General features: G+C 36.5%; 4 protein-coding genes across 6 annotated transcripts; 1 reads left to right on the top strand and 3 right to left on the bottom strand.

The window, feature by feature from the left end:
- Window positions 1–9971: 9971 nt before the first annotated feature.
- LOC104220289 (uncharacterized) lies at window positions 9972–13393 on the bottom strand. Of its 2 annotated transcripts, none has more exons than XM_009771128.2 (2): window positions 12258–13393; window positions 9972–10424 (listed from the first exon to the last, which is right to left on the bottom strand). In XM_009771128.2, the coding sequence occupies exons 1-2, from the start codon at window positions 13072–13074 to the stop codon at window positions 10132–10134; spliced, it is 1110 nt and encodes a 369-aa protein (XP_009769430.1). In that variant the 5' UTR covers window positions 13075–13393; the 3' UTR covers window positions 9972–10131. The 2 variants fall into 2 exon arrangements, with proteins under 2 accessions (XP_009769430.1, XP_009769434.1); XM_009771132.2 differs by having other exon boundaries at window positions 9972–10421.
- Window positions 13394–38660: 25267 nt separating this feature from the next.
- LOC104220298 (selT-like protein) lies at window positions 38661–42758 on the top strand. Its single transcript, XM_009771140.2, has 4 exons — window positions 38661–38902; window positions 39002–39075; window positions 40338–40656; window positions 42322–42758. The coding sequence occupies exons 1-4, from the start codon at window positions 38732–38734 to the stop codon at window positions 42439–42441; spliced, it is 684 nt and encodes a 227-aa protein (XP_009769442.1). The 5' UTR covers window positions 38661–38731; the 3' UTR covers window positions 42442–42758.
- Window positions 42759–43299: 541 nt separating this feature from the next.
- LOC104220306 (uncharacterized) lies at window positions 43300–59084 on the bottom strand. 2 transcript variants are annotated; one of them, XM_009771149.2, is made up of 24 exons: window positions 58889–59084; window positions 56976–57100; window positions 55437–55521; window positions 54657–54710; window positions 52770–52861; window positions 52575–52678; window positions 51587–51662; window positions 50329–50785; window positions 49133–49471; window positions 48830–49033; window positions 48631–48729; window positions 48480–48549; window positions 47130–47257; window positions 46739–47027; window positions 46436–46656; window positions 46225–46349; window positions 45469–45586; window positions 45296–45351; window positions 45107–45197; window positions 44839–45034; window positions 44647–44718; window positions 44477–44574; window positions 44325–44387; window positions 43300–43818 (listed from the first exon to the last, which is right to left on the bottom strand). In XM_009771149.2, the coding sequence occupies exons 1-24, from the start codon at window positions 58946–58948 to the stop codon at window positions 43705–43707; spliced, it is 3336 nt and encodes a 1111-aa protein (XP_009769451.1). In that variant the 5' UTR covers window positions 58949–59084; the 3' UTR covers window positions 43300–43704. The 2 variants fall into 2 exon arrangements, with proteins under 2 accessions (XP_009769451.1, XP_009769458.1); XM_009771156.2 differs by lacking the exons at window positions 56976–57100; window positions 58889–59084 and adding an exon at window positions 54971–55033.
- A 3419-nt stretch (window positions 59085–62503) lies between these two features.
- On the bottom strand, window positions 62504–65352 carry LOC104220319 (protein ZW2-like). Its single transcript, XM_009771166.2, has 3 exons — window positions 64791–65352; window positions 63489–63725; window positions 62504–62589 (listed from the first exon to the last, which is right to left on the bottom strand). Exons 1-3 carry the CDS (start codon window positions 65281–65283, stop codon window positions 62531–62533), a joined length of 789 nt encoding a protein of 262 aa, XP_009769468.1. The 5' UTR covers window positions 65284–65352; the 3' UTR covers window positions 62504–62530.
- Between the last annotated feature and the right edge of the window lie 6737 nt (window positions 65353–72089).

Raw genomic sequence — 72089 nt, 5'->3', positions numbered from 1 at the left:
AGTGTCACAATAGATCACATAACCATCGGTCCCTACTAGAAGCATTAGAACTAGTGCTGACGCTAATCTGTCCTTTAATGCCTAGAAACTCCGTTCATAAGCATCAGTCCATTGAAACTTTGCTCATTTCTGAGTCAACTTGTCAAAGGTGCTGAAAGGGAAGAAAATCCCTCTACAAATCTCCTGTAATAACCTACCAAACCAAGAAAGCTACGAACCTCCATTGATGTTGTGGGTCTAGGACAAGTCTTTACTGCCTCAATCTTTTGTGTATCCACCCGGATGCCTTCACCCGAAATAACATTCCCAAGGAAAGCTACAGAGTTTAACCAGAATTCACATTTAGAAAATTTTGCATACAGTTTCCCTTCTTGTAGAACTCTGAGCACAGTATGCAGATGATCTGCATGCTCATCCACTGAATGAGAATACACCAATATATTGTCAATAAATACAATTATAAACAGATCTAAAAAAGGCCTGAACACACGGTTCATCAAATCCATGAATACTACTGGGGCATTAGTCAGATCGAATGACATAACCCGAAACTCAAAGTGCCCATATCTAGTCCTGAATGTTATCTTCGGAATATCTTCATCCTTAACCCTTACCTGATGGTACTGAGACCTCAAGTCTATCTTTGAAAAACACTTGGCACCTTGCAACTTATCAAATAAATCATCAATTCTTGGGAGCGGGTACTTATTCTTGATCTTCAACTTATTCAGCGGCCTATAATCAATAACATTCGTAAGGAACCATCTTTATTTCTCACAAACAAAACAGGTGCTCCCCACGGTGATGTACTAGGTTTGATAAAACCTTTTTCAATCAAGTCCCTTAGTTGTTCCTTTAATTCTTACAGCCTTTCAGGGGCCATTCTATAGGGGGAATATATATATTGGATAAGTATCTGGTAGTAGGCCAATGAAAAACTCAATTTCTCGCTCTGGCAGAAGACCTGCAAGCTCATCGGGAAACTCATTATCTACAGGAAAGGACTGAATGGTTGGTAATTCTAATTCCACATCCCAACCCCGAACTAAGTAATAAATATAGTCCTTTATGATCATGTTCCTTGCCTTGAGATAGGAGATAAATTTACCTATTGGCGATGCAGTATTACCTTTCCATTAAAACAGGCTCTCTTGGAAGCTGAAACAAACCATCTTTGATCTACACTTGATGTTAACATAACAAAAGGCCAATCAATCCACACCTATTATAATATCAAGTCCTTCCCAACCGAACACCACGTATCTTATCCTTGTTCATTATCAAATCTATCACGGGCCATTTTGGGTCACATCCCTATATATAAGTAACAATATTAAAACATAACTTGCACAACTAATTTTACAAAAAGGTTTATATACATAAGGGTCGACTAGGCCGTAGACATGTCATACCCAAAACTATATATAGGATAATGTTTGTAAAACCTCTAAGTAGGCATAACTATAATATATACAAGTCAGGACGGGGATCCCTACATCCTCATAAAACAACCTAACATATTTAGAATCCTGACTTGGTAATATTCCGATAAGAGGTAGAACTCATCAACCAAAAACTGACATTTGGAGGAAGTCTATAGTAGAGGGGTCCTTGCCTCATCTTATATAAGAACCTCGATCGGACACACTTCGAAGCAGAATCTTCGTGTCCTTATCAGCTACCTTCCTCCTCTTGGCTCGACTACTATCTTCTTCCTCTGTGTATCCCATAACATACACTGACAAACCTTGATTGACAGACTCCCAAGACTGTGGACTATCCGGAACCTCAGAAGAGTTGGTGTCCTCAAATACCTTGACATAGTTTTGAGCCTGAGGGAATCCCGGTTATGCCAATCCATTCACTACTCCCCTCATATCCTGATCAACGGGCTATGAAACTAAGGGTCTTGGTAAGGTCGGAACTCCTCTCACCCTATCTACTACCGGAGTGGTCAAAACAGCTCGAACGTATGACTCATATGGATCCGTTGATGGATCCTTCTCAATAGAACCCATGATCTTTGATGGGTCTGAATCCATAGTATAACTTATCTCTCTTTCTAACACCTTCGTAGCCTTCTGACTCATGCTAGCAGTTGTAGTCTTCGGAGGAATCGCTAAAAACGTAATACATCATTAGGAACATTAATGCTTATATCGGACGATCTAAGATAAGAAGAGGATAACATCCTATATGTCATGTAGCCTCATGCCTATAAGTGTGGTGTACAATACACCCATAAACAAGACTCTACTAGACACGGTCTGTAGACAACCCTAGGACAGAACTGCTCTGATACCACTTTTGTCACGACCCAAATCGATGGGCCGCAACGGGTGCCTGAGTCCTACCTGTTAAACACCCCTAAGCATGCGTCTAGGATATGAACCTGTATAACATCTGTTGAATTACGAAGATAACATACATGAAGAAAACCTGCCAACAAGGCATATGTACGTATATATGCAGAATACAGTGGGCGAGCCAGTAAGGCTGCTACAGCCAACTACACATCCAATAACTGAAAGCCGACAAGGCCACATACAACCCAACTAGACATACTGTCTACGAACCTTTAATAGAAATATAACTGTACAAAGACGGGACTAAGCCACGTCATACCCATTTTTTGTACTGACGCCCTATTTCACGGGGCCTGCGTTCCATGCCCGCAGATGCAGATGCAGGTACGAAAAATGTACGAGAAATAGGCATGAAAATTAGTACGTAAAAGACATAGATGAAACATGGAATACATAAATACCTTTAAATCTGAATAACTTTGTAAATTCTGAAACATTTATAATGTCATGTACGTGCATATAAATGTCGTGTCATGCATAGGTATGGTTGTAAATAATATCATCAAGCCACTGAGGGCATCTCATCATATCGTCTCGGCCACTGGGTGCACATCATCAACATATACCAGCTGATCAGATGGTGGTGCGTATATAATGTCGTAACCTTTTCCCATATCTCATACACATATATTTACATATATGCGCGTATATAACGCCATCTGGTCATGGGTCAATGCACATGAGTGAAATGCATGAAAAATACGTAATAATCTCAATATTCCTTCCGGATAAATTAAACCTTTCTAACTGCGTATCATTTTGAGACCCATGAATAGAAAATAATAATAATTTTCATGGGGAATCAAGAATATAGACACCCCTAATAATTCTATGAATAGAGTAATTTATGGAAACTGTGTATTTGCTCGTTTCTTCAATATAATTTGGACCATGTCAAAAGAAAGAAGGGAGAGCCTTAACATACCTGGAGTAGGAACAACTCCGTATAATTATCCCATTGGAAACCTTCGTGGATTGAACTTAGAACCCAAAATCGGATTTAAGCTGTGAACTTGAGGAACCAAATTGGCTTGGATTTTGGACGAATGGATTCTGCTTCAATAGTTCTTGGTTTCAATGCCAAAGTAACGAAATGAAGCCAAAGGTTTGGAATGAGGCTGAAGGCATTAAATGGAGCTAAAGACAAATTTGGATAAGATTTTATAAGTCTTTCTAAGACTTAGTCTTTAAGTCATTATCAAGTTAGTCCTAGGTAGCCACCTAGATTTATGACTACTTAGTCATTTCTAAGCTTTGTGGCTTCTTGCCACGTTTGGGGGGGTAGTTTATTAATTTTTTATCCACTTATTAGTTAACTGAGTAATGTCCTGTTACTCGATAATTAATCAATTACCCGCATAATTTAAAAATTATCACAAATTACTTAAAGTTCTATTTATTTTTAAAATACTTCATATATACTTTATATATTATACTATTGTGGTCATATGGTACTAGTTCATAATTATCGGGTATTATCGCTCGACTCATATTTTATTCCAAATTTGTCACTTTCAACGAAACTCATTTTCTTTAATCCACGTACCTCTTTATCCTTCATAACACTTATTTATTGCTTTTTATAAATAGCGTAAGTACGTTAACGTCAAGATGATCTCATCCCCGAGTCTACGTCGGTTAACTGAAAACGAAATTTTATGTACGAAAACGCGAGATGTAACAAAACGGCTGGTGCTATATGAAGTATGTCGGCCTGAGTAACACTCTCCATAAGGCCCACCAGACGGACCAAAGTGTCCTGAAGTACCGGAGTAGCGATGAACCCCTCCGGAGCCTGAGCTGGCTCTGCTGGAACGGTCTGGGCCGGAACCTCATCATCAAACTCTACCTGAGGCTCCGCCGTTGGTACTGCTTCTCTGGGCTGAGCCTTACCCCTGCCTTGGCCTCTAGCACGCCTTTGGCCTCGTCCTATGCCCCTCGTAGGAGCAGCCGCTGGGGGCTCGGGCTGCTGATCAACTAATGAAGTGATATGTGTTCTCGCCATCTGCGAAAGAACAGAGTAGGAGTTCAATTAGCATTGAGAAATCAAATCGCACGACAGATAAGAATAGATGTGAAGTTATTCCTAAACTCTGTAGCCTCTAGGGGATAAGAACAGATGTCTCCATACCGATCTCTCATACTCTACCTAGCTTGTTCGTGAATTGTGAGACCTAGACAACCTAGTGCTCTGATACCAACTTGTCACGACCCGAATTTCACACCGTCAGGATCGTGATGGCGCCTACTCTTAAAAGCTAGGTAAACCAACAGATACATTTCTAACACATTAATTATTAACCCAAACAGTAATAAATAATAGTTAAAGCTAAACAGATATAAAGTACGGAAGTTTTATAATAATTCAACACTCTAAAACAAGGCTACCCCAATGATCTGGTGTCACAATTCACAAATGTCTAAGAATTTATACAAATACTGGTTTAAAGGAAAAATACATTTGTTTCTTGGAATAAAAGGAAACAGGAACTAAGATAGAGGGAAGGGGACTCTAGGGTTTGCGAACGCCGACAGATCTACCTTAGGTCTCCTGTGGACTGAAGGTAGCAACCTCGAACTCTTATAGTATGGTCCAGTACCGGGATCTGCACAGAAAGTGCAGAGTGTAGTATCAGTACAATTGACCACATGTACTGGTAAGTGCCGAGCCTAACCTCGGCAAAGTAGTGACAAGACTAGAACACGACAAATAACATAAACCTGTGCAGTTAATCAATATACTAACAGGATAACAAGTAATAAAAAACCAAGCAGAAATGAACGGGAAGGGGCAACTTGCTATGGGAGTTCTAACATCAAGAATCAAAGCAGTAAAAGAATTTAAACAACTAAAGCACTTTGATCTGATAATAACAATAAGCACAGCAACTAGAAAATGCACGGCATCACCCTTCGTGCTTTTACTCTCAATCCTCACTATGCAAACATAAAAAAAATGTGCACGGCATCACCCTTCTTGCTTTATCGCTCTTCCTCACCATATGAATAATATAAATGTGCACGGCATCACTCTTCGTGATTTATCACTCTTCCTAACCATATGAATAATATAAATGTGTACGGCATCACCCTTCGTGCTTTATCACTCTTCCTCACCATATGAACAATATAAATATGCACGGCATTACCCTTCGTGCTTTATCACTCTTCATCACCATAACAAATAACAGAAACAATAACAACCCAGCAAAGGCATCACAATCAAACAACTTCACTTCATCATTTAATTCCATAATAGAAATCTCAACTTGAACCAATACTCAACCAATATCCAAAACCAGAAAAAATATAATAAGACTTGATAACATGAGCAATGACTGGTTTAAGTAAGAATAATACGTATAAGGAACACAACGGTCACAAGTATAGGACTCACTCGCATATTATGACCCGACAACAATATATAGATACTCGTCACCACACTTATACATCGTACTCAACAGCTAACAAGTAGCAAATATGGCAAACAATACCTAATCCCTCAAGCTAAGGTTATCCACAACACTTACCTCGATTCCACGGCTACAATCAAACCTTAATTACCGCTTTACCTCTCGATTCCACCTCCAATCCGCTTGTATCTAGTCATAATTAACTTAATAACATCAATAAATGCTAGAGAAATCAATTCCAATGCTTAATTATAGGTTTCTCAATATTTTTTCCAAAAAGTCAAAAACCAACCCCAAGCCCGCTTGATCAAAATTCAAAGTTTGTACCAAAACCCGATTACCCACTCACCCCCGAGCCCGAATATGCAATTGGTGTTGGAATCCGACCTCAATTTGAGGTCTAAATCCCCATATTTTGAAATTCTTAAATTCTACCATAAACACTCAATTTCCCATGAAAATCCCTAGATTTTGTGATAAAATCTTGTAAAAGATGAAATAGATTGAAGGAATTGAGTTAAGAATCATTTACCTATGATTTGGGGAAGAACTTGCTCTAGGAAAATCGCCTTTTGGAGTTTAGGTTTTGAAAATTTGAAGAATGAATGAAATATCCCGTCCAAGGCCCTTTTACTCAGCTGCAGATGTCGCATTTGCGACCTGAGTTTCGCATTTGCGAAGCTCGCAAATGCGAGGAAAGTATCGCAAATGCGAACCCCCTCACATATCTGTTGTCATCGCAAATGCGAAGGAAAGTTTGCAATTGAGAACATCATCCTCCGCAAATGCAACTATATGATCGCATTTGCGACCAATACCCCTCCCAGCTTTACTTTGCAAATGCGAAGAGTTCTTCGCAATTGCGAAGGCTGTTGTCCCAGCTACTCTTCGCATTTACGATGAGTGGCTCGCAATTGCAACATTGTCAGGCTTCCCAATTGCGAACTCTGGTCTCGCAATTGCGATATCAGAAGCCAACACCACGACTGAACCTGCAACATTTTTTTTCCTAAGTCCAAAATACTCCGAAGCTTATCCAAAACTCACCCGATCCCTCGGGGCTCCAAACCAAACATACACACAAGCCTAAAAACATCATACAGACTTGTTCGTGCGATCAAATCGACAAAATAACATTTTAAACAACGAAATTAATAACAAAACTCATGAAATTTTCAAGATAGTTTCAAACTTCTTATTTTCTTGACCAAAAGTCTGATTCACGTCAAATCACTTCCGTTTCTCACCAAATTTTACAGACACGACTTAAATACTATATCAAACTTGTACCAGGATCCGGAATCAAAATACGTGCCCGATACCAACGAGATCACACACTATTCCATTTCTAAAATTTCTTATATTTTCCAGCAAATAATTTTCTTCAAAAATTCATTTCTCGGGCTAGGGACCTCGGAATTCGATTCCAGGCATACGCCCAAGTCCCATACTTTACTACGGACCCTAAGGGACCGTTAAATCATGGGTCCGGGTCCATTTGCCAAAAATATTGACCGAAGTCAACTTTAATCAATTTTAAAGGCAAAATTCAATATTTTTCTTAAATTTCACATAAAGGCTTTTCGGAAATGCGCCCGGATTGTGCACGCAAATTAAGGAGAATGAAAGTGAGGTTTTTAAGGCCTCGGAGTACGAAATCGGATTCTAAAACGAAAGATTATCCTTTGGGTCATCACATAAACGTTAGTCTCTGTGATTAGATTTGGTCTATGGTGATTTTTTCTCATCATTTGTGAAGATGAAACTGGTCTTTTTTTTATTAGAGTTGAGCATTACATCTGAATTTCTTAGAAAGATATTTTCTTTTATATCCTTGGTGATTGAATTTTGATCTGATTACTTGTTCGTTATTTCAATTTGTTCTGTAGGCATTGTATTAAAGTGGCGCCTCATTAGCGTTGATTTTACTTATTAGAAATTAGATATATCAGCCCAGCCGCTTTAAGAATTGTCAAATTTCAAATGGGGGTCTAAAAGGATAGGCTTATTCAGTATGTTTCTTAGATCTATATATGCATTTTATCACTGGATATGTTTTATGGAAATTCTCTCTCAATTCCCCAACTAATTTTATAGGATCAGTTTTTATTCTAGTTTTGTTACTATTGCTAGCTTGCAAAATTGTTTCAGTTATATATGTCTGCTTTGGAAAATATATAAACATGTTATGGGTTGTTGGTGTGATAATAGATGAAATAGAGTTGACTAAATTTAAGACCAAAAGTGTAATTTGCTTTATTTATATGGATGACTCATAAACTTGTCAAAGAAAAGAGCTCCTTTTTTATTTATTTATTTATTAACATTAACTAATTTTTATGCTTCATTTAGGGATTTTATGGTCCGTCTGACCTATTGAACGCATAATTAAGTTAAAATAGCACGGACTAGTCAGTTTTCGGACCGCACATTCAAAAATAGCCAGCGTTTGTAAAGTCATTGAAAAATAGCCACTATTTTGCTGTAATAGGGACCGGTCCAGCATAATATACTGGAGATCGGTGCACTTGTGTATGAACTTCCAGCATATTATGCTGGAACTCCAACACGCGAAAAGTTCCAGCATAATATACTGAAGATTGGAGCACCTGTGTATGAACTTCCAGCATTCATATTATGCTAGAGTTCCAGTATACTTATGCTGGAATTTCATTATAATATGCTAGAGTTCCAGTATACTTATGTTGGAACTCCATTATAATATATTGGAGTTCCAATATACTTATGCGGAACTCCAGTATATTATGCTGGAGTATTTTTCAGATTTTGAACAGTGTTTTCGTTTAGATTTATCTTTACATGAAAAGTGGTTAAATTTTGATTACTTTTGAAAGGCAAAATACATAAGTACCCACCTAACCTATGGCTCAAATCCCCCTTACACACTTCTGTGGACGATAATAATATTACACATGCAACCTTTCTAAAGTGTAGCTAGTACACACTACGTTTGCCAGATGGCACGCGCGTGTTTAACAAAAAAAATGAGCACGTCAAACCAATGCAGTATCTGTCCAAGTCCTTATATAAGCACACATGTCTAAATCTTATTTGTCCACTTATTTTTGTTAATTTAATAATTAAATGAAAAGAAAATGATATCCAAGCCCTTCTTCCCCATTTGGAGCCCTCCCCGGAAGTCAGCGACAATCGAAGCCTCCTCATCTCCTCCCTCTTGCATCTCCTTTAAGAAGATGTCAGCCATAACTCGTAATACCGGCAACGACCTCAAGCAACAAGCCGAGAACTCCATTGTTAGGTCATTAGTTTCACTGTCAGTTCATGATCGATGAGCTCAGATCTTCTCCGCGTGGGTGGAGCTATCAGATCTTTCGGCAAGCTGGTGTTCTTCGTTCAAATCTGGTCTCGTTTGGTTAAAAAAGACAAACAACAGTGACCTCCATTTTCGACCACTGTTACAGTGGCAAACCCATCGGTAACAATGGTGATTCCACAACAAACAAAACTTAGAAACTAAAAAAAAAAAGTGAAAATTTTATAGACTAAAAGAATGGTGAAAATCATGTTAATATTTTGTTTTGGCGGGGATTTTCCATGGCTGATGGAGTTTAGAGGAGGAGGTCGACGGGTATGGGGTTCAGAAGAAGATGAGAAACGTGGGGGGTGTTTCTTTTTTGTTTGTTTTCTTTTAAATATTATCAATTGGTGTAAATTTAGTATTTTCTTTTTTTTTTCTTGAGTTAGGACATGTGTCACGACCTTATTGGCGCGTGACCTCACACATATTTTGAAAAGCTGGTCAAAAAAAAAGGTGGTGTGTACTAGCTACACTTTAGAAAGGTTGCATGTATAATATTATTATCGTCCACAGAAAGTGTGTAAGGGGGATTTGGGTCATAGGTTAGGTGGGTACTTATGTATTTTGCCCTTTTGAAACTGTGACTTTTTTTGAACGATCATTTATAAATTTGATTATTTTTGAATTTCTCCCATAATTAAAGGTGATAGATATGCGAATATAAACACTCATTGGTGACTTGACACATTACGCTTTTTACAACCAAAATTGGATGTGTGTAATGCCTACAACAAATATCTTTAAAACTTGAAATATATCCACAGAAAAAGAGGGGGGGAAACGGCCATTATTTTCATTTTTACCCGACCAATTCCTCCAAAATCAGCCGAATGAAGAATTCATTCAAATCAGTTGAACATAAATCTCTGGCCAGTCATGTTATAAACCTTCCAGATGTTGAGTCATGAATAATTAGAATTTGTAACTAAGTAATTTTTTCTAGCAAAATTTGGGACTTAGATACAATTTGATAAGTACGTATGACTCATATACAAAATGTCATTGTCTAAAATTATAAAAGTTCATGGACAACCTGATCTAATAAAAGTTCAAAAATTTCTTGTCCAAAATGTAGGCATAAATCTTCAAAATTGAAGTCTCCTCCAGTTCTAGTAGCTACCCAATATGACTCATTTAACTCTTCTTCTGTTAATCTGCAAATTTCTCCAAGTACCTTAATGTAATAATCTGCCTCTTTATTAATCTCCTTTTGCTTCTCCACTTTGCTTGTGATTGCAAGTTCTGGATTGGTGACTCTTGTTTGAGACTTTCTTGAATTAAGTTGCATTTTCCTTTCATTTCCTGCTGAATTTCATACAAAAGAAGGTATTAATAGCTGTTTAGTCTAAAAAGATATATCATTTCAATATGGATTCAACGGGATTTAAGAACTATGAGCTGGAATCACCCAAATCCATATTTGATTATTCAAATGGACTTGGAATGAAAATCTATGTTAATAAGTGGAGCTAATTATTTGAAAATAAGTAAGGTAACTGCTACAACAGGTTACATTGTAAATTCTTTTTATATTTTTATCCTTAATGACTTAAAGGTGGTTCTCAAGGTGTTATTTGGTATATCATATATTTGTTTGATTTTAAGTTTTATACACTGATAATATATAATATTTTTGCAAGTTAGGTAAAGTTGATCCTCAATAACATGTAGTTCTTCATATAAGCCGGATACGCAAACTTAAAAAACAGAGTAATAACCTGTGATAGGCTTATATCTGTTTAAATTATAGTATAAAAAGTCTTTACTCTCGGTGTATCTTACTTAAATTCTTTTTAATTACTTTAGATTGACTAAAAAAGGAAGCCTTAGCGTATACTGGTAAAAATATTGTCATGTGACCAGAAGGTCACGTAATCATGCCATGGAAACAACCTCCTGTAGAAATATAGAGTAAGGCTACGTACAATAGACCCTTGTGGTTCGGCCTTCTCCGAATCACCCACATATCGGTAGCTAGGGGTGTACATTGGTCAGATTGGTTCGGATTCTACAATTACCAAACCAAACCAATTGTATTGGGTTATTAAATCTAAAGACTAATTCAAACCAATAAAACTCGGATTTTTCACTATCTCAGATATTCTCGGGTTTTCGGATTTTTCGGAGTTTTTTTTCCGGTAAAATCTTCGTAAAACAAAACATACAAATTATGCTCCAAATATTTCTTTAATCCTTGTAAGATACAACTATATAAAGTATTTTCCAAGAAAATAATACGAAATATGAGATGTGTCATGACATTATCCTAAAATATTCTACAATAAAGACAATAAAACTATGTAATATGAATATTGCTAATTAAAAAGCCATAATAAAAATAAGCATAATCTAAAAGTACTAAGTCATGCTAAAATAAGTAGACTAATAATGGAGTATTAATTATATGACTAAACGCTAAATAAAAAATAAAAAAATAGGTTATGCATTTTTATCTAAATTATTGCAAAACAAAAAATAGATATTCAATACATTCCCGTTCGTAGTATTGAATTGAACGACTTTTGTTAGTATTAGTATTGATTTGATTTTGGTTTGGGCTTTTGTTAGCATTATTTAATTTACTAATATTAATGACTATAAAACTTATTGGAACATTCAAAAGTTCTAAGTCCAACATTGAAATAATACCTTAAAAGGTAAAATTATGAAAAAATTTAAGAAATATTTATAAATTACATCACAATAAGTATATTTATATATTAAATATATCTAAAATTTCTATATATATAATGTCGGGGTTGGTTTAGTTTCGGTTTGACTTTCTTTAGTTAAAACCAAACCAAACCAATTATGGTTGGGTTTCTTTTTGCCAACACCAAACCATAATTGGGTTTTTTTTCTCGGTTTGACTCCGATTATCGGGTTGGTGCAGTTTGTCGGTTTCCTTTGTACACTAGCTTTATGCTGTTTTTTTACTTTAGATTGACTAAGTCAAGCAAATTTATCTGACTAATTTTTTTTTAAATAAGCATCCTTGCTTTTCTTTTCTACCAAATTTCATCTAAAGGTAGAATGAGTCAAATTAAACATTAAAATACTCGAAAAAAGAAAAAGAAAAAAAAAAACAGAAAGTAAGGAACAAGTTAGGAAAATTAGGAGTAACTTTGTGAAACACACCTGCTGGTGTAGCAACTTGTTGAGGATGGTGGACTGGACTTGAATCTGCTGATTTAAAATAAGGCTGTATTTTTGTAGACACTGCACATTTGCTCTTGCTCTTTTTCTTCTTCTCAACCTTGGATTCAACAGACACTTTCCTAGGATAATCCTCAAACTTCATTTGCTTTTTCACCTTATTAGCAATCCTATTTTGTTTTCCACAAGCTTCTTTTTTCTGGCCAGTAGTAGACATATTTAATGATGTTTTAGCAACATCAAGTTTCTTCTTCCCTTTTTTCTGAACATTTTTTCTACTGCTATCTGCAACCTTCTTTGGCTTCATTAATTCTTGATTTCCCACCTTACTGGATTTTCTTATACTAAAGTTCTTTTTCTCTTCTTCATTATTGAAGCAAAATACCAAAAACTCTGACTTGAATTCTTGATCAAAATTTGGTATTTCGCGAAAAGACACAGATGTTCTAACTCTTCTATGATGAAAATTTTCAGTTAGATTAAACTGCATCAAGTAATCTAGAGAATTAACTGACCTGCTTCTTGGAAATGAACCAACAAACGTGTTTTTTTCTTCAGGTAATGAGTCTAATCCCATTAGTCTTGCTACAACTCCTGGACTATTGGCTTTAACTTTATTACTATTAATATTTTCATCAGCCTTGAAAGGTAATTTCTGACTAGATTGATCAAATTCTACTCCATTTGGTTTCGTATACTGATCAGAAGGGTGTGTTGGGAGGCTTCCACCACAAAGTAGTCTTTGAAAAATGCCTGAAAAACACTTAGCGGAAGTTGCATCCTTTTGATTTTCAGCCATGTTTTGAGTTTTCAAGAAAATGAGAACAAAAAATTATCACTACTTAGTGACTGAAAAAGAGAAGAAAAGTCACTAAATAGAATGGTTTTTATAAAAAGGGATTGATAGAGAATGATGAAAGGAACATCAACTTGGTTTTTATAAAGGAGTTGAAAAACAAAAACTCAACTTCAAGAAATTAAGCATGAAAAGGACCTTTTTTGTTGTTTATTTTTGCAAGATTTAAGGGGGTGGTTTAATAAAAAAGGGATGATGAAAGGAACATCAACTTGGTCTTATAAGGGAGTTGGAAAAAAAAGGACAATTTCAAGAAGTTTAGCATTGAAAAGGACTTATTATTATTATTTTTTCTTGTTTATTTTTGCATAGTTTGGGAAAAAAAAGAGGGGGGGGGGGGGGAAGAAGGTGTGTGGAGGAGGGCTAAGAGTTTGAATGATGTTTCTGAGAAGTGGGGGAGTTTTGGAACTATTTGAAAGCTTTAAGAAGAAGTTGATGGAAAGACTTCTAGCTCATTGAGTTCACACTATATAAGTTTGGAAAAATCTTGGACCTGAAAAAATTGTTATTTTATTGATCCAATGCAGTATCACACACTTAGCTACACTTATTCTTTTATTTTCTTTACATTTATTTCGGTTTTTCCAATATTATAATTACTCAAAAGAATCTAACGTATATACGTTGCAACAACAACAACAACCCAATATAATCCTATTAATGGGATCTGGGGAGGGTAGTGTGTACGCAGACCTTACCCCTACCCTGAGGTAGAGAGGCTGTTTCCAAATAGACCTTCGGCATCCTTCCCTCCAAGAACTCTCCACCTTGCTCTTGGGGTGACTCGAACTCACAACCTCTTGATTGGAAGTGGAGGTTGTTTACCATCAGAGCAACCCCTCTTGTCAATGTATATACGTTGATAGGGATAAAAAAAAGTTTAACATTGTCGGTTTATTTTAATATATATTGTAAGTATAAGATAACATGTCTTATATTTCATAGTTATAAATTGGACTTTTTATGGACAGAGTTATATACACTAGTAGTGTAAATTTTATACCATTTATTTACTTTAACAATATATAGCAAGTTATTACTCTATTTTTCAAGTTACTCTGTCATATTGCTATAAAAGATTACCTGTTGTTAAGTCTGACGACCAATATCCAAAATTTAAACTGTAAATGAATTTAAGTTATATATATCAGCAGCATATAGCTCAAGGACAAAGAAGTTTGAATGTCGCAATACAAAGAAAGAGACCTTACCAATTAAATCAACACGTACCTATCGTTACTAAAAAAATAAAACACCATAAGAAAGAGATAAAAACACGTCAAATAAACTAGTGCTATTATTGTACGAGAAAAATGGTCTGATTTGAAAATCCCAATTTTGTTTAGTTATGGATCGTATTTTACATGTCAGCGTGTGTTGACTGAATATTGCCGAATTTGTTGACTTTTTATCTGCTCCGACAACCGTTTTCTCATTTCACCGACATCTTTGACTCCTTTCATTTGCATCCAAAAGAATTTTGTACATTCCCTTTCAAAATTATGTGGTCCAATTTTTATAGTTTCATGATTTTCCCTATAATTTTGAGGTAATTTATTATCCAAAATTTGAGAAATAAATCCCAGAACATGGGTCCACGAGTTGCGAGTTGAATAACTACTGCAATTAGAAGTTGTTACTTGAAGCAGGAAAAAACCCCTTTTTTGGTGTGCCTATAACCCAACAGTCACAAAAATTTCTCAATAAGGCTGTTTTAGTCTGCATTTCTGCATGAGGTTATTTTTACGGTTCGAATCCGTGATTTTCTGGTCACATGGTAGCAACTTTACCAGTTACGCCAAGACTCACCTTCTTGTGCAAGAGCACACCACTTGAGTGAATCGAGTAAGCTGAAAATATATTTTTGGACAAATGAACATACCTTTCCAAAGAAGTAACAACAACAACTATACACAAACTCAATTTAGTCCCACAAATGGAGTTTGAGAAGGATTGATGGTATGCAGAACTTACTCTTGCAATGAATGTGCTGTATTTCTAATGAAGAAACTTGATCCAATTATTTGTAAATGAAATGTGTATGCAAAATGATGATAATCCAAAAGCATTTTCCCTGCTCTCTTTTGTTCTCTATTCAATTATTTGTTTTATTTGATTGATCACTTATGTAAGTGGGAATAGTACAATTTCAAATGATCATTTTCTCAGGCTTAAGGTGACACTGTGTTTCAATTGACTTTCCTATATACCCTTAAATTTGAGATTGTTGGAGTCATAACGAGTACGTTCCTTGAAAGTCTTGCTAGAAAATGGAAGAAACATGGTGGATTAGACAGCATTGTTAAATCTCATGATTCCATTCTTAATTTTCAATGGTCTAGCATTAATGTTTTCTTTTGTTTTTGTTTCTTAATATGTAGTTGAATATAAACCACGGGAATGCATAAATTAAGCAACCAACTAAAGCGGACAAAAACTACATGACAATCAATAGCGTGACGCCTATAACGGAGGGTGGCCAACGAGGGGTTTGTTGAAGCCCAAGTTCTTGGTACAAAGGCTCAAACACATGACTCAGCCCAATATATCAAGACTAACTCACCTTGAAGACTTAGAAAGAAGCACTATTTATTCTTGCAAATATAATCATTTTGTAGAAGATAGCCTTCATTTTGTATTATGATTAAATAGTAGTCTCTAACAATTTATTTGGCTAGAAGACTCATTTTCATCGTTTTTCCTTCCAGTTGAATAAAAGCTTCTGTCTTCTCTTTCATGGAGTTTTATTCCATACATTTCTTCAAATTACTTTGACCTTGAATTGCAACATGGTATCAGAGTCAGGCCCATCCCAATTTATTGTTACCGATGTTGGGCCCCCACTTATATTGTCCACGCTCCAGTTACCGGCCTGGGCGTGAAGGGAGGTGTTGAGTTGTGTCCCACATCGGTGGGTTATGGGTATCTTGGTCTCTTTATATGGTCTTGGACAATCCTCACCTCACAAGCTACCTTTTGGGGTTGAGTTAGGCCCAAGGTGCATTCTTATCATGGTATCAGAGCCCGATTTTGGGTAGATCGGAGCTCCAATTTCAGTCTGGTACTAACCTTCACGGTCCATTTTTGGGTTTTTTCTTTTCGGCGGTGATTTCGATGTTCTTCAAAATTGACGCCATTGAAGGTGTTTTCTGCTTGTGATTCTTCGATTCAATGAAGAAAGTTGGTATTTCATTCAAATTCATTTTGTTTGGTTGGTTTAATTCTGGTTTTTTGTGAAGTTCTATCTCCTCCTTCGATTCGAAACCCTAGTTTTTTTTAGAACTGTATCATGGCACCACCGGAGACTACATCTACTTCTACTACTACTTCTACTCCTGCTATGGTTTCGGGCTCGACCTCTATTGAACCCTCACATCCGTTGTACCTCTATCCCACCGACAATTCTGGGACAATTATTGTGGCTGATAGATTTAACGGGATGGGATATGGCAGCTGGAGAAGAGGAATGTTGATTGGTTTGTCCTGCAAAAATAATCTAGGGATAATCAATGGGACTATCATCAAACCTAGTTCAACTTCGCCATTGTTTGAAGCTTGGTGTCGTTGTAACAATATGGTAATTGCTTGGATTCTGAATAGTTTGGAAGCTGAGATCAGGGAGAGTGTTATGTATACAGAATCGGCCTCCAAGTTGTGGACCTATATAGAGAAGAGATATGGGCAGCCCAATGGATCTAAAGTTTATCAGATACGCAAGGCCCTGTCTTCAATTTCTCAAGGAAATTCTAACATTGCTAGTTATTTTTCTAGGATTAAGAAGCTATGGGATGAATTAGCATATTCGATCACTTATCCTGATTGTGTGTGTGGATGCAAGGAGGCTTTTCAAAAAATAGAGGAGGATCAAAAATTTCATCAGTTTCTAATGGGCCTTAACGACACATTTACCACGATTAGGAGAAATATTCTGGCAATCAAACCTTTGCCCGACAGTGACACTGCATATTCCATGCTGTTAAATTATGAGAGTCAGTGTGAGGCTCAATCCGCACCTCCTTCCTTCTCCTTTGAATCTGCCTTATTCTTCACTGGAGTTCAGAAGCCTTAGTTGGTCCCTATACTGCTGGTGTGCATAAGTCATATCCTCAGAAAGTCAATTTCAACTCCAAGAGAGCTACTGTGGTGTGCAAATACAGTAAGAAACCGGGACATAGTATCGAAAAATGTTACAAACTACATGGTTACCCTGGTGCTCCCCAACCTAGCAAATTTAGAAAACCTGTTGCCTATGCTCATGTTTCAGAATCTTATAGTGCGGGTCATGATCTTGGACAACCAGATACTTTTTCATCTGATAATCGTTTTGAACAATCTGATTCCAAAAGCCATGGTTTCACAAAGGAACAGTACGAACATTTGTTGAGCTTGTTCCACCAGTCTAAGGTCTCTCCGGACACCACTATTCCTGTATCTGCCAACTTTGCAGGTTTGCTTCCTTATGTTGATACCAGAACTTGTCGTGTTTTTGCCTACAATCTTTCTAGAGTAGTTGGTAATCCTTGGATAATAGATTCAGGAGCGACTAATCATATGACTCCCCAGAAATCTCTTCTAATTGATATAAAACCTCTTGTTGTTCCTTACTTAGTCATACTTCCCAATGGTTATAGAGTTAAAGTAACATGTTCAGGTTCTCTTCGTTTGACAACTAACCTACTCTTGCAAAATGTTTTGCTTGTACCTTCCTTTGTAGTACAATTTGATATCATTGCATCAACTTTTGTTGCAACTAAGTTGTAAAGCTCTTTTTTCTGCTTATGATTGTATCTTACAAGGCCTTTCACTGAAGAGGTCACTGGTTCTTGGTAAAATCTTCAATGGGTTGTATCTCTTCCAGCCTGAGGCTTTCCCTTCAACATTACCTTCTGTTTTTGCTCATTCAGTCAGTAATGATATTTTTGCCAATTCTGCTTGTTTTCCATCTAAAGTTTGTCATGATAACATTGTAAATACCATTGAAGTCAATAAAATTGTTTCCAATTCTGTACATTCTCTTGATTCTGCCTTTGATTTTGATATGGCTTGGCATTTGAGGCTTGGTCTCATGCATTTTCATAAAATGAAGTCAATTGCTCACATTAAGGATAAACTTTCCAAGAAACAACCTTTTATCTGTGATGTTTGTCCAATGGCTAGGCAGCAAAGACTTTCTTTTCCTGAAAGCTCTATTAAAACCGATGCTACTTTTCAACTTGTTCATATAGATTTATGGGGTCCATACCACACTCAAACTTATAATGGTTTTAGATACTTTTTAACCATTGTGGATGATTTTTCTAGAGCCACTTGGACTCATTTACTCTCCACCAAATCAAATGTTTTTACTCTTTTGAAATCCTTCATTTTTTTGGTTCAGAACCAATTTCACTCCTCCATTCAAACACTTAGATCTGATAATGCTTTTGAACTAGGTTCAAGTACTGAAGCTGTTTCATTTTTTTCAGCACAAGGCATTCTCCACCAGACTTCTTGTCCACATACTCCTCAGCAGAATGGGGTTGTGGAGAGGAAACATAAATACTTGCTAGAAACTGCTACATCTCTTCTTTTTCAGTCTAAATTACCACTCAAATATTGGGGGGAATGCATTCTTACTGCCACTTACCTGATTAATAGGTTTCTTTCTCCCTTGTTACAACATAAAACTCCTTTTGAACTATTGTATGGATCCCCACCTATATATTCTCATCTAAAGGTCTTTGGTTGTTTATGTTTTGCTGCTGTGCCCAAACCTTATAGGGACAAATTCAAGTCCAGAACTATTTCATGTGTGTTTCTTGGATATAGCATGACAAAGAATGCTTATAAATTGTTGAATTTGGTTAAACATACTGTTTTCTTTTTCAGAGATGTTATTTTTCATGAAACTATCTTTCCTTATTCTTCTTCTTCTTCTCCTCTCCCTCCTTCTTTGGTTCCCTCATCTATTTTTTCTCCTACTCCTACCTCTATTGATCCATCTGTTTTCTCTCTTGTTTCTTCTTCCTCTGCCTCTGTCCCCTTAACCCCACCTTCTCCAGTCCCTTCAGTTCCTTCTTCTTCCTCTCTTCCTTTGAGAAAGTCCTCTAGGCCTTCTAATCCCCCATTTTACCTTAAGGATTATGTTTGCTCTAATGTCTCTATTTCTAAGGATTGCCAGTCTTTGTCTGAAAGTTGCTTGCTTGAACCTCAATTTTATCATCAAGTAGTGTCTAATCCTGCTTGGCAGGATAAGCAAGATGCCATGGTGAAAGAATTTCAGGCACTAGAGGCCAATAACACCTGGACCATTGTTCCTTTACCTCCTGGTAAGAAGGCAATTTCTTCCAAATGGGTCTATAAAATTAAATAAAGGGCTGATGGGAGTGTGGAAAGATATAAAGCTAGGCTGCTTATAAGGAGGGACACTCAACAAGAGGGGGTGGATTTCACTGAAACATTTTCTCCTGTCATTAAACTTACTACCATTAAATGTCTGTTGAGTGTTGCTGTTAAGAAAAATTGGATTATTTTTCTACTAGATGTCAATAATACATTTTTGCATGGTGATTTAGATGAGGAGGTGTATATGAAAGTTCTTCTTGGTTTGCAAGTTCTTTCTAGTGACTCTTTTGTGTCTTTAGTTTGCAAGCTCAATAAATCCCTTTATGGACTTAGACAAGCATCAAGGCAATGGTATGCTAAACTCTCTACTGCTCTCCAATCTAAGGGTTATACTCCAAGTAAGAATGATTATTCCATGTTCACTAAGTTGTCTGTTACTTCTATTACTATTGTTGCCATTTATGTGGATGACATCCTTCTAACTGGTGATGATTTGAGTGAAATCACTGCTTTGAAATCTTTTTTGGATGCTCAGTTCCGGATTAAGGATTTAGGTGAAGCATATTATTTTTTGGGTCTTCAGCTCATTAAACATCCTCAGGGTCTGCTTGTCACCCAACAAAAGTTTCTGTTAGACTTACTTTCAGAATTCAATTGTCAACATGTTAGTCCTGTGAGTTCTCCTTTAGATGTTCACTCCAAGTTGTTTGTTGATTCTGGTGAGCTTCTTCCCGATCCTTCTGTGTATAGGAGCTTAATTGGTAAGTTTAATTTCCTCCAACACACTAGACCTGATATCTCTTTTAATGTTCAACATTTCAGTCAATTCATGTCACAGCCAAGGGTTCCTCATTTTGATACTGCACTGCATGTGTTGAGATACTTGGTGGGTACTTCTTATTTGGGTTTGCTCTTCAACAATTCCACTACTTTTGATTTTGTTGGGTTTTGTGATTCCGATTGGGCAAGTTTTTCCACATCCCGGAGGTCTGTAAGTGGCTATCTATTATTATTTGGGGGTTGTCCTATCTCCTGGAAGTCCAAGAAATAGACTACTATTGCTCTTTCTTCAGCTGAGGCTGAGTATAGGGCTTTGTGTCAGGTTGTTGCTGAAATTGTTTGGGTGGTTCGGCTTCTCAGTGAGTTTGGGATATTTTCCTTCTCCCCTGTTTCAGTATTTTGTGATAATCACTCTGCTATCCACATTGCTAAAAATCCGGTGTTTCATGAGCGTACCAAACATATTGAGATCGATTGCCATTTTGTGCGAGAGCAGCTTGCGTCTGGACTTATTGCCTTGCATGCTATTTCTTCTGCTGCTCAATTAGCTGATGTTTTCACTAAGGTTATGTCAGGTGTTTCACATACTGTTTTTCTTTCCAAGCTCGGACTGGTGGCCCATTCCAGCTTGCGGGGGAGGGGGTGTTGAAGTCCAAGTTCTTGGTACAAAGGCTCAAACACATGACTCTACCCAATATATCAAGACTGACCCACCTTGAAGACTTCTTTCAGTAGCACTATTTATTCTTGCAAATATAATCATTTTGTAGAAGATAGCCTTCATTTTGTATTATGTATAAATAGTAGTCTCAACACTTTATTTAGCTAGAAGACTCATTTTCATCGTTTTTCCTCCCAGTTGAAGAAAAACTTTTGTCTTCTCTTTGATGGGGTTTTATTCCATACATTTCTTCAAATTGCTTTGACCTTGAATTGAAACAGGGTTTAAGGAGCAGGATTGATGGACTTCTAAGGAGTCGCGTAGTCAAAAATTTTATCAAGTGTGTTCAGATTTTCAACAAGTCAATAATTTTTTTTGTTAATATGGTGTATCAAATTTATCAATTCAAACTATGCAATATTTAGCTAAGCAAAAAAGAAACTGTTAATCGAACTATAATTTTAAAAATCAAAAACAAATAATAAAAAGACAACATTAGAAATGTTACTAAAAAAGTAAGCATAAAATCAAAGGAAAGATAGAGTTGGGAGGATTTATAGTTTGTAGAGAGCTTCTGTTACAGAAATTTCTGTAGAGCTAGACTTTTAAATTATAAAATTAATTTAAAGAATTATTTTTTAGAGTTGTTTATTTCAACACAAAATTAAGTTTTAAGAGTTATTTTATTAGAAAACTTTTTTTGATTGAAATAAATCAAATACACCACATATGGTGGTCTCCGTTTAGTTTTGGCAAACAAAATGGGTTGAACTTTGAACTCGTGAACAACATGTCACTTTGAACACCCTGGTAGGGGTGAGCATAAAATCAAAAAAAATGAATTCCGAGCCGGACCGAATTAATTCGGTATTTCGGTATAATATGGTATCAATTTTTTGGTTATTTCGATACGGTCCTCGGTATAGAGGTTTCGATATTTCGGTATACCTACCGAAATATCGAAATACTAAATTATTACTTGAGTTGAACTACCATTGTAATTTTGTTTCTGCATAGCATTTCAACATTTCAGTAACTTCCATAATTATTTTGGAGTAGTCCATCAATGAGGAAAGGTTTCATTATCTGCCTTTTCTTTATTAATGAATGCTGCCTTCATTCTAGAAAAATCAAGAGAGCAACTATACATATGATGTGCAACTAACTCTTGATCTGATATGATTATGGTTTCTTGGTCCGTTTTAGGTGTTCTCAGTGGTGTCACCATGGAGTACCTCCACTGAAGGAATATAGACATTCATTCATCTAGTCCATATATTATCATTAGAGAATCATTTACAAATGTGAATAGATGAATGCTTGTGATCCCCCTTCCCAGTTCCTCCACCTCCCGCTTTCTAGATTAGCAGTGTTAGCACAACGACTGTTTACCCTCCATTTATATCATCTATACACATTTGTAAAAGATTTCCTTTTAAAAGACAGATTCCCGTTAATGTATCAAACCGAAACCGTACCGAATCAACATAAGAAATATTGAACCGTACCGAACTACTTTCGTACGATATTTGGTATACACAATGATAAATCGAATACCTAAATACCGAATCGAAGTACCGAATGTCCGCCCCTACACCCTGAACCGCTGGACTTATCACTCAACTATGTTCAAGGTGTTCCAGATATAATATATAACCATATAAAATAGTATTTAACTTATAATGTTAGTATATTAGTATTTTATTATTAAAATAAAATATGTCATAACTCTCACTGCTCCATGATATAGAAAATAATCATAACTTCCACAACTCCATGATGTAAAAAATGGTCATAACTCTTTTGTAACTCTTCTTCATATTCTACCACTAATTACCTACTAATTTAACCATTATCTCATGTTCTCCATGATTTCATAGCTTATTATCCCACTTACTTCCAATTTAATTCAAGGAAGAATTTTTATACCTGTCAATAGGAGTCTTTCTTCCATAATGTGGTGTAAAAAATAATTGTAGAGTGTTTCAATAAAGTGAGGTTAAAGTTTTAAAAAATAAGAAGAGAGTTTTTACTTGTGTTGAAAGAAGGTGTTCATCTTGGTGGAGTTTTGGACTCAACAACTTGTTTAGAGTTTGTTCGAGTCATACGACGTGATCGGACAGTTGTATCCTGCGGGAGACAAGTCGAGAGGATTACTACTGGACCAGTAAAGACTTTGCTGTAGTGGGCTTGAATCTCCTTAAAGAGAGCGAGACATCAACGTCGTAGCCTGAAGATATTTTATTTTCTTTATTTTATTTTTCAAATATAATTGTATTTTCACTAACAATTTTAAGGAGATTCATTATGACTACAGTTGAAAAATCTGTAGATATCAAGGTGAGAGATCTCAACAAGCCATTTTGTTTCAATGGTACTCATTTCAAGAGATGGAAGGAACTTACTATACTGCAAAGAAACTCTGGAAAGCATTGCAGAGTAAGTATGATACTGAGGAGGCAGGTGCGAAAAAATATATTGCTAGTAGATTTTTTCGTTTTCAAATGGTGGACAACAAATCTGTAGTAGACCAAGCTCAAGATTTCATAATAAAAATCTGTAGCTCGTATGAGTGGGGTATTAGAGTTATAGGAGCACCCTTGACAGATTTCACCTATGTAAGTGTGGAAGTAGGCCACTTCCTATGAGAATTGGCTTATTCTCTAAAATACTCATGAAAACCGGGATAGCACAAGACTGTAATATACTGGCTAATAAAGCTCATGTCAACAGCTTGATTATTATATGTAAGCAGCGATAATTTATTTCCCTAAAGCATTCATAGTTCGTCTGAGATCACTACTGACTCTGGAATAAAGATGGATGTTTTGCTAAGCGGAGGTTCAATGCAGAGCACACCTTCATTATGCATCATAGTCTCCCTTCAACTGCTTAACTCTCTTATTTTAATATTAAAATGAGTGGAAAAATGTTAGTATATAATTAGCATTTTATTATTAAAAAGGGAACCTTTTCGTTGATGAATTTGAAATTGAGCAAGGGCACCGGGCACTTGATCTTAGTCAATAATCTAGCTAGGCGAGACCTAAATAAGCTAATTAATCTTAGACAGTAACACTAATCAAGAAAAAGGGGCATAATCTTAGGCTCATTTGCTTTTATTCTTGTTCATTATAACACTCGTGTCCAAGAACGAACCATTTCGCATTTCTGCTATTACACCATTTGAGGGCACAAAGAGTTTAAGAAAATAAAATGTTGCACCGAATTAAATTATTAAAAATTATTCAATATTGGAAACATTGTTTACAACTTTAAATTTGTGCAAAACCAGAGGGTTTAAGATTTTCCACTGGTTGGTTCAAGGTTCGAAATTATTTTGTAGATAAAGTATTTTTCACCGGGAAAAAAAAAGGAAATATAATCTGTATTGCCGATGACAAAAGGTTACTCTGTTTGACTAACTATGAATTTTTACCCCATTATACTTACTTCAATCAATATTAAATATTATTACTAATTTTTAATTGATACTTAAAATTTTGTCAAGATACTATCACATGGACTATCTTTCACCTTGTGTGATTACAACATGTCATTAATTTTGCATCAAACTAGATATAGAAATGTAATCAAAATCTAATTCTCACTAAAAATAAAAAAATATTTTCTTTTCCATAAGAAAAATACCCCTAAAGCAGGACTTTGGATGGTGGGGAAAATAATACACATAAGGAAGCACTGATTGGTCCTAGCTAACTATATTCAGCTGATTAGACATGGAAAATTTCACATCCAAACAGGCTTTAAGAGGAGAAGTTCTAAATGTTCTGTGGTAGAATCTTGTCTGTTATGATGCTGCCAGCCCTAAAATTGTATTCATCCTATGACTGGCTTTACTTAGAAGATTGAGAATTCAAGATATTCTATTAAGATGAACATTGATATTGATGGTATCTGTGTGGTCGTTTGGTCAAGAAACAAGTTATTCTCTGGTTAATTATCTCGGGATTAGTTATTCTACCATTCCATAGGGATAAAAAAATATTACAATCCTGGGATAATTAATCCCGAGATTAGTTATACTACGATTTCATCCCCCAATCAAACGGGGGATAAACTCATCTCAAATTTAATCCCCTGATTAATGATAATAGGCTATATAGAAGATTTTTACACTCTAAATGTACCATGCTTTAATGTTGTTTTAAAAGCTAAATGATAACAAGATACTCTAATTGGTGTTATTTTCCTTCGCATAGACTAATCCAAGTTAGGAAGAGCCTATGGAGTGTTTGGAGTCAATAATATGGTCAATCAAGAAGCACCCAAATGAAATTAAGCAAGGAAGAGGGAAAGGAGGACTGGGCTGGAGGCCACCGCGACCGCGGTCGACCGCGGCTGGACCGCGGTAGGCCAAGAAAGAGAGGCAGAATGTTTGTGTTTCACCACGGTCGCGCCACGTTCTGCCACGGCCGCGGTCGACTGTGTAGCTGCCCAGAAATTGTAGGACTAAAGTGTAAATCGGGGAAAACTTATCATAACCCCTTATAAACTCAACAAACTCGCCCAAACAAAGGTTAAGCTTATTTTTAGACTGATTTGGAGGCGAGAACAAGTGTGAGAAGAGCAATCAACCATTAGAGTTTTTCAATCTTCTCTTTGTTATTTCAATTGCACATTATGCATACTTTTGTAGTTTTATCTTGCTTTGCTATGAGTAGCTAATTCCTTAGTCTAGGATTTTGATGGAACCTATTGAAGTATGAACTTCTTATTATAATAATATAGTTTGCCTGGTTTAATCTCTATTTGTTCAACTACGTTCTTATTGTAGTTAATTGATAGGATCATCAATTAACTGTGCCTATTTAGTATGTATTACTTGGGAGAGAGTGCATATTTAGGTAATTGTTGAACATCACCACTCCCAAAGTATATAAGGGGTCAATAACCGAGGGTTTAAAGGCGGGATTAGGGATAACGAAACCTTGGGTGTGATCTAAAGTGAGTTGTAATTAAGGCCAGCTAGCGTAGCTCGGGAGAGTGCATTTACTAAATTGTCATAATTACTTGGGAGAGATTTACGGTAATAAGAGTGCTCATGATTGATAGAGATAATTATGCAAATCTATATGAAACATAACCGGAAGATGGCACAGAATTTGGGAGAGTGATCCAGAGTCTGCTTGACAAGATGGCACAGAATTTGGGGTGGACAACCAGGAATGCACCTATCACTCTAGTGGTTCACTCAGTGCCCTTAGATCCATCCAACACTCTTGCTGAAAATATAGCCACATTAATGGCACAGCTGAGTATACTTGCAAAAAATGTGAAAGAGTCAGGGCAGAAGCAGCAGGTACACATTGTAGATACTACCAATGGGGGCTTATACACATCTTGCATTAGTCAACCAATTAGTAACCCGTGGAATGCAGAAAGTGATCATCATCACTACCCTAGGGACATGAATTATGTGTCTAATTATGGAGGTCAAAGACAGGGTGGTCAAAATTGGGGCCAGCAAAATCAGCCATACAGGCCAGTCCAGCCACAGCTCAATAATGGAAACATGGGAGGTATGAGACCTCTCAATAATATGGCACCTTACCAAAGGTCGCAGGGATATAATAATCAAAATTAGCAGTAGGGTTATCATCCTCCTTAGCAGCAGCATGGTGGAAGGCAGGAAGATGGGTTTTCTAGACTCGAGGCGATGATGCAGCAGGTTATTGGGTCAAATGCAAAGATGAGTGAAAGAGTAGATGCACATGAGTCAGCTATTAAGAATATTGAAGTGCAAATGGGCCAAATTTCGAGGTCCTTGAATAATCGTCCTCTTGGGACATTGCCTACAGACACACATGTAAATCCAAAAGATCAAGGACCAAAGCAGCTGATGGTAGTGAGTCTACATAATGGCAGAGACTTAGACTTGGAGCAAGACAGGGCTCGAGAAAGTAGACAAGCCAAGACATTTGTACCAGTGCCCATTGAGCTAGATAAGTCAACAAAACTAACAGAGGTGACAGTATAGCCTGCCTAGGAAGAACATAACACCCAGATCGAGGCTGAGAAAGAAGCTGAGACAACCCAGGAACCGGTAGTTGAGGTGGTAGTTGACAAAGAAAATACCCACATCATTGGGAAGAAGAGACCCCCCGCACCATTCCCATAGAGGCTGGCCAAGTACCAAAAAGAGGAACAATACAAGAAATTCTTAGAGATGCAGAAACAAATCCAGGTAAATATTTCATTGATTGATGCATTGAATGAGATGCCTGGTTATGCAAAAATGATGAAGGATTTGATGTCCCAAAAACTCTATTTCCAAGACTTGGCCACAGTGACTCTTAATCAGACCTGCAGTGTGGTGGTTACTAGACCAATTGCTGAGAAGCTGTCTGACCCAGGGAGTTTCACAATTCCATTCACTATTGGTAACTTTTCTTTCACCAAAGCACTTTGTGATTTGGGGGCGAGCATAAATTTGATGCCCCTGGCGATTTATAAGAGGTTGGGGATTGGAAGAGCCAGACCCACTTCTATATTGTTGCAGTTGGCTGACAAGACCGTGAAAAGACCCTCTGGTATCTTGGATGATGTATTAATTCAGGTAGGGAAATTTGTGTTCCCTGCAGATTTTGTGATTCTAGATTGCAAGGTAGATGAAGAAATTCCCATAATTTTGGGAAGGAAGTTCTTGGCCACTAGGAGAGCTATCATTGATTGTGAGACTGGGGAGCTCAAGATGAGGCTGAACGATGAGGAAATAACATTCAATGTGTATAAATCTATGAGACGACCAAGTGAATTCGCCAATTGTTCTCTTATTGATGTGTGGATGTGATCGTAGAAGCTGATGATAAGACGCTAACTATTGAGGACCCTCTTGTTGCATGTCTGGTAAATTTAGATCTTGTTGGACTGTCGAGTGGAATTGGTGTGATAGAGAATGATGGATGAATCGATTGAAACCCTTCATCAATACCCAGCCTTAGCATTGCATAACAACTATTTTGAGAATGATTTTTGACTGTGTAAGGGCGCCGCTCGAATAGTCTTTTTGTTCAGGGTCTGCCCTTGTGAAATGTTATAAATGAGTTTTGAAAATTGCATAAAAAATTATAAAAATGCTCATGCATGTTTATAACTGCATATATGTTATTTTGAAAGTATATATGTATTAAAAATAAAGTATATATGTATCAACAGGATGCATCATTGAGATCGATGGCATCATTAACCCCGGTAAGGGGAAGAACTGGCAGAGTGGGTGTTGGCTTTAGAGGGAAGAGGGTTTTGGGATAGAACTCTTGAATTCGAGCCCTTGCACTTAGAAAATAGAGAAACTCCTCCAGCTAAGCCATCCATCGAAGAACCACCAAAGCTGGAATTGAAACCACTGCCCGCCCATCTCAGGTATGAGTTCCTAGGACCTAGATCCACAGTACTCGTTATTATCTCATCTAGTTTGTTAGATGTGCAGGCACAACAACTTTTGCAGGTACTCAAGGAGTGCAAAACTGCCATTAGGTGGACCATGGCAGACATTAAGGGGATCAGCCCAGCCTATTATATGCATAAAATTATGCTGGAAAAGGGACAAAAACCTTCCAGGGAACACCAAAGAAGGTTGAACCCCAACATGAAGGAAGTGGTGAAGAAAGAAGTGATAAAGTGGTTGGATACGGGAGTCATTTTCCCAATATCTGATAGCAACTGGCTTAGCCTGGTGCAATGTGTTCCTAAGAAGGGTGGCATGACGGTGGTCAAAAATGATAATAATGAGCTGATCTCTACAAGAACCGTCACAGGCTGGAGAATTTGCATGGACTATAGAAAATTAAATCTGGCCACCCGGAAAGACCACTTCCCACTTTCCTTCATTGATCAGATGCTAGACAGATTGGCAGAGAGGTTTCACTTCTGTTTTTTGGATGGGTACTCAGAGTACAATCAAATCTCCATTGCACCAGAGGACAGAGAGAAAACCTCATTCACTTGCCCTTATGACATTTATGCTTTTTGGAGGATGCCCTTTAGCCTATGAAATGCACCTGCCACATTCCAAAGGTGCATGATGGCCATATTCACTGACATGGTCGAAGACATAATTGAGATGTTCATGTACGATTTCTTAGTGGTGGGAAATTCATTCGATGAGTGCCTTATAAATCTGACCCGTGTGCTGAAAAGATGTATTGAGACTAACCTGGTACTTAATTGGGAGAAGTGTCATTTTATGGTACAAGGGGGCATAGTCTTGGGACACTAGGTATCAAGCAAGGGAATCGAGGTGGACCGTGCCAAAGTTGACGTGATAGCAAAGCTGCCACCTCCCACTTCAGTCAAGGCAATCAGGAGCTTTCTCGGGCATGCCGGTTTCTACCAGAGATTCATAAGAGACTTCTCAAAAATTGTCAACCTTCTCTGTACGTTATTGGAAAAAGATCACTCGTTATTGTTTTCTAATGATTGCAGGGTAGCATTCATCATTGCAGGAGTTGAACAAAGGTTAGTCACAACACCTATCATTGTCGCCCCCGACTAGGAGTAACCATTCCAACTCACGTGTGATGCCAGTAACTATGCCGTGGGGACAGTGCTGGGATAGCGGAAAGAAAAGCTAATGCACCCAATCTACTATGCCAGTAGAATGCTTAGTGGAGCCCAGCTGAACTACACTGTGACTGAAAAGGAGATGTTGGCTGTGGTGTTTGCATTCGACAAGTTCAAATTATACCTGATTGGCTCTAAGATAATTGTATACACTGATCATGCAGTTCTCAGGTACTTGATTGAGAAGAAGGAGTCTAAACCGCGCCTAATTCGTTGGGTGTTGTTACTGCAAGAGTTCGACCTCGAAATTCGTGATTGTAAGGGCATAGAAAACCAAGTCGCTGATCATGTATCATGACTTGAGGGAGCTGAAAACTCAGTTGAGGTTGAGGATATTTTGTAAACCTTTCCAGACGAGCAACTGCTTGCTACAAGCCTTGAGGAAGTGCCATGGTATGCAGACTTTGCAAATTACCTGGCAAGTGGTATAGTTCCCTATGACCTTTCCTTTGTACAAAAGAAAAAGTTTTATCGTGACTGCCGCATGTATTATTGGTATGAACCTTATCTGTTTCGAATATGTGTTGCTAATATGATCCGGAGGTGTGTCCCCGAGATAGAACAATCTTCTGTTTTGCAGGCATGTCACGCATCGGCGTATGGAGGGCATTTTAGAGGAGTCAGGACGGCTGTGAAAGTGTTAGAGGTCGGGTTCTTCTGGCCAACAGTGTTTAAGGATGCATATCAATGGGTGAAGGGCTATAATGAATGTCAGCGAATCGGGAACATTTCCCATCACCACGAGATGCCCATGAACCCTATTCAAGAGATGGAAGTGTTTGATGTCTGGGGGATTGACTTCATGGGCCCCTTCGTCAGCTCCTTTAGCAAGAAGTACCTACTTCTATAGATTACGTGTCCAAATGGGTAGAAGCTGCAGCATTTCCCACTAATGATGCAAGAGTGGTGGTGGGATTTTTGAAGAAGAATATATTCCGTTTTGGGACCCCAAGAACTATTATCAGTGACGGAGGCACTCACTTCTGCAATCGAGCCTTCGAGAAATTGCTAGCGAAGTATGATGTGCACCACAAGGTGGCAACCCCATATCATCCTCAGACCAGTGGACAAGTTGAAGTGTCAAACAGAGAGATAAAGAGTGTGCTAACCAAGACTGTAAACGTCACAAGAACTGATTGGGTGAAAAAGCTAGACGATGCACTTTGAGCCTATAGAACAGCTTTTAAAACACTGATTGGTATGTCACCATATAATTTGGTGTTCGGGAAGGCATGCCACCTGCCAGTGGAACTTGAACATAAAGCATGGTCGGCACTGAAATAGCTGAATCTAGACATCGAGGTTGCATGCACGATGAGAATCACAGAATTGCATGAGCTCGACGAGTTCAAATATCTTGCTTTTGAGAGCACAAGGTTGTATAAGGAAAGAATGAAGAGGTTGCACGACAAGAACATTGTGGAGCATAATTTCAAGCCCGGGGACATGGTATTGCTCTATAACTCAAGATTAAGGGTATTTCTGGGTAAGCTCAAGTCACGATGGTCTGGACCATTTCGAGTGGTCGAAGTATTCCCTTCAGGGGCCGTAGAGATTGCCGCAGAGAAAGACTCTCATACATTTAGAGTTAATGGGTAGAGATTAAAACTATATGTGGGCATGAATGAACCTAAGAAAGTGACAGATATCCACCTGACTGAACCTCAGAGGTCGAGAGAACCATAAATGCACTTATCTGCGTCGTGCCGTGACGTTAAATCAGGCGCTGCATGGGAGGCAACCCATGAATGTTGTTGTTTTTGTTTTCTTATGTAACCTTCTTATGAAAAAAAACAAATCCTCATGACCGCGGCAAAAGAGGAGTATTCTGCCTTAGGCTTACGTGATCCACCGCGACTGCGGTAAAACATAAGTATTCTGCCTCTCACCTATTCATTCACCGTGGCCAGAGTGGGACCGCGGTCGACCGCGGTGATTCACGACTTTTCGTTCATTTTTTTCTTTTTTCTTTTCTTTTTCTTTTCTAATTCCCCCTCCTAATAAAATTAAAAGAAACGCCCCCCTTACTTTCCCCATCGCCTCTCTCTCTCTAACCCTAACATCTTCTCTCCTCTCTTCTTCTTCTTCACCTCTCCCTCACACATACACCCATCTCCCCCAACCTCCATTCCTCTCACCCTCTCCTGCATCCAGGTATATCAACCTTCTCTCTCTCTTATCTTGTATTTTTGTTTTAGTTTTATGCAAGTTCAATACTTTAATTGTGTAGTATTTCTAGTAGATTTTTTTTGATTTTCTTTTTTGCTTTTTCATGGGTTATGTGCACAATGTTGTGGAGAAGTGTGTTATTGTGTGTGTAAAACTAGTTGTGGTAGGGTGGAATGGTGAAGTACGAATTGTTGATTTGGGGGAAGAATTGATGTCTCCATGGGGCTAGGTATGTTAGGATAGAGCCGTGCTCACAAGATGTTTGTGAAATTGCCCCAATGAAGTTCTAATGCCTAATGTGACCATGGTAGTGGTGAAGTCTGAGTAACCACCCAGGGTTCACACAATTCAAACCCTCACTAATAGGAGACTCTGTGTTTGGCAGGTACAATGCATCCATCGAGGAAGAGACGTACCACAGGGTCCTCTGCTAGTGGACCGGACAGTTCTTCCAGAGCTCAGGGTCAAACTAGTGCGGAACAATTTGACCGTGCTAGGTTTGTCTCCAAACCTGGTGAGGACAGGTATAATGCCAAAGCGTCCAAGAAATTGTTACCTGAAGTGCATATTGACCGGCAAGCCTTGCAAGTGGAATGCCCAAATATCTTTGTTGAGTTGATGAGGTGTCAGCTGGACATCTTCTTTGATGAACCAGAGGAGGCGAATGTACAGATGGCTAGGGAATTCTATGCTAACTGCCTGGAGCATGAGAATGGGGTGGTCACAGTTCGAAACACCCGGGTAAATACGTCCATTGAGGCCATACGCTGGGTGTACCAGCTGCATGTATTCACTGGGGATAGAGATACTTACATTGCTTATCATCGCCTAACTATTTGGTGGGCACCAATTCTTGAAGCAATATGTGTGCCTGACAAGGAGCATATATGGATAAAGCACCGGATCACATTGAACTCACAGTCTCTCAATTGGGAGGCTAAGTGTTGGATCACAATTATCAACAGCCGTTTGCTACCCTCCAGTAACACGACCGATGTCAATGAGGCACGAGCAACAACTATCTACTGTTTTATGACCCACCAGGACTTTGATGTCGCCAAGCTCCTCCATGATGAGATGTTCATTCGCTCCCTAGAAGTACTCAAAGGATTTTACTTCCCGTCTCTCGTTACCAAGCTGTGTCGTGCTGCACGAGTCCCTGAAAATCCCAGAGTTGATGGGAAATTGCCATTGAAAGCCCCATTTCGGGCTAGCAAAATCACAGTTGAGAGAGAGCCGGTAGTGATGGTTGAGGATGATGATGAAGCTGATGAGGATGCTGAAGTTGCTGCTGCCCCACCACAGACGAGAGCTGATGAGGCAGGCCCATTATAGGCCCGCCGAAGTACCCGTATGACAACCCTGGAGCAAGAAATGGCTGGTCTCCGCACTTCTGTCACTGACCTGGGCACCAGAGTTGATAATTTGTCTACTCAATAGGTCAAGTTGGAGAAAAATTTCATGGGATGGCTCCGGGCACTAGGACGAGCGTGTCACCTCGATCTTAGCACCGTCTCTGATCAGGATTGAGCATCAGAGAAGTCCCCTTACCTTACTATGCTTTATATTTGTTGACATGGGGACATGCCAAAGTCTTAAGTGTGGGGTGAGGGATGGTTGTTGTTGTAAAAAGTGTATAACTTTGTATGATGTTGTTTTGTTTGTTTGTTTGGTATTGTTGGTTTATATTGGTAAATTTCGACTTGGCTCGAAGACGGACACCTCTCGACAAGTCTCTTGAGGGATATAAGTCGAACAACAAAAAAACAAAAAAAAAAGAATATGGGGACTCTTCCTGATGACGGATCTTTTAGACAGTTCTTGAGGGAAGTAAGTCTAGAGAAATTACCAAAAAGATTTTTTTTTTGTTTTAGGTAGTGTAGTAACTCCCCCTTGGTTTTTCTTTGGACCACGATTCTTTTCCAAGGGTTTAGCTTGAACCGGGTGTAGGTAGTTTGTGTTTATTTTGTTTTTAGTTTTTAGTTAGTATTGATGGTCTACGAGCTGAAATAGAAAGAGAAACCCTTGGTGTTGATACACCTAAACACAGTAGACACTAGAGTGTAACGCTTAGTCTCAGTGGTTGATTCTTGCTAAAGTGCCTTAAATTGCATGTTTGTAACTGACTTGAATACTCAAACGAGAGTGTCTTGATGAGCCAATCTAGAATGAGTCGTGTGCCATGTGTGTGTGAGTTGTACTGTATTTTATACTTTACATTTGATGCCTAGAACTTGCCCCATATGTTTGCAAAGCAAAATAGTAGCTTTATTCAGTCTTAAAAGTGATATAGGCATTTCTTTGTTAAGCCAACTATATAAAGTAGACCCACCTAAATGTGATACATCATAGTCAACCTCGTTGAGCCTATAAGTCTGTTTCTTTGGCAACCACATTGTGAACCTTACCCAATTGTTTGAATGACCCATCTGTTTGAACCCATTTACCTCCCATGAGCACTTGAATGATATTGAAATATGCAAAAGTTAAAGTGTGGTGTGGTGGTTTGGTTTTTGAGTGGAACCGATGAAATAGAGGAAATGTGCATTTTTTGGAAAAGTAAAAGAATAAGCACCTCTTAAAAAAACAAGAAAAAAAGAGAGAATGAGTAAATGTAGTAGTTGATAAGTGGTGACTTGATACAATTGCACCTAATGGAGTGGGATGTTATAGATAAAATGCAGTGGAAGGTCTGGTTGACATAAGTATGGTTTTGAAGGTTAATGTGATTGTATTAAAAGTGCTTAGGGAGGTTAGTCACTATATCCAAATATATCTTACCCGTCCCTTAGCCTACATTACAACTAAGTGAAGTCCTAATTGATCTTAGACTGAATGGGCTCGATTAGTAGAGTAGTACACTACAGGCAAGCCTATGGTGCATCTTTATGGCATGTGAATGTTCTTTTTGAGAGTGAGCGAATTTTGTCTATCTGAGATCCTAAATGTTCTTAATATTATTATTTGTGGAACTACTCTCTTGTGTGACGTGAGGGCATGTGATTCACGAAGGAAAGGTAAGTCTTGACTTCTGTATAGAGTAGTTTGAGTGAGTACGAATAGTGCACGGCCGTGAGAGTCGACTTGTGAGGAAAAGATTGTTCACTACTAGGCGCAACTTTGGTGAGTTGTTCTTGGTGTAAGACGTTAAGGGAAAAGCTTAGGGAAGGAGCCTTTATAGAGTGTGGTGGATTGCTCGAGGACTAGCAATGATTTAAGTATTGGGTGTTGATAATAGGCTATATAGACGATATTTACACTCTAAATGTACCATGCTTTATTGTTGTTTTAAAGGCTAAATGATAACAAGGTACTCTAATTGGTGTTCTTTTGCTTTGTAGGGACTAATCCAAGTTAGAAAGAGCCTATGGAGTGTTTGGAGTCAATAATGTGGATAAAAGGCCAATCAAAAAGCACCCAAATGAAATTAAGCAAGGACGAGGCAAAAGAGGACTAGGCTGGAGGCCACCTCGACCGCGGCTGGACCACGGTAGGCCAAGAAAGTGAGGCAGAATGTTTGTGTTTCACCACGGTCGTGCCGCATTCTGCCACGGTCGCGGTCGACTGTGCAACTGCCCAGAAATTGTGGGACTAAAGTATAAATCGGGGAAAACTTATCCTAACCCCTTATAAACTCAACAAACTCGCCCAAGCAAAGGTTAAGCTTGTTTTTAGACTAATTTGGAGGCGAGAACAAGTGTGAGAAGAGCAATCAACCATTAGAGTTTTTTAATCTTCTCTTTGTTATTTCAATTGCACATTATGCATACTTTTGTAGTTTTAGCTTGCTTTGCTATGAGTAGCTAATTCCTTAGTCTAGGGTTTTGATGGAACCTATTGAACGATGAACTTCTTGTTATAATAATATAGTTTGCCCGGTTTAATCTCTATTTGTTCAACTACGTTCTTGTTGTAGTTAATTGATAGGATCCTCAATTAGTTGTGCCTATTTAGTATGTATTACTCGGGAGAGAGTGCATATTTAGGTAATTGTTGAACATCACCACTCCCAATGTATATGAGGGATCAATAATAGAGGGTTTAAAGGCGGGATTAGGGATAACGAAGCCTTGGGTGTGATCTAAAGTGAGCTGTAATTAAGGCCAGCTAGCGTAGCTCGGGAGAGTGCGTTTAGTAAATTGTTGTAATTACTCGGGAGAGATTTACGGTAATAAGAGTGCTCATGATCGATAGAGATGATTATGCAAATCTATATGAAACAAAACCGGAAGGGATTCCATCAATAGGGAAAATCACAACCTTAGATCCTTCTTTTAATTGTTTACAACTTAATCATAGTTAGTCTTTAGTTACTTAATTGCAGTCAGTTATAGCTAGTAGAAATATCCTTAATTGTTATTCAAAACGTTTGGGAAATTGATTACGGAGAATTTAGTGAGTCTAACAAGAGTAATTGATAGGTTAATTCCTTGTGGGTTGACTCTGGGCTAAATACTCAGATTATATTTGCAACGTCTGCGTTGTCCTTTTTATAAGGCATAGTTGGGCGTGATCAATTAATTATCTCAAACGACCCCTGAAAAGAATTTTTTGAAACTCAAGATCATATCATGTTTGACTGCAGTTATTCAAAGAGACTATGGCAGAGTATGTTAAACTGACTGAAATGCAATAGAATTGTCATGAATTGGAAATAGGAATGAAAATGGGTACAAGGAAGAGCTAGAAGTAGAAGACTTCAAAGTGTGTTACTTAAAGCCTGCTTTGCAACTGCTGTTTATGACATTTGGATTGAAAGAAACAAAAGGTTGTACCACAAAAGAACTAAAGGAATGAAGAATATGTTACATGAATTGAAGACAACTTGTATGCATTAGAGTTGGACAAAATAAGAAATTATTTGAGTTTGTGGACTCTTTGTGAGAATTGACATTAAAGCAAAATGATTAGTTGCCTTGGTTTGTACAATTACACTTGGTAATTAATAAAAAGTTGTTCAATTGCCAAAAAAATACCCCTAAAGGAGGAGAAAAAGTGAGCAAGACCTCACGGTTGTGGGTTTGAGTCACCAAAGGAGCAATAGCTCTAACAAAGGGGAATCAAAGGAGAGAGAAAAAAAATTCAAAAAAAAAAATGAGCAACACCTAGTGTTTAGGTAATTCCTTAGACTTGTAGTCTGGTATGATAAGTGATAACCTTGGCATTTCCAGGAGGTGTTTGGACATGCAACGTTTTAATTATTTTTGGATCAAAGTTATAGAGATCGTTTGAATTGGCTTATTTTAAGTGTTTTTAAGCTAAAATAATTTTTATGTCATTTTGTAGTTTTTGGATAAAGTAAAAAAAATATTTTTAAGCGCTTGATTTTAAGCTAAAATGACAAAACAAGCCAAAAACTTACGAAGTCACTTGAAAAAAGCTCATCCAAAAGAGCCCAGTAGTATATATTACTTACTTTAATTTAACACTTAAATATTATTATTAATTTTAAATACTTAAAATATAGTCAAAACACCATTCTCAGTTCAAACTAAGGGTGTCTAATGGATGGGTCGGGTCGGGCTAGGTAGGCAAAATTAGGAACCGGACGGGTTGGGAACCAGGCCGGTTAGGGGTTAGTGCTTATCGGGTTTAACGGGTTCGGGTTCATCCGGGTAAAAATTAAACCGTACGGGTTACGGATATAATGGGCCGAGTCGGGCCGGGTTAGTATAATTTTTTTTATATATATTTTGTATAACTATTGTAAGTTATATTAATATAAAGTAAAAATATAAAGAATACAATGAAGATGAGAAAAAATTGCACTTATAAATTGCAAGTGCTACATTTATTTCAAAATTACAAAATTGAAGTTTGCATTTAACAAGTAAATTAACGAAAAAAGAGTAAAACTAAATTTTCATGCATAACAATACTTCAAATTAATCTAACAAACTAAAACATTAAGCATAAATACGTCTAATAATTTTAAAACAACACAAATTGTCTCAAATCAACTTAAATACGAATTTCTGGAGGACGCTCAAGACAACTCTTCATATGCCTCCTTAAATTGCCTGTGCCACACTTTGGACGAAGATTTAAGACTCGACCACAGTTCTTGCACTTTACTTTCTGAACTTCTTCATTTTCTTCTATCACCTCAAAGTGTTCCCAAACATATGAGCGCACTCAGAAGTACGGGGCATGATTTAACTTGAATTGAGATTTAAGAATTTGAGTTTGAGAAATGAGAGATGAGTGAAGAAATGAAGAAGAAGGGCAGTGTGTTTTATAGTTTTTCAAAGGGCTAAATTAGTAATTACAAAAGTGTTAAATTTAAAAAAAATTGGCCCAAAAAAGGACTAAATGTGCAAAACAACCATTGGGCCAACGGTTAGAAAGCAAAAACATTTAAAAATAAAAATAAAAAAAATTAAGTAGCCGTTATACTGGTTTCGGCCGGGCTAGTTAACCGGTAGCCCCAACGTAAACGGACCAACTTCCCTTACCCCTTTAACTCAGCCCACCCGACCCCCTTGTACCGGTCCGTGCCGGTTCCGGTTTTAACCGGTCTGGGCCGGTCCGGTTATGGTTAAACCCGGCCCGTTAGACACCCATAGTTCAAACACCGTCCAGATGCAATGTCACCAATTTTTACAACGACCCAAACACAAAATAAGTATTAATCCAAGATCTAGTGCCCGTTTGGACATAAAATTTGATGGAAGATTTTTCCAAAAAATATTTTTACTTTTTTTTCGAAATCAGCATTTGTTCATAAAATTTTCAATTTTCGCTTGAAGATACATTTTGGAAATTTTCGAAAATTTAAAATACTGCAAAAAGTTGTTTTTCAAAATTTTCACTTAAATCACTCACAAAACTTCAAAATCAATCCAAACTAAAATTTATGTCCAAACGCAACTTTAAATTTCAAATACCATAACACTTAAAAAAAAATTCACCACTTTTTCGAAATTTACAATTCTTATGTCCAAACGCCTACCTAATTTCTCACCCAAGTAGGTTTTACATTTTTTTAAAAACATTTTTCTTTTCCTTGACAAAACCTTGTTACAATTCTTACAATTTCCTTCTTCCTCTCCCTCTCTTTCTCTCACCCCCACACAAACAATGGATCGAACTCAGCTTCTTCTAGTGGGATTACCCCTTTTCCTATTCATCTCCGATCTCTTCAGTCTTTTTACTCCGCCCCCTCAAAAACCCACTTCCGATCACCACCACCATCAACCGCCGTCAGTTATCCAACAACAACAACCTCAGACTCTTGATTTCCCTACTCAGGTACCTCAAAAATGTTCTCTTTTCTTTCTCTTTCTTTTTAACGAAATTGGTATCTTTAGTTTTAATTTTGAATTCTTTGTTTCGTGTTTGACTTTGCAGAAAACTGGTGGTATTGGTGCAGTTGGTATTGGTAACACCGTCAGCATTGATTTCTGTTCTTCATGTTCTTTCAGGTTTTGTTTCTAATGCTGTTTTTATAACATCATATGGGGTTGCTTGATTTATCGAAATTTTTGGACAAAGTATATTAGTTTAGTATATTCTTGGCAATGTTTGGAATTCTTTCTTCCAATTTCAGAAAATGCTCTCCAATAAATTAGCAATTGAAATGGCATGTTAGCTTATGTGATGGACAAGTTGTTTAAAGTGGGGAAGTCAAGATAATAGGTTATCAGTCAGTTAATAAACTAGGCTTCAGTCCAAACTAGCTGGGGTCGGCTGTGAATAGTTGCGGAGCTAAAGGGAGCCAAGGTGAATCCCCTTCCTCGAAAATCGCAACGAATAAATAGTTAAAAAAACAAAAAAAATTGGTCATATATGAACTGTAAATCCTCTTGACACTGGAGTAAAGGGGTTTCAAAAATTGCCTTAGCTCACAAGTTCAAATCTTAGGTGTGACACTTCAATGCTCATTTTTATGAATCCCCTTGTACCAATTTCGGGCTCCTACCACTTACGGTATAAATCCTCTATATCCTCAAGAAAAAAGATGATAGTGTCAAGAATATTGAGTTATTGAGGAGCATAATCTCTTGGCTTTCTGACATGATTTGAACTCGTTTGATTGAGTGCTTATTTCATTCTAAGTTAAGTGGTGTAATAGTCTTAATTGCAGGACGGAAAAGTGTTTCCAAAACTAAAGGAGAATTTTGGGAACTTCTACTGTGTTGGCCTCTTAGAAGGCCATAACCTTGTTGTTTGATTTGTAGAGAAGACGTTGTACAACTTCCTTGTTCAGTCTGTTGAATGCCATTAAGACACACAAGCCTTTCCCATATCTGCCAAAATACAGAATCCATAGAAGCAGGGTGAGATGTAGAGTTCAGGTTATGCGTTTATCCGAACCCGGTAGCTTTGGTACGGACCCTTTATGTATTTTAAAAAATTCATTAAATAAGTACAAATAATTGATTCCAGACCCAGTAAATCAAATGAGTTATAGAATCCCGAACTCAAAACCATAGAGGATCCACCTCTGCATAGAAGCGCATGCTTGGTAAGTTGGTGCATAAACATTTTAAGTCACTGATACGGTTCTTTGCGTGCTAAGAGAAGATAATGACAGCCGCATTATATGGAAAAGAAATTTTTGTGTACATTTCATTACTTCATTTGATTGGTCATCTAGTTCTAGGTGTGGCTTATGGTATGTTTGCCAAACTACTGTTTGCCTCATACCATATCAAACTGCTTAAAGTGTAATTTTTCTTGGCAGAGGGTCAGCCGTGACAATGAAAAACATGTTGGAAAATCAGTTTCCTGGTATCCATGTTGTCCTTGCTAACTATCCTCCTCCACTTCCAAAACGTTTGTTGAGCAAAGTAGTTCCCGTTTTCCAATTTGGCGTTATTGGCCTTGTAATGGGTGGCGAACAAATATTTCCTAGGTTGGGATTTGCCGTACCACCTCCATGGTTCTATCACTTGCGTGCTAACAGATTCGGAACTATGGCAACCACTTGGCTCCTGGGAAATTTCTTTCAGTCCATGCTGCAAAGCTCTGGTGCTTTTGAAGTGTATTGTAATGGTGAACTGGTACGTACTTTTTCTATCTGTTAATGTTTTTTTAACTTTTTCCTTGAGTTTAAAAAGTTTGGGAGATGATTACCATTTTGTGCCTAAAACCATCTGATTTAGGAGAAAAGAAAATTCTGGAAAATCATCTTTACTTGAGACTGGATAGATGTCCATCTAAAAGGGCTACTTGATGATTTTAGATATTTATGTTGCACTATCTGCCATTCTCTATTCAGATAGGATATATTAATTTTTACTATGTTCACTTCTTTGCCTTTTCGGAACTGAAATGGAACTTTACTTTTAATCATCTGATATGGGACCATGAATATAAAACACTGACCTTTAACTCTAAGCACACCTCTCATTCTCTTTCTCTTTCACCTGCTCACAGAGGGAAAAAATTGCTTAATATAAATTGTGGTTCATTTTCAGAAAATGTCCAATTGGCATGTTACACTCACTTTTCAATGATGTAAATTTGGCGAGGATCATCTTTGAGCGTTGCCTTTATATGAAAGATTTCAAGTGTATCTTAACTTTTGAAGTATCAAAGGTTCACAGAAATCTCTGTAGCCCCTATAGCATGTGATATGTTGTTTTATATTGACTGCCTAGAATATTTCAAACTTATAAGGCTTGAGAATGTGAGTCAAGATCGGGTCCATTTACATTTCTTGTCTTTTGCATGACCTGAGGTATGGAGTCAGCTGTGTGTCCAGTTAACAGCATAAATTGCAGTCTGTTAGTAGGATGTCGGGCAATTTGAGAAAATGACTTGATTACATTTTAAAATCTCAAAAGCACAACTACATTGATTTAGAGGCAATGCCATGCATGACTGCTCCACCTATTATAAGATAAAAAAGCATTTGGCTGCCTCTGCCAACCTGTTAGCTTTGTACTGAAGTGGTCCATTAGGTGGGGTAATTATTACCTCCTCCGTCCCATTTCATATGGAGGTGTTTAACTAGGCACAGAGTTTAAGAAAGAAAGAAAGACTTTTGAAATTTGTTGTCCAAAATAAGTCGTTAGAAACCATCTCATTAAGGGTATGATGGGAAGTACACAATTAAACTGTTTTTAAATATAGAAAGGTGTCATTCGTTTTGGGACGGTCTAAAAAGGAATGCCCACATAAGTGGGACAAAAGAGAGTATCTTTTTTTGTTGTTGAGAGTTATACAATAGACGGACACATCATCGTCGAGGGACAAATAGATTTTTCGAACACCTATACCTGGGCTTTTGTAGATTATTTCTTTAATTTCACAATTATCGGCAATTCTTAGAGAAGTGTGAATTTTCAAGAACGAGAATTATATGATATGTTGCGTATCTCATATGATAATCACCCACTCTTGAAACTATCCTAATGCCTAAAAATTGGATTGTATGGCCCTTCTGTAAAAATTATATTGCGGCCCCATTTTTTATGAAATACAAGATGGTCTTCGAGTGATAAGAAAGTTATTTCCACTTGAGACAATTTCAGACGCAGCTGAAACTAACCTCTTGAGATATTTTATTTTTGTCAAGCGCAAGAGTAATTGCTTTTTTGTGTTCCTTCTCAGCAACATTACTGTGTACTGGATTTGTTTCTTCAATTCATAGCAAATTAGCAAGTAGCTTTCTGTAAATTCTTGTGTCACCTCTCACTGTTCAATTTTAATTTATTTGACAGATTTTCTCTAAACTGAAAGAGAATAGGTTTCCTGGCGAAATCGAGCTGAAAGATCTAGTTGGCAGAAGGATTGCTAACCCAAGGGTAGTGGATGGACTTGGTGCATCTTCCTGGTCGTAGAACTGGAGATTTCACTGGTTCCACATTACCTTAGAGATCCTAACCTTGTGGTCTTCCATTGTAATAGACATACATACAATGAAAAGATCCAACAGCATCTTCTTTAGAAATTGTTGATTCGCGGTTAGATAGCAAAACTTTTTGCAAAGAAACTTTCAACTCTAGGGACTGGTTCTGGTATTGATAAAAATGACAATCTCTTGAAGGGTTTTCCTCCCACAAATCTTTGTGACAAACTTCTATATTGTATAAACACTTTCTCCTGAAAATCCAACAGTATTTAGTAGAACTTGAATGGATAATATGCTTTATTGTCATTAGACATTTGTAGATTAGAGATGCAACCTTTCATTTTACCTTTCATCTCATCTTTGCGATGTATATGGAGACATGATCAAGCGTGATATTGCTACTTAACGGTAAATCTGTGCAATGTACATGCCTGTGCCAGGAGGAATGAACTTTTTTTCTTAACCGTCTGCGACCAAGCCCACGAATAAGAGCCCGTTTGGATTGACTTATTATAAGTGCTTTAAGCCAAAATTGCTTTTAAGCCATTTTGTAGTGTTTGGATAAAGTAAAAAAGTATTTTTAAACACTTATTTTTAAGCTAAAATGACAAAAATAAGCCAAAAGCTAGAATTCCTAACAGGCTCTAAGAACCAAATAACAAACTGAAAAGCACTTCTGCCATATATGAATGTCTGCTCTCAGTTGTAGTGACGGTTGATCTGAAACTAGACTGGGTAACTTCAAAGGTGGTTTCGATGTTAGATTCTAAAGAACCAACAGTTCTATTAGTGATCCATATAAAACGAGCTGTCTAAGGTCGAGGTTTGAAGATGCTTCAATCCAATATAAATAGTAAAGCATATACGTGCTTTTATTGTTGGAAGGAAAACATGTTTCATCGATTTTCAATTACACAGAAACTCAAAGATCTAATACATGTTGCACTTTATAATTCTAGGCCGTCATTGGATTTTCTGTATACACACTTCACAAACAATATCAATGACATCCGTTACATGCATAATTTTCCTTTGCAGGCAGACAAACAGACTGGAAATTAAGAAAAAATGCTAGGTTATTCCTTCAAGAATAACAAATAACCTAAGCTACTCTCTCATTTAGTTGCTTTAACCCAAAAGTTTTCAAAGGCAGGCCGATCTATACAGGTTATATGCACTGATATTTTCTTAGGTGTAAAATGATGAATCTTCTGTTGCCAAGGATGATTAATAGCAAGGAAAAGGCCTATCTTCATATTTGCCACCATTTGCGATTGCGATTTTCCATTACCTTGACAAGCTCATTTGCCAATGATGCAAAGTCTTCCGCCTCACTGCGTAGTTCGTCAGTTCTTTGGCTAATTCTCTGCAAAACCATATAAAGTTATATCATCATAAACCAGAATAAGCAAGGTTTGCACAAGAAGACTGTTTATACAGTGTGCAGAACCAGACAACGGCCAGGGACCAAGTTGCAGCACAAACACAAGAATGAGCATATTATCTTCCAGAAAATATGCAACTTACAGGTTCTATCCCCCCCTTTCTTTAATCTTTAAACCATGAGCGGTCTTAGCTTGATATACTCACACAACTAATTTTGGTTACAAGCAAGAATTTATTTCATGTATTATCATGCTCAATGAAGGGGAACCTTGGAGCAACAGTAAAATTGTCTCCGTGTGACCTATAGGTCACGGGTTCGAGCCGTGGAATCAACCATTGATGCTTGCATCAGGGTAGGCTGCCTACATAACACCTCTTTGGGTGCGGCCCTTCCCCGGACCCTGCATGAATGCGGGATACTTTGTGCACCGGTATCATCATGCTCAATATTTCGTGTTACACGTGTATCTTCACCATTTTAAGTACCTCAAGTTTTTCTTGCCGTTCTAGAAGCTTGTTTCTAGCTTCTCCAGCCGCTGATGATGCATCCTGGAAGATATAATGATTGAATGACAATGAGAACATTTATTAGACACAGTGGGGAATGAAAAGGTTCTAACACCGACAAATATTACTACCCCAGCTTTTCTATATTTTGCTATGATTTCTTCACGTGTCCTAAGTCTGGGCTTGGCATCGTCACCCTCAGAATCAAGCAACTTCCCTCTTTCAGTTCCTGCAATGTACAAGGAAAATATTTGTTATTATGAATTCTGAAAGTGCAGATGACTTATTTGATGCAAGTTACCTCTTTTACTATTTTGTGTGCTATGAGATGAAGTAGGAGCCACAGGGACAGGGTCATCAATTTCAATATCATCTGCGTCAGAAGTAAATCTTCAGTTAGGGGCACGTCAACTACAGAAATGCTGTATAGACCAATATATAGGGACAGAAAAGTGTGTCACTCTTGAAGAAGCAAAGAATGTAGGGATATTACCTATATCGAGCTCCACTGCTCCTTGAACTTCCTTACTGATAGTTGGGGACGGTTCTGGGTTGAGTGGGTTCTTCATAAAGATACCTTCCAGATGACTAAAGTTTGACTTAGACCTCTCGATGAGATCCATATTATGGTTCGTTTTTCCCACTTTAAATCCTTTAACGAGAGTACCAATAATGTTTGGCCCACTACCCTGCAGCAACATTGATAAGAATTCAGCCACTGCAAAATATAGACCACAAGGAAACATCTTTATCAACCAGACCTGTTTCTTCTTCTGAGTGGAGAATTTGATGGCAGCATCTGCTGCAGCTGCGAGCACTTCATCATGGAGAAACGGCAAAGATTCTGGAATTCTGGAAAACGCATTGCTGAATCAGTAATTTTGAACAATCTATGCAGCTCATGAGTAAGCTATTCACTTGATGGAAAGTAGCACTGGTTGATCATATACCTGAAATCATTTTCACTAGCTAATAGGGACACGAAAGCCAGTTCAGAACCATTTGCCTGATATTTGTTATGACAAAGATATTAAGAGGCCATGCAAGAATAGGATGAAATTTTAATAAGTATAGAATAATGCTGAACAATAGGATGATAGCATGCACTGCAACTTTTTTTTACCAAGGTAACATGGCCATTCTCCATGGAACTCATCGCCCTGTCCATATTTAGCTTGAAATTCCACCTTAAAACTGACATTAAGGAGGTCTGCTCCACCAACTCTAGATCAGGCAAAGATCTGGAGATATATACATGTTAGCAATGTTCTAACACACAGTTCTTTTGTAATATATATTATCTAGGACATGCAGCAAAGAAGCAATCCTTCATTATTGACAATAAGGAATTGTACAAGGCACATAAAACTTGCACATTCAAGGTGCATTTAGTATGATGTAAAACTTTTCTTAGATCATTTTCCGACATTTGGTTAATATAAAGGTAGGTGACATGTATCGAGCAATTCTTGTCTCCACCTCTAATGCTAGAAGATGGGGTATAGGGCATCAGAAAATATTTTGGAAATGGAGCAGTACTAAGAGCTTACAACAATGTTTATGTGCTGATTGAAGGAAGTGATGTATGGTACGAATTGTGATAATTGTACAGGAAAATGACTATACGAATTAAGATACTTTCAAAGAAAATATGAATAACATCCATAAATATCACGAGTAAATTTTCTCCATTTGATGTAAACTAGTTTAGGATCGAGGTGTAGTGGATTGACTGGTTGATGTGTTTATTTTCTTGGAGAGAAGATTTTTAACAATTTAAGGCAGCCAAATACTGGAGAATAATCTGATTATGCCTTACTAACATCCTTAAAGTTGGGAAATGGTACTTGCTGGAACATTTACGAAAGAAAAAGCTTACCTAATCTCGATATCTCCATTCTGAAAGAGTAATAGTAGCCCACAAACTTTCCCATCGTTCATAAAAGTAGTTGTCCAGCAACAAGGTTTGTCGAGCTTCACTTTGCAAGCAGAATTATTGTCCCCCTAGTTGGAATATCAAATGGAATTATATAAAACATTCAAGGACATAGAAATACAAGAAATCAGAAGCAATGAAAAAATATACTCACATGAACCACAGATCTTGTAGCATAAGTGCGTATTGCATCTTTACAGCAAAGTATAACAAAGGACTCCTCAAAGTGTTTCCTGGAGGGGTCATTTTGTAGAAAGGGAGTCGTATCACATTGATCACTAGTGGTCATGTCCTGTGAAGGCTCATTACTATCTGCATCACCCTTGCTGGACTGTGGCTTCTTACTTATTATACCAGAAAATGGGGTGTTGTTTTCTGAAATGCAATGAATCAACACAAAACTGAGTGCAACTTACACGTAAAAACAATTTGAATTTCTCTACAAATATGTACTTGCCTATGACATACATAGAAATTGCTGTTGACGCTTTCTTTAAATGCAGGGGCTCTGAACTGGACGTTTTACCACTACCACCATCAATTACATAGATATTTGCATCCTCAGTTAAAACGAACATGAGTTCCTCCATATGGTTTTCTGGAAGCTCTGATTGTTTTGGGCTTTTGCTATGACCATCACTATGCATAAATCTCTTTGCAATCACTGAGACCAGTGGAGAGCTACCAACAGATACGGAGTCTGTCAAGAACAAAACTGATAATGAAGTCATATCAAGCACTGCAACCTGAAATTGGAGGCCTTTGTGAATAAGTATCCACATCAATCAACAAGAGTGACATCATAAGATCATCACAAAACTTGAAGAGAAGGATATTGGGTTTCTGACCTTAACATTTTCATATCCAACTGCGAGTTTGGCTCCATGATTTATAAACTCGATCGCTCGGACGCGAACATCGAGAAGCTTTATAACAGCTCTGCAGCTAGGTCCTTGACCTTGTGCCAACTCATGAACTATGAAAAGGTATGTACCAGTGAATTCAAAGATAATAGTTGATTTTCAAAGAATTATGCAAAGTAAATCAGGAAAATATCAACATGGCAATGACATATTACTTTCTCTATCCGATTCTGTCAAACAATATTACAATTTGAAGAGTCAGACAGCTTTTTGACTGTAATGTTCTGAAATAACTTTTAAGTGCTTTCAATTTTTTTAAGTTTTAGGTTATAGTACTTTTTGTGCAGAGTAAATATGTAATAAATGTCTGAAATCAATGTGAAAACTAAATGGTTTGATCCTCATACTCGACATCCCATCACTCATTTTAGGGAGAAAAAGATACTGGTAAAAAAACGTGCTGTGCAGTAGATTCAATTAATTGGCCACAAAGTAGCTTTAGATGACCGTGGAGAGCTACCTGGAGCAATAGAGGTGGTTAGAGGTTTTGCGTTGTCATAATCAAATTCAACTAAGAAAAAAAACCATAATCAGGGACAATCTAATTTGTCATTTGTGTTACGCATGTTGTGTGTGTTTAAGAATGTGTTGCGCTGTCTCAACTTGCTTCATTGGTATTATAGGGGAGAAAGTCCATGAGACCCCCACAAGACCCGGTAGAATCAACATTGTTGACTAACAAATAATGAAACCTGTGCTACAATTATACAAATATGTATTCACTAAGGCTGGTACAAATATACAAGACGAGGCCGAAAACATTCATCCAGGAAAAACTACTTCAATGGAATCGACACGAATCTTGCAAGCTATTCAGCAAGAGATCTTTGATAAAAGTTAATGTAATCTTCACTATCTCATCCAGCTGCATTTGGAGGACCAATTTCAAAGCTAAGCTGTTAATCAAATGCTAGACTTAAATATTTGGCCAAAGTTCCAATCCCAAGTTCAGTCAAAAGTCTACAAGTTTCAGTTAGGAAATTAAGATTAAGTTCAAAATTCCACCCCAAAAATTGAATGCAACTACCTGATACTAAAGAATTTGACTGTTCGAACTTATAACATTGTCTATTTCTGACAGAGATCAAACTTTTTCCATCCATTTCACAGAAAACCTCCAAATATTGCTGTAGATATTAGCCATGAGATCTTGTTGAAATTCAGTTGTCCGGATAAGGAATTTTGTAACCCAATGTCAAGCATATTCTACTATTAAGGCAGGCCATTAGTCTATGACAACAAGTTCACTGTATACTGGAATAATAGTTACATTACCTTCACTTTTAGCATCAGTAATAAAATGGAAGTTCTCCATATCGCTATGTTTGAAATCATAAAGGCGTACCTGCATTTCATGTTAATTTGGATTAATATAGCGCGGATATACACTAACACCAAATTAGAAACAGAAGAAGGTGTTTCCCACCAGACCACACTCATCCCCAACTGCCAATCTTAATGTCTGGAAGCAGAAATCTATTTTTGAAACTGAAGCAGTTGATATAACAGTATTTACACCTTTAACCTGGAAATCACCAGAGTAAAGTTCAGAGCTCCGTATTCAAATGACTAATGAAAAAACTGCTCATTAGAAGTAACATGGAACTTGTAACTGCTGTTTCAACCTCATTATCCAAAACACAAAGGAGACGGAAAACCGCATGAGTGGCATCCCACATCCTTACAGATCCATCTTGATAACCTGCTATATAAACTCTTTGAATCCTGTTAGTCTCAGCTTGAGAAATATGATTATACACCCCTCCAGTCAAGGGCCATCCGTTAGCCCCAGATGATGTTGCTGCGCAAAACTTCTTGAATAAAGGTGTCTGGTTAAGATACAAATCCCATAAAAATCTAAATGAGAAATAAGTCCGGATTTTTAGAAAAATGAGAAGGGGGGAGACAATGATACAGGGAAGCAGCACCTCTTGAAGAGGCTCGGGTAAGTTTCCATCTGAATGCAACTGTGTAAGCTTTGTCACAGTCATGGAAGGATCAACTGTCGGTAATTCTACAGGAAAATCCTCAGCTGATAGAGATATTTTCTTCAACTCTTTGGATACCAAGTCAGACAAGCTTGAACAATCAAAAAGTTTTAGTTGTCCAGGACTCATCAACACAAATAAAGCAGCTTTTTCATCAGTTGCTGCTGTCCCGGTAGTTGGTAATAAGATCGTATCGGCAAATGAGCCACTAAGAGTGAGGTCAACACGACCAACACATTTCAAAGTCTCCATTCCAGATGACCAATCAAGGGTAAGAATCTGCAGCAGCAAAGCAGAAGAAATTAATGTTTTTATCATTACACATGATTATGTTTGAGAGTGTAGGTAGTATGATGGTATGTAATATCCCTAGAACACAATTGGCACCCAACAGAAGTTTAAGAGCTGTTGTTCAAATTCTTTCCCCTCTCTAGGGATGAAGGCCGAGAGCTGAATCTGTGAGGACTTTTACCACTAGTTCCTAATTTAGAAATGTATCCTCCCCTAAACACTTAAACCTTCAAATTGCAAACAGTCAGAAAATATAAACGAACTAGAATATAATGAAGATTGTAGGGAAATGATACTTTTCAAAGCAACCTTATGTACATATGTGCACTTCTACTACCATAGATTATTCATTATTCTGACTCACCTAAGGCAGTTTTCTGATAACCCAATTTAGCATTTAAAATTGATTGGAATTGATCGATAGATGGGTTAGAAATGTCAAATTAAAAGTTCTCTACACGTCAAGCACCAGTTTAAATGTTATATAGATTTTAAATCATAATCTGTTTTGACTCATTGAAAATGTTACAACAAGAACAGCTTGACTTATCTACTAAAACTCTAAAATGGTAGATTCCATTAGATATCAAATATACTTATTCAATCAAGATCATTTCATACTTCAAAAGCCAATATATATTACAATTTGGAAATACACACACTAAGATATAGCTTGACTTTTATTTGTCCTAAAGTGCAGTTCAGTTTGACCCAGAAATGCAACATTTTATAATCTTGAGGTACAGAGAATATTGAAACAATTAAGTCTACATGGCTAGCGAGCCTACGTATAGCATAATGATAAAACAATAATGAGTATTTCAGTGATGAAGTGTAAAACTTACCGTAATGACTTCATCGGATCCTATTTCATCACCGCCATAAATGAGAAGATGGCCATCGCTGCTATTCCGGGATTTACTGTTCGCCCACCAGTGTAAGACAATGACAGGAAGCCTTTTTTCAGCAGAAGACAACTGTAGCTTAACAACATTATCAAATGGTCCAGCTTCTTGACCTTTGCTTAAGGTTGATTTTGATGTTTTCCAAAACAGAATATCTCCATCTATGTACCCAACAGCAAGAACGGATCCATCAGTGGATGCCCAGCAAAGTGTGGTTATCTCTTTCTCCTCAAATTCATGCTTCAATAAATCATCAGGAGAGCTGGAATCTGCATTCTTTCTAAAGTTTACAGCACCATCCTTCAAATGGAGATCTTTATCACCTTTAACAATGATAACATGGGCTTCAACGACGTCCCATAGTATAATTAAACCACTCTCATATGCAATCAATAATCTGCAATAAATGTAATCAGCTCAGGAACTTATAAGCAAAAACATACTCAAGATTCTAACAGAACCCATTACAGTTACCAAGTCATAAAGACAAAGCGACACTACGTAGAGAAGGATGCATCACTCGTGCTTCATTTGATACAACTGACTGCCGTACAGCAACTGACAGATTTAGTGCCACCAATAAAGAGGAATAATAGTTTCTTACCAGTAAATTATACCTCCTCCACCATGCAATTTTGCCTAGTACTTACCCAGGCACTTCCTATCGATTAATAGAAATATACTACTTTCTTGGTTTTTGGTTCTTACTCAGAAGACCGCAACAAAGGAATTTTGGCCAGAGAAGACATCTACAATAAGACCAAATGGTAAATGAGTGGAGACATCACTTCATCTATACTTCTATAGCTTTCACTACATTGCCAAGCTTCTTATAACCAAAATATACTGGCATTCTGTAATCACTATTAGAAATTGCTCAACAACAACTCTTTTTTATCCCACGAGAACCACTTCTTTTATCCCAAAGAACCACCGAATGCCACCTCATAACTGGGTCATGTATCTTGGGAAAAAAATCTGTAAGCCAGGATAGATCTTTCTCCGTTTTTCTTGCTTCATTCACATTTAAGATTCTCCAACTTGTATGTCAAAGACCAGCAGCGATTAACATAACATATACCATGCAAGACAATTAATAAGGACAAAATAAACAAATGCAAAAGGATAGGGCTTAATTTGGTTAACACGAGGTTAGTGAGGAGTGAGGAAGAAACTATACACAATAATTGTGACTTGCCTATTTCCTGACGTAAAAGGTTGGGGGAGAATTCCAACAACTGGTTGATGATCTGAATTCGCAAAACCAGCTGCTTCTGCAAAATAATGCAAAAAGAGGTTTGTTGAATTATAAAAGCACATGAGAATTTGATAAATAAGATTCTTTAAGACAAAAGAACAAACGTGTTGTTAGGTACTCATGAGATTAAATCAAGCCAATCGGTATTCTCTAAACAAATTAAATATGCTTGGTGGAGATGCTTAGTCTGATAGAAAGATCTGAAATCCCAAAATAGAGCCAACTGTCTTCATGTGGCCATAATTTTCTAGAGAAGCTAGTTCAATCACATACATCCCACATATATTAAATAATGTAGGATCTGAAACCAAAGCTACTCGAGGTTGATTGTATTAGAAGAAATTAGATCCAGAACTAATGTACTTGAAATAAAGTTATGCCAGAATAAGGTAGAGGAGGTGAAAACCCTATAATAAAGGAGAAGATATAGTTGTGTTAATTACAGGTGCATATGGTACCAGCAAAAAGCTCATTGAATAGCCTCTATTACTAGAACAGATTATATTAAACGTAAGGATTGTGTTTCTTGGAGGCTGGCTACAAAATGGTTCAACCATTGTATAATGAACGTGAATCACTTCTGAATCAAGAGACATGCCTGTGTATTGTCATTGCACGAACTAGGCCTAATTATCTGCAATTTGCATCCCTGGACTTTGGAATACGGAAATGCATATCTTGGTACAGCCAACCTACAGGTTTTTTTAGTAGATATCCTGATTCCTGCCTTAAACATGAATGAGCTATTTGTGCTTGTAAATCCAAAGTTTTAACATCCACCAAGAAATAGCTCAAAGTTCAAAATACTCTACAATTAAAAATTATCTCAACTAAACAAGAGTCACTTTACAAGAATAAGAAACAGACATAATCATATAAAATAATGGATCAGATAAAAGATTTTTCACTAAGATCATGCAGTAAGCACCAGAAAGAGAACTCCACAAGATCTGATATGGCAGTTGCAGAAGCTCTCTGTTCTCAACACAGAACTTCAAAACTGAGATTGTTCCATATTCATCTCCAACATACCTGGAATGACAGGAAAACTTTATTATAAGCGTAAAATACTCTCAACTCTTTGCACTGTAAAAACTTTCTTGTATTCACATCGAATTCGTACATGAAGGAAGAGCCATTGATAACTGAGAAAGCAGTTATATTTGATTTCCATTGCAAATCACAAGCTACAGATCTGCTTTTGAGATTCCAAACCTGCAGAAAATCAAGAGAAAGAGAAATCTTACAGACCTACTAACCACAAACAGTTCCTAACTCATGTTTCACAGGGGCCCTCTGAGCACCAACGTCAGTGCAACCTTTAATGAAAGATTTTTCTTTTGACTTTTCTTCTGGGTTTCTTCTATCTTTAGGGGCGGGGTTTGCAAAGAGGTCTTCCTTGGCCATTCAAACTGTTCTTGCTTTCAAGAGGAATGCACCCTTGAAAGGAAACCATTCACCAGTCAAAGTATACTTGCTTTGAGGCAAAACATAAAAAAGCAGAAAATCATGGAAATGGTCTTTTTATAATTTTCGGTAGTGACGTAATTTAATTGGTGATTACTAGACATTTGACATTATACAACAAAACTTCATTAAACCGCCGGGCAATATTTCACATTCAACATAAATGTATAAGTGTCTCTGAGAAACACATGTTCAAGGAAATGAATGGAGCAGGTTTTGAGATTAAGCAAAGTGAGTCATAGTGATTAAACATGAGTTTGTTCAAACCTCTTGCATCATTGTGTTTTTACCATTGCAGCTGAGGGATCAATGTCCAAGGTACAATATAGCAGGTTTTCAAATGAAAAACGAGTCAATTCACCACACAATTGTAGAGATTCTGCCCTGGGTAATTGCAAGATCCATCAGTTGCTTCTTTGTTTTTTATTTTCTGGGGGATATGTTAGGTACAATTTCATTAATTATAGCACCAAGTGTGTGCTCAAATACAGTAAAACGGTGGATTTAGAATTTTTTTAGTATAGAAGAGCGTATGAAATCCAATATAGAACCTATGTTATATACATTTTTCACATTACACCAAAATGTCATTTCAAGAAAGTACAGTTGCTATACCTCCTAGCAATTATTCTCTTTACGGTATAACTAGAAGTAATGATCTCTCATAATTTGTAGATGCTATTTCTTGTTTACTATCACTAAGGATACCAACAAGTTCCAGTGAGACCTTAATTCTTTATGTACATTATATGCTTTTTCACATTCTCCTGGCAACCCTAGGAACACTTAACCAAGATATTATAATATATATGGTAGAGCTAGATCCACCAACCTAAAGCAAGACTTATATAATTCACTTGCTTAGGCAAGGTCATGGCGCGACCAAGCTCATGCAGGAATTCCTTGATTACAAATGCCAAAATTAACATATCTCAGCAGAGAAAGCAGAGTTGATAGGGCCATCAGGGACACCTGGAGGATGATACCAGCTTGTATTATATGGTGCCTATGGACTGAAAGAAACCTCAGATGTTTCGATGGAGTCTCAACTCCAATACACTTGCTAAAGGCCAGATGTTTGCTTAGTCTTTTTTGATGGGCCAAACAGTCCTATGTAAATAACTCTACTGTCTTTTTAGATTTTGTCTTCCTCACTCTAGACTTGCCTCTTTAGCTCCAGACCCTATCATAACATCTTGTAAAGGAGCTAGCATCTCTATTTTTGTAATCACTGCACCTGTTTGATGCCTTTCAGTGAAGCAACTTACTTTATTTAAAAAAAAAAAAAAAGAACCCGAGGAACAGACAAGAAATACAATACAAACTAAGGCGCCAAATTATGTTCAGTTTCCCTCATTTGATTGGCATTTGAGAATGCCGCACCAAGAAGGGCATTAACCCCCCCCCCCCCCCCCAAAAAAAAATAAAAAAATACAAGCTACAGTGCACAAATGGTCTTAAGTTTCCCAACTTTGATTAACATTTGAGAATGCTGCACTGAGAAGGGCATTAAAACCCAACTTATTGGAAAAAATATTAATACCTGAATATCATTTTCATTTGTGATGCTGACAAGAAAACCCTGGTTTTGAAGGAACTGCCACAGACAAAAACAGAAATAAAAGAGAACCGATCAAACATATACCTTGAGATTGTAAAAGAGAAGGATTAAAGGAATCATGAATATGATACAAGGGCAAGATATGAAGACACCATCAGTTTATTGGCGTTACAGGAAAATAGTGAGCCAGATTTTTTTAAAAAATAATAGCAAACTTTCGTATTATTCAGCAAAGAACCTTTTCTATGTCTGACCAATACTACCCAAAATAGGAAAAGAGAAAAGCCGGATGTTACCTTTGACAAACAAGCAAACACCTAGCCTCAAGGATGAAAAATGCCCCAGTGGGATTGAACTTCCTTTTCAAAAGGAAAAGAGAAAAGAAAAAAGTGAATACCCTTTCCTACCTTGTATCATATACCATAAATGTAGGCCCTTTTCAGTTAATTGTCCTCTTATTCTAGGTAAACCCAAGGAATGCAACACTAAAAACAAAAATGGTCATCATTGGACTTTGTCATCCAAAAGTATTGGAGTGACATTTTGATTAAAAACCCAGCTCTTTATTGACTTAGCTCATACACCTGACATTATCAATTCTAAAGACCATTATCTCTCGGAAACTCTTAAATATGTTGATAAGGAAACCAGGCTCCAAAGGTGTTACAAAATGCTCAAGAATAATATCAAATAATACAGACTTGGAACCTTTAGAACTGAGCTAAGAATCTCTATGAATGACTTCATGTGCAAAAACCAAACCTCTAAAAATTTATAGGGCAACTGCTTTGGAGAAATCAAGAGACCTTCAATATTGTCCCCACCAATCACTTTTACCCTACCATCCCTGCAAAAAAATTTGGATACTACGTTAACAAGATACAGCCATCAAGCCATCTATGTAAATAGTTTCTAATTGCAAGATAGTATGGACAGACTATAATATGCATTGAGCCTTCACCTAACTTTAAATCCATCTGAAATAGATTGTCGCTACCTCAAAATGGAAGTCCTTTTCGATCAAAAAATAAGAAAGCGCAAGAGAAAAGAAAAATGAAAATGTGTTGCTACTTCTATATTCATCTAATTAAGACTCAACTTCTCTATTGAGCTTAATATGCTACCAAATAAACTCCTCCCCCCCCCCCACCCACCAACCAGTACCTGACTGATTTGTATAACTAAACAGAGTTTCCATTTTTTCTTTACGTTCCGGAATAATGTGGTGAGGAACCACCTTCTTAATCAGCCTAAAATAATGGGGCACGATCCACCCTCTTATTCAGAACTATTGCTTCAAGAATCAATCAGACCTTTACTATTCCCATCCCAAAATTTTAGTCCAGTTTAGCTTCCCAAGAATAAAAACATATACCTTTGGTTAAGATGTTCAGATGTACTATGCCATAATGTTGAAATTAAAAATATCGCAATTTAATATTGTAGTACTTTTTATGTAAATTTAAATTTTGAGATGTATTATGCCATCTTTGATAGTAGAAATATCGCAATTTATAGTACTTTCATGTAGCTTTAAGTGCCTAAACTTTTAATGGTAAGTGAATTAATCTATGTCCAGAATCGGTCGAATTGGCCCTTAAAAAGCAAACATGGACTAAAAATTTGGGCAGAGGGAGTATTATTTAAAATTAACAGTGGAGGCACACAGAGGGAGTTTGTACAAAGCTAAACAGCCTAAAAAAACCATACACGGGGATCTCAGGGGCTGAAAGGTCAAGCAACACTACAGGGTACTGGTAAACGTATCATTTACTAAACCAGGGAGCGGGGGTGCCACATGACCATAACTGGCCTGCAGCCAAACAATAGTGGCTATACGCCTATTACATCCACCAGTTATCTCTTGGTGAAAATATGATTTTGACAAGCCTTAACCTTTTCTCTAGCCTCTTCAACCTTCACTGGAAATTTTCCCAACCAAATTCACTTCCAAAAGCTATCCACTGCCTAAAAGTATATACCTATCCAGAAGATGCATGCATATCTATTTGAATGATTCGAGCATTTTCTATAGCGAACCCAAAGTTTGTGCCATACTAGCTTATATACACTACGAGTATAATGGGGGAAGTTCAATGCAGAACTGAACTCTGGAAACTGAAATGATCAGGATTCAATGAGCCACTGCTTCCAAAGAAGCATATCAGGAGTAAGAATTTTGTTATGTTTGTGCACAAGGAAGTGTCTTATCAGCCAAAACAGAGTTAGTGCTTTACTTAACAGCTGAGCTAACAGGCTTCTGTCCATATTAAGTGCATAAAAATCAAAACTTTGACTCACAACGTTCCAATGGCCAATAGGCGCTGGATGGGATCTACTGCAAGAATTGATGCTGTTGACGGGATACCATAATGTACAGTAGCACGAACATTCAGGTCACTTGCTGTCAAACCACTGCCATTTCGCTGAACACAAGAAAAGTTGAAATAAAAGAATCACTCCACCAGCTACATTCAAGTCTTAAAAAGTCAAATGGAATGAATACCATAGCCAATTAAGCACCAATAGAGTAACAACGACCAAATAAATTAGCATCACATTTTCTAAAAACATTGCCCTATATATTGCTATTCAGTTAGTAATGCACTATATGTTGTTCCACATTTTTCTTCCATATTTCTTGGAGATTGTAATGAGCAGTGGCAGAACTAAGTGTGTTGAAGGGGGGTTTAATTGAATCCCCTACATCAAAAAATTACACTGTACTATTAGGGTACACGGAATTATTATATATATAAATTGTTGAATCCCGTATATAGTTTTTTTCTTTTTCTTTTTTGATAACTAAGACATCCCTGAGGGCCAGTGATGCATCGTTTGAAACTGGTGGATAATGGGTCCGCCCCTCTATCCTTCTCCACTTAAATACCAGGCTTTCGTTTGCGGCAAGATTCAAACCCGTGACATGTGTTAGGATTTGCCCTGAATTTCTAATTTATTGGGACTCTCTTTCTTGGAGGAATGAAAAAGACTCCTAAAAGGAATAAATCTCCTTAATATGTCTTATCCTTTTCTTGGAAGACAAGTTTTGCACATCTATAAATTAAGGATCTCTGCTTCTCACAAGAGCACAAAAAAATATCCACAATGTAGTTATTAAAGAGTTTTATCCAGGGGGAGATTTTTCTCTCGATAGTTTTTCTTCTTTTATATTAGTTTTATCATATGTAGATTAATGGACCACACCATTATAAATTATTATGCTTAGTTTAGTATATTTTTCTTTTGTCGTCTGATTTATCGTCCACCAAGCTTTGTATTGTTAGTTTCCGCATGCACTAAGTTATTTTGATCCCAACAACATGTGCCTAACTCACACATCACAAGTTGTGCTCTTACCACTAGAACAAAGCCCTAGGGGCAAGATTCGAGTCCCATGTATTTAAGTCATTCACTCACTGTTTGCAGCAGGATTCAAATCCCCTTGATAGTTAAGTCACTCGCTCGATGTGCAAGTTTACATTTTTTTAGTTCCCTTGTTAGGATTCCTGTCTCCGCCACAGGGAATGAGATTCGAAATCATACATAACAATCAACTTAGCGTCAATCCCAAACTAATTGGCCTGGCTATATAAATCATCTATATCAGTTCACTATCTTTACGTTGACTATCAACCTACTGCAACCATACTCTTTAATCCAGGCTTGAGACCAGCAATACCTTGCAAAGCTCAAATAGGCAGAGTTTATAAGTAACAGCTCCATAATTCCCGATATAAAACTTTTTAAAAAAAAATTCGGTGGTGTCTAGGCCAACTTGAGGTGCAGCTCGACTATTCCAACATTGCTACCTCCCATCCGCACAAGTATCAAGCAACTCTGTCCACCAAGGATTAGGCAGATGAGAAGAGTATCAAAAGCCTTCTTGTCGACTTATTTCACTATAATCCAGCTTTGATCGATCAAAATACTAGCAAATAGAATGGAAAATAAAAGGAGTTGTTTCAATTTCCGATATAGAACTCGAGCAAAGATTTTTATCCACTTATATTTCACTATGATCAGCTTCTCAATCAAATAATTGCAATTTCGCAGCTCAGTTACAACGAAGTGCTTCAATCTCGCATAAAAAATCCCTATATCATGATTACTGTTAAAATGAACATCATTATCACTAATTACAACGTCAAATCATTTCTAGAGAATCACAAAGCAGACAAAGTCAACTGAAGAAAGACCAAAAGAAACAGTACCTGATGATGTTGATTATGATGATATTGTGTGGCTTTCTGAAAAAGCTTCTTCGCGAACATGGCGAAATGAGAAGTGAAGATTTTTGGATCGGTTTCGAATTTTGAATTGGCTTAGGCGTTCGGCATTTATTTGGCTGAAATGGTATAAAATGCTTTGGAAACTATATGCTGATTGATGTATTAATTTATGTATTCCTCGAACTGTACGCTAAAATAAAAAAGGTTGGACTCAACATATCCTTGTTGCATATTTACAACCAAAAATAGGCTGTTCAAGAGAATCCCAAAATCAATTCCAACCACTTTAGAAGCTAAATTATTGATTGAAGAATTAACTCAAATAGTCGGTTAGTCGGTCAATATATAATATATATATAATTTATGTATTACATCGGTATAATTATGTATAATCAATATATAATTAATATATATGACTAGAAAAAGTAAACAATTAATATGATCGGCTATTTGGATAAAGATCTCACTTTATTTGATAAGCTGTGATATGAGATTTTTTTTAAGAAAAAGGAGTATTATCTACTTCTTACCTCCTACTATGATAGTGGTTTGACTGGGTACAATATGTTTTAAAAAATATTTTTTAAGTTTATGATTTAAAATAAGTCAATATATTTATATAATTATAAATTATTTTATTAAGAATAAAATAAAAAATTTAAACTTAAGTTATTTTTAAATATAAAAAAATATTACATTTTTAGAATAATTTAAAAAACATTGCATCACATAAATTGAGACAAATTGAGTTCAATCTTGCAGCACACTTTCTTACTCCTATTCATCTTGTAGTACACTTTCCTACTACTCAATTAAATCTTCCTTCAAAAGCATATTTTGAATTTTTGATAAAGGAGTTGGCTGGAATTTGAAAAATCAAGTAGCTAAAATAATTGGTTATACTTGAGTCGAAGTTATACACTTGAAACTGATAAAATTTGTTTATATTTCTATTTGATTTTTATTTACATATTTACTAAACTGATGGAGTGAATTTGATTTTTTTCCTTTTTAGTAAAATCATTACCATATTAACACTCCTGCCCGAAAGAAGAGGCAAATAAGAAAATCTATGCTTTTGTCCTGCTTTCCATAAAAATATTAATAAGATATGTGCTTGATATTATCACTAATAAATTATGGAAACATTGATGGAGCCAGAAACATCGAGTCGTATTTTTATTAAGGGAATTCTAAAAAATAGGTTAGATCAAGCTTCTATTTCAAGTTTAGAGAATTCAACCCTAAAATTTATCATGTATTTTATTATTTTTAGCTTATAATATTCATGTATAATAAGTGAATATTTTGAGCAAGGAATTTTATTTGAACCCCTTGCTTGAGGTAGTTCCGCCTTTATATGGAAATTGAGCATGTTTATAGGGAAGTAAACAATGTGACGGACACTTCAGCCATGTTCGGCATGAACTTAGCTGTTTTAAATGCTTTCTATAAGGACTTTTTGGGAACTCTAATAGCAAGAATAGTCCCGTCTTATAATAACTCTTTCTAACTTCTATTAAATATAAGTATATATATAAATACTTGTCCTTATAAGAAAGAAAAAAATTCATCTTGTACATTGTATTTCATAATTTATAAAATATTCTATTTTACAAAATATTGATCAAGCATCTAGCACATTTTTGTATTATTGGTATTTGTAGTTGCTGCCATCTACATTATAGTTTCCCACAAATAGAGTAATTAAGAGCCCGTTTGGCCAAGCTGCCAAAAACTACTTATTTTGAAAAGCGTTTTTATTCAAAAGTACTTTATGAAAAAAGTACTTTTGTAAAATAAGTAGTTTGTGTTTGGCCGATTCGTTTGAATAGTGCTTTTTGCAAGCTCATCGTGTTTGGCCAATCTTTTAAAAAAAATATTTTTAAGTATCAAGAAAAAAAATAGTAAAGGTTCAATTTGCGATTAGTATTATTTAGAAATGAAAAATAAATTTAAACATTTATTAGAAAAGAATTCAATTAAAATATAAAACGTAAAGTAAAAAATATAATTTAAAAATTCTAATTAATATAAAATATAGTTATTCCAAAGCAATAATAATGAGTGTTTGGTATTACTTATTATTTACATGATAATTTAAATATATCAAAGTACATCATTCAATATAATATTAAAATCTACTCTTAAGAATAGGAGAAAGAGAATAAAAATTTGATTAAAATAAAAAAGAGAATAAATGTATAGCAGAAAAAAAAGGAAAAGGAAAAGGAAAAGAAAAATAAATTAATGAGGGATAATTTGAAAAATATAGATTTATTGTAAGGTTATTTTTGTCTTGAATGAATTAACTTTCTGCTTCTGCTTCTGTTTTTTGGAAGAAGCTAGAATTTGTGGGAAAAACTGCTTCTGCTGCTGCTAAGATATACTTTTTCATTTTGGCCAAACACCTTAAATTTTTCAAAAAGTACTTTTTTGGCCAAAAAAATATTTTTGACCTCTTAGAAGCTTGGCCAAACAGGCTCTAAGTCTTCCTCTCACCATCAATTATCGGTATTTCACAATTATTAGACAAGATAAGACTTCTATTTGTGTCTGTTCACTTTACCTTAATTAATTTGTAGTTCACATTCAAGTGCGACGTAAAAGATAGCATTTTAGACACAAATGAGGAAAAAAAAACAATATGAAACCACCTAACGCAAGATCAATGGACAACACTCATATTGTGAAATACATATTAATTAATTGTATTTCAAGTGGTAAAAGTATATTTAGAAGATGTACTGACATTTATTCATTGATTTAGCATAAATACCATGTATGGATTATTTTAATTTTCTTGAGCCGAGGGTTTTTTCGGAAACATCCTCTCTACTCCTTCGGGGTAGGGGTAAGGTCTGCGTACACACTACCCTCCTCAGACCCCACTAATGGGATTTTGCTGGGTTGTTGTCGTTGTGTTGTTGTAGAGTTATCATATGTCTATTAAATAAAAGTAAGGTCAACAATGGGGATGTAGCTCAAATGGTAGAGCATGCGAGAGGTATGGGGATCGATACCCCGCATCTCCATATATATTTTATATTTTCTTTCTTTTTAATTGGACAGTATTCGTATCATCTGCTTTTGAGTGATGCTAGCTGATTGCCGAACGCGAGTAATTCCAAATTCTTGAACCTTTCTGTTTTCACGTGGAGCTCCAAATTTGTTTCTATTTTGCCTTTGCTCAATTAATTTTAATTTTCTCTGGAAACACAAGGCCTGAGGAGTTGAGACCTTGTAAAATATGGAGCACTATGTAGTTACGTTTTGTAACTCTTGAAAGAGAGAAAAGACAGTAATATTCATTTGAGATTGCATTGTTAGAAGGAAGTCTAAATAGGATATAGAAACAATCAGCATTAATATTACCTTTATATTAGTTGTTTAACCTACTGCAACCTGTTCCTTATCCGGATTTGGAATCAATAAAGGCAATCTCACACAGGTGTAATTATAGACTTGAAACCAACAATATGAGCATTAACGCACAGACATAATCGTTATTATCGTGAAAAATGCTGACAGAAAAAAGGGAAAACGCAATACTGGTAGGAAATAGCAAGATTTTAGATTTATCTATGGAGGTTAGTGGTTTAAGTATATCTCTAAAAATATTATTTAAATGTACCCATTTATCCTGCTTATTTGAATGACGCGTGGATTTAGCCAAACATATCCTGCAAATTAAGAAAAGCCAAGGACAAAGGGCATCAGTATGCTAATTTAATGATAGAAAACTAGTATAGCGTTAGAAGAAAAGACAAGATTTATTTGTGGTCCATCACTTCACTGTAATTCGGATATAATCAGACTCTAATATAAATATCGGACATCGAGCGAAAAATCAAAAATACAAAAAATGTTTCAATCCACTCGTTAGCACTTCGCGTTCATATATGCAGTGTCCCGAAAAAGGCCACGTTCATATATACAAGGTCCAGAAAAGGCCGTATTTATATATACAGAGTTCCGGGAAAGACTGCTATCTCAAAAGAAATTTGAATAAATGGGTAAAGATAAACTTGGAGTGTTTATGAGGTGGGCCTCAAACAAATACTCCTCTTGTCCTGTTGGGCAGTGATGTTTTCACTTTCTTTGAAAACTAATAGGAAAAAAGACAAGCTATATAGAGGCAGTTAAAACACAATCCAAAGACTACAATAAATTTACATCTAATAAAAGCAACAAGGTAAAAACTCCTATGAAAAAGACAAATAGAGCCAATTAAAACACAATCCCAAAGATAAAAAGAAAGAAAGTAACCTCTTATACTTACCATTCACCCGAGTAATTTCTACCTATATTGCTTGAACTTTTTAAAAATATTATTGCATTATATTCTTATCAAATTCTTCAAAGAAACATTATTTTCGAGAATTCGACACGAACCTAGCAACATTTTGAAGAATATAGCCTACAATTACAACATAAGCCTAATATTGGTGTAACAAAAAAAAATCTTTATCTTACAAATATTATCAAACAAGTCTCAAAACCAACACAAAACTTCTAATTTATCATGATTCAGTCTTCAAAAATTACCCGGAAAAAAAAAGTGAATTAAAAATCTACCGACCATCTAAGGTTTGCATTTGCAGTCTCTCTGCTTCTGTCTGCATTCCCAACATCCTTATTCTCAACTGAAGTTGTGCTGCAGCTGTCAAAAACCTCAAACTCTGCAAAGGATTTAATATCCCCACCACCCTCTCTGCTGTTCTTGTCCTTAATTTATCTGCATCTGTTATCACATTTTCTAGAGCTGATCTTAGTGTCTCTATGTTTTCATCCACTTCTCTTATTTTTCCACCATCCCCTGTTATAACATAATTTAATTAAATAAATAATTATGATGACTCTCTTTAATAGCTTAAACTTTTAAATAAAATGATTGCGCATTGTATTACATCATGAAATTAGAGTGGACAAAATGTCCTAGGTTCAAACCTCAGGGTCATCCAACAAGCAAAATACTATTTGGTACGTGAAAAGGAAATCAGGCTCACACGTGATGAAGACATAACATGATTAAGTACTCCCTAAAGTACTTTGAAATGCCGTTTAAGGTTTTTGACAGACTCGTTAAGAAAATTATTTGATGACATGAATCATATAAGAGCTATTTAACTAAAATTGAAATGTTTTTAAAAAGATAGTATAAAATGATTTATTGAAGAAAAAATAGTTAATGGTTTCTTAAAACAACATTTATTTTCAACCAAATTTGTTTGGGTATAACAATATTTAGGAAGGACCAAAGTAACCCAAAAAAAAAAAAAAACCAGGCCGGTAAATTAAGAGCCCGTTCGGCTTAGCTGATTTAGAGAAGCTGATAAACATTAGGTGCTGAAAAACACTTTTAAGTGCTGAAGCTGATTTAAAAAATAAGCAGTTACGTGTTTGGATAAAAGTGCTGAAATTAATAATAAGCAGCTGAAGAACGGGGTATACGAAGAGTTTTGTTTAAAAAGAAATATTTTAGGGATAGAATAGTAAATATTTTGGTCAAACCTAAAGTGCTTATAAGCTGAAATTTGATAAGTTGGAGGAGACCAACTTATGGCTTTTGGCTTATTTTTGGCCTATAAGTACTTTTAATTTTACCAAACGCGTAAATAAACCAAAAAGTGTTTATAAGCCAGTTTGACCAGCTTATAAGCTTAGCCAAACACTCTCTAATCCTCCCGCTATGCGGGATCCGGGAGGAGCCAGACCACTAAGATCTATTATACGCAATTTTATCCCTCCTTTTTGCGGGAGGCTATTTTCATGGCTTCAAACCTGTGATCTTCTGATCACATGGCGAAAATTTTACCAGTGCCAAAATATGCTTTATATAAAAAATTTAATTTTTATACGAGATAGTCTTACAATTCAATACCTCGCAGGAGATGAACTCCGAACTGTTGTGCTAGTCCCATAAATGGAGGGGCTGCCACACTTTCTTGAATTTTCGCCAACTCATCCATAAGATTCTTCTCTTGAACCCTTGTTTCAAATTTGAGCCTATTAATTCTCTCTACTTGATTTTGACTCAAATCATCTACAGAATTCATTACCAAGGAAAAAGCTAAACCCGGTTTAAACCCTGCAATCCATAAGTAACTTTTTTCTAATGGAGTAAACCATGCAGGAGAAAACACATTGAATACATTTCTATGAGACATTCTTGATTTTTCTTCAAAGTATTCTTGATAATGAGCTAGGACACCAGATATAAGGTTTTTAATAACACCCTCTTGTGATTCATCGAATGTGTTTTGTGCTATTATAAGTTCATTCAAGAATTGTTCTTGGCGTAATAACCAGCCTTGAAAAAAAGCCTCAAATGAACCAACAGTAATGTTGTTTCCAAATGAGCCAGGTGGCGCCATATTTGTTTTTTCTTTCCTGAGTTCTAAGAAGGGATGTAAAAAAAAGAAACAGAATAAGCAGAGAGTAGAAGAATAGAAAGAAAGTGGTGACAGTACTAGTGATGAAAGAGAGAGAGATATAGTGTAGGGTGTATTAAAGAGGGAATTTGGTTACAATAAATATACAAAAATTGATGAAAAGGGGTTTGTATTTTAGTGAGGATTGAAATGAATCCCTATATTTTTTTCTTTTTGTTGTTGGCCTGGTGTGTTGATCGATTATAAAGAATTCTCTGGAAACTTCTGGACTATATGTATCAAGTGAGGTGTCGAAAGAGGTATACTAGCAGTGTGCGAAGTCAAAATTTTCATTAAGAATGATTAACTTCTATAAAAATAAGCTAAATCAAGCTTCTGTTTCAGTTCAAGGAAATTCGACCGTTATACTTAATGCATTTTATTATTTTCAGCTTGTAATATATCTTGCATAATAAATGAATTTTTTTAGCAAGCGGTATTATTTGAACCCCTTGATTTTAAGGTAGCTCCACCCCTAACACTAGGCAATAAGAAGAAAGAGACACTTGGCGATCCTACTTGGCTTCATAAGATGAGTTCAAAAAGTTCTATTTTTAGGTGACGAAATTAAGAGGCAAAGCCTCATATGGTCGTTTAAACATGTCCTATAAGGAACTCGGTGGCACGGATTTCTATGTTCAGGAATATGAGGTTTGTATTTTAGTGGAGATTGAAATGTTGTACTAGTTTTTTTATTTTGGTTGACGTTATACTGGAATTTGTATGTATGTTGCTCGGTGGTGAAGAGTTTTCGTGATTCTTCTAGACTATGGAAAAATATCAGTTGAGAAGGAAATAAAGCATGAGAATTATATTATGGGCCGTCTTCGTGCAATGTTTTGGCACTCGTAACGTCGCTATCGGGTAGACTACACGAGTGTCAATTATGCAGGCAGCACTTATTTAAGAGCCACGGGATTCAATCTTGACTTGAGCGGTTTAGGTTTTGATGATCGATAAAGGAACACATGTATGAATCAGCTTCATAGATACCGTACACAGGTTATGATCAAAATCGAGCAAAAGGCATGCATGTGCAAGGAATAAGTATAAGTGGTTATTTCTAATAATCTTTAAACAAAAAGATTGCATATTTGATAAGGAGCATGACTTCCTACTTGTAGAGGACTTTATCCAAGATAAGGAAAGAGTTGGAAGTTGAAGATAACTAGAACTCGTGTATCACTTATGCAGACGTGATTTTAGAGTTCAAATTAATAATCCTACGATCAAGAACAAATTTAGATTAAATTGTAAGAGACTTTGCTCTCATTATCATGCATCTCTATCACGATGACAAATCTCAAAATTTAATTAAGGACCTTATCAAATTAATCAAACAATTAATAATAACTATGATAAAATAATGCCATATATTTCTTTTATATCAAATAACGTTCACAAAAATATGTTCAAATCATCACATATGAGATTGGATCTAGGGCATATCTACTATATCCCTAACAATCTCTCACTTGCACTAGAGTCAATCGCTCTTGTACTTCATTCCCAATTTCCACTTGTGCTTGTCAAACTCCTTTGCGCCAAGAGCTTTACTGAATATGTATGGAGCATTTTCCTTTCTATCAACCTTTTGAATCTAGACGTCCCCACGTCCAATGATTTCTCTTATCAAGTGATCTCTTGGCAGAACGTGTTTGGATTTTTGGTGTGATTTTGGTTCTTTTGCTTGAGCAATGGCTCGAGTGTTGTCACTGCGAGCACGTAATTTTTGCCCTATATGAATTGCTCCCATAAAAACTAAGAAAATAATCTTCCCATTTTTTGCAATTTTATAGATTTTTCGTAGAATTTTTTGTTATTTGTTTGCATTTTTCTGTGCATGTTTATTTTATTATAATCATGAAAAATACAAAATATCATGTATTGCATTTAAGATTTATCTTTACATTTTTTGGATCAATTATTTAATTAGTTTCTTTATTAAAAAATAAAAATCACAAAATTGGCTTACTTTTGCATTTTTAGCCTTTAATTTTTAAAATTGTAATTTCCCTTTTAATTTAGGAATAATTAATTTTCATAAATATTTTAGTAGTGGATTAGCTTAGTTTCTTTTCAAATGTATTATTTTTAGGAGTTTTAAATTTAAGTTTTAATTAACTAAGAAGGAAAAGAAAAATAAATGAAAAAGGGAAAAAGAGAAAAGAAATCGAATTTGAAAAAAAAAAAAGGTTGCCCAAATTGGGTTGGGATTAATCCAATCCTTTTCCCAACCCAAACGCCCTCTCCAGCCCAAACGTGTTTACCCACCCCAACCCGCCTGCTGACCCGACCCGTCCCAAATTATAACAAAAAATACACACAGCTCTAATCTCCCAAGATTCAGAGATGCAGCCCCTGTTCCTCTTCTCCAAACACCCAAATTTGTCCCAAAAATCGCCAAAATTCAGGCGAGTGAAACCCAATCTCAAAACCACGCGTTCCCTCTTTCTCTCCTCTTACCATTTCTAACCGTTTCTGACAGATTCCCTTTCCCTCACATGCCACCTTCATTTTTCGGATTTTTACTCTTTTAAGATGGATTTTGAGAAAAATGGGAGGCGTTGGATTGAGTAAAATTGGATCCACTCCCTCCATTTGTCCGTTTTATCCATCAAAAGGGGGTAAAAATTGGATTCGAATTTTGGAGAATTTTGGAGATTTCTTGGAGATAAAGGGAGAAAGTTCGAGAGCACCTGAGGTCCTATATAAGAGAGATGATTTTTTCAGAGGAGGGGGGTTCTTTTTGGGAGAGAGTCTGAGATTTAGAAAAAAAAAGTTAGAAAAAATCCCATAGTTTTTCTCTTTTGAGTTCTTCTGCGTTTTTCAGTTCGATTCCGGAGAGGAAGGTTTTAAAAAATATTTCAGTTTCTTTTTGCTTTGATTTTAGTTTCGTTTCAAAAATCTAAAAAATATAAAAAAAAATCATCCTCTTTCTCTGACTTCCTTCAAAAATGAAGATTGATTAAGCCAAAAATCAAGGTTGCCATTCGAGTTTCGTCGCTGGTTTGATTTCTACTTGTCTGCTGTTGTTGTTTCAAGTATTCGTTGTCAAGTTTATTTGTATTCGAGTTCAAACAAGTTTAATCGAAGAATTTCACATTCTCAGGTTCATTTTTTGATTCTTACTTATTGTATTTGTTGTGATTAAAATATGATGAAGCAATGGGGAATTTATCTCTAGACTGATAGTTCTGTTCCGGTCATTTGATAATCTGTTTGTTGTTCGAAATGTTAAAGTGTGAATAGTTGGGAAAATGAAGCATTCAGATTATACTTTAGTTTCCAGGTTGGATCGACTCGTCTTTGGCTTATTAATACCTTGATTTGTTCGTCTTTGTTAGTACCTGTTTGACGTTCGCACCAATTGACTTCCTTGTTTCATGATGAAATGCACTTTAATCTTCACGTTGTAAGAATCATGCATCTACTGCATTCATGAGCAGCTCCTTGGAATATTTTGTCTGTCTCCTGAGGTTGTACTTGAAATAGGTTGGTTAATGATCGAGTTGATTTTCAAAAGCATATGTTATGTTCATTCTTGTTAGATCTTGGTCTAAAGTGGTGTTGAAACTAAACTGTTTCACTGATTGTACATGTTCATATTGGCTCTATTTTCCTTCTCTTGTTCGAAATTTGTCTGCATTGTTACTGCTATAAGAATTTTGCTCTTTCAAGTTGTTAAAAGGTCAATTTGAGCAATAAATTGTGCTGAAAACGCGCAGTTTTTTGGACATTTGTCTGGACTGTTAGGCATGCTGAAAATCTTCCTTGTTTTGCACTGTTGGGGCAGCATACATGCACAATTTTGAGCGTAAATTTTGCATTGATTTGGTCTGCAGCAGCTCTGAATTACTAGGCAGCTTATGTGTATAACTGAAGTTTTGTTTGGTTTCGTGATCGTTTCATTAATCTTCTCTGTTTGTGATCCTCTTTGAAAATGAAAGGTTATTTCCTTTAAGTTGTCTTGTTGCAATGGGTGTATAAGAGAATTATGATTTACTGCATCTAAGCGAACTTGGTTGTGTCCATGTGTGAGGCCTCTAAAGATATGGCAAAAATCAGCTTTCCCTGCTATGTTGATAATTGATTTTGTATTTGAAATGTTCATCACATGTGTTACTGCATTTGTATCCCATAATATTAGCTCTGGTAATATCCTGTTGGTTACATAGTTTTTGACAGATAAAAAATGACTAGATAAATTTTCAGTTGTTTCTTCTGTCTAGTTTTATTTTGGAGAATCTGTCTATTTAGTTCTATGCTGAGATAAAAGGAGTTTCAAATGGTGGATCCATATAGTTATTTACTCAGCGTTTGTTCTATCTGGCCAAACTATAAGTACACTCTTAGGTAGATTATATTTTGATAAAGGAGGAAATAGCAAATGGTTAGTTACATTAGTACAAAATATAGGCTTCCCTATTCTCATCTCTTTCCTCTTAATCAAATCAACTAAAATGAATCGTGAAGTAATCACTGAAATACAGAACCTTTTATATATATATATATATATATATATATATATATATATATATATATATATATATATATATATATATATATTTGCTTCACTTTATACTTTTTCTTGAATTTATTATCGTGATTGTGTACACGTTGGCGTGACATGATTACGATTTTTAAAAACAAAAGCGAAGTATGCGTTCGCGCAACTTCGGCCAAACTTTCTTAATAATAATAAAGCGTTATTAATTGTGGACACGTTCGCGTGACATGATTTTTGACGCGCCAAACAAATGGGTACACGTACGCGTGACCCGTTTCAAGATAATTTTTTAATTAAAAGAGGTGAAAGCACATAGGTTCCAAAATCAGTAATTAGACAATTTTAATAAGCCAGGTATGATCAAAGCGACCGTGCTAGAACCACGGAACTCGGGAGTACCTACACCTTCTCCCGGGTTAACAGAATTCCTTACCCGGATTTCTGTGTTCGCAGACCGTGAATAGAGTCAAATTTTCTCGATTCGGGATTTGAAACCGGTGACTTGGGACAACATAAATTATCCCAAATGGCGACTCTGAATGATTAATAAATAATCATGTTTCGATTGTCATTTAAATTGGAAAAAACTCTCTTTAATCCCTTCCGGGGTAGAAAAAGGAGGTGTGACAGTCACAATACAATGGAATTGTACCTTCTATTGTAGGAACCACACCAAGCTTAGTTAAGAATTTTTTCATCCATACAGTTTTCTTAGCAGCTTCACTAGCTGCTATATATTCTGCTTCAGTCACTGAATCAGCTACTGTAGCTTGTTTGGAACTTTTCCAACTCACTGCACCACCATTTAAGGTGAATACATAACCGGAAATAGATTTGCTATCATCTCTATCTGAAGAGAAACTTGCATCAGTATAACCTTCAAGTTTCAACTCAGAATCTCCGTAGATGAGGAATGGGACATTAGTCCTTCTTAAGTACTTAAGAATGGTCTTCACCACCTATCAATGTTCCTCACCAGGATTTGCCTGATATCGGCTAGTCACTCCAAGTGCATAAGCCACATCAGGACGTGTACATGTCATGGTATACATGATAGCTCCCACTGCACTAGCGTACGGGATCCTGCTCATGCGTTCTCTCTCTTCAGGTGTTTTAGGACAATCCTCCCTACTAAGAGTAATTCCAGTGCCTATAGGTAGATAGCCTCTTTAGGAATTATCCATATTATACTTCTTTAAGATGGTATCAATGTACAAAGACTGGGAAAGTCCAAGCAGCTTCCTAGATATATCTATAGATCTTTATTCCTAATATATAAGCTGCTTCTCCCAAGTCTTTCATTGAGAACTGTTCAGATAGCCAAATCTTGGTACTTTGCAATGCCGCTATATCATTTCTTATGAGCAATATATCATCAACATACAACACTAAAAATATAATTGTACTCCCACTAACCTTTTTGTACACACAAGGTTCTTCTTTGCATATAACAAAAATGAACTGTTCACCTTGTGCTGGATTTGGTTGTTGTTCAATTTGGTTTGGAATTGGTTCATTAACCTGTTCTTGAACTACATTTAGTTCTTGAACTTCAACCGTTGAAGATGGCAACTTCAAAACATCCAATAAAGGTTCTTCAACTTGTGTCTCATGATCTTGATTTTGTGTTGATTCATTAGTTTCTTGAACTTCATCAAGTTCTATTTCTCCACTATAATTTCCTTCCAAAACTAGCCACAAACACTTTATGGTCAGAAGGGTGATAGAAATAATATCCTATTGTTTCCTTGGTATACCCGATAAACCTACACTTATCAGATCTTGAGTCAAGTTTATCAGACTGTAGCCTCTTAACATAAGTTGGACAACCCCAAACTATAATGTGTTTAAGGTTAGGCTTATGTCTTTTCCATATCTCATATGGTATTGTCGAGACTGGCTTAGTGAGAACTTTATTAAGTAAGTATGTTGCTACTTCCAAAGCATATCCCCATAAATTTATTGGAAGATCAGTGAACCCCATCATAGATCTCACCATATCTAATAAGGTTCGATTTCTCCTTTCAGACACACCATTGTGTTCTGGTGTTCCTGGAGGTGTCCACTGTGAGAGAATCTCATTCTCTTTAAGATACCTAGTAAAATCTTCACTAAGATATTCTCCACCTCTATTAGACCTTAGTACTTTGATACTTTTACCAGTCTGCTTCTCAACTTCACTACGGAACCTTTTGAACATTTCAAAAGATCCAGACTTGTTTTTTATAAGATACACAAA

This window comes from Nicotiana sylvestris, chromosome 7 (assembly GCF_000393655.2).
Source record: "Nicotiana sylvestris chromosome 7, ASM39365v2, whole genome shotgun sequence".
In the NCBI taxonomy this organism is placed as follows: domain Eukaryota; kingdom Viridiplantae; phylum Streptophyta; class Magnoliopsida; order Solanales; family Solanaceae; genus Nicotiana; species Nicotiana sylvestris.
This window is presented reverse-complemented; position numbering and strand designations above follow the sequence as displayed.

Excerpts from the sequence above, each read along its gene's own strand:
- LOC104220289 (XM_009771128.2), bottom strand. The coding sequence starts at position 13,074 with ATGGCTGAAAATCAAAAGGATGCAACTTCCGCTAAGTGTTTTTCAGGC. Across the intron at positions 10,425-12,257 it reads ACAAGTTGCTACACCAGCAG|CAGGAAATGAAAGGAAAATG; the intron begins GTGTGTTTCACA and ends TATGAAATTCAG.
- LOC104220298 (XM_009771140.2), top strand. The coding sequence starts at position 38,732 with ATGGATCGAACTCAGCTTCTTCTAGTGGGATTACCCCTTTTCCTATTC. Across the intron at positions 39,076-40,337 it reads TGTTCTTCATGTTCTTTCAG|AGGGTCAGCCGTGACAATGA; the intron begins GTTTTGTTTCTA and ends TTTTCTTGGCAG. Across the intron at positions 40,657-42,321 it reads TGTATTGTAATGGTGAACTG|ATTTTCTCTAAACTGAAAGA; the intron begins GTACGTACTTTT and ends TTTATTTGACAG.
- LOC104220306 (XM_009771149.2), bottom strand. The coding sequence starts at position 58,948 with ATGTTCGCGAAGAAGCTTTTTCAGAAAGCCACACAATATCATCATAAT. Across the intron at positions 47,028-47,129 it reads TTGGATATGAAAATGTTAAG|GTTGCAGTGCTTGATATGAC; the intron begins GTCAGAAACCCA and ends CTCCAATTTCAG. Across the intron at positions 44,388-44,476 it reads CAAAATATAGAAAAGCTGGG|GATGCATCATCAGCGGCTGG; the intron begins GTAGTAATATTT and ends TATATCTTCCAG.
- LOC104220319 (XM_009771166.2), bottom strand. The coding sequence starts at position 65,283 with ATGGCGCCACCTGGCTCATTTGGAAACAACATTACTGTTGGTTCATTT. Across the intron at positions 63,726-64,790 it reads CGGAGTTCATCTCCTGCGAG|GGGATGGTGGAAAAATAAGA; the intron begins GTATTGAATTGT and ends ATGTTATAACAG. Across the intron at positions 62,590-63,488 it reads GCAAATGCAAACCTTAGATG|GATATGTTTGGCTAAATCCA; the intron begins GTCGGTAGATTT and ends CTTAATTTGCAG.